Source organism: Capricornis sumatraensis, chromosome 20 (assembly GCF_032405125.1).
Source record: "Capricornis sumatraensis isolate serow.1 chromosome 20, serow.2, whole genome shotgun sequence".
In the NCBI taxonomy this organism is placed as follows: Eukaryota; Metazoa; Chordata; class Mammalia; order Artiodactyla; family Bovidae; genus Capricornis; species Capricornis sumatraensis.
In genome coordinates this window covers 63982251-64054339 of record NC_091088.1, presented here as the reverse complement: position 1 = coordinate 64054339, position 72089 = coordinate 63982251, and the positions used below count along the sequence as shown (strand labels likewise).

At 41.8% G+C, this 72089-nt stretch overlaps 1 protein-coding gene, 1 non-coding gene and 1 pseudogene across 2 annotated transcripts; 2 read left to right on the top strand and 1 right to left on the bottom strand.

Moving 5' to 3' along the window:
- Positions 1–141: 141 nt before the first annotated feature.
- LOC138096710 (glutaredoxin-1 pseudogene) lies at positions 142–450 on the top strand (annotated as a pseudogene).
- A 27736-nt stretch (positions 451–28186) lies between these two features.
- LOC138096075 (zinc finger protein 665-like) lies at positions 28187–61226 on the bottom strand. The gene is made up of 6 exons (XM_068992167.1): positions 61155–61226; positions 58959–59017; positions 47352–47439; positions 44742–44824; positions 38869–38995; positions 28187–32102 (listed from the first exon to the last, which is right to left on the bottom strand). The coding sequence occupies exons 4-6, from the start codon at positions 44808–44810 to the stop codon at positions 28768–28770; spliced, it is 3531 nt and encodes a 1176-aa protein (XP_068848268.1). The 5' UTR covers positions 44811–44824; positions 47352–47439; positions 58959–59017; positions 61155–61226; the 3' UTR covers positions 28187–28767.
- A 2144-nt stretch (positions 61227–63370) lies between these two features.
- Positions 63371–63477, top strand: LOC138097271 (U6 spliceosomal RNA). The gene has a single exon (XR_011146471.1). It is a non-coding gene; the product is annotated as a U6 spliceosomal RNA (small nuclear RNA).
- The last annotated feature ends 8612 nt before the right edge of the window (positions 63478–72089 follow it).

Sequence of the window (72089 nt, the reverse complement as noted above, 5' to 3'; positions counted from 1 at the left end):
TTTTGTTTGGTGCCGTCCTAAAATGTTCTAAGAAAGCAAAGGTTTTAGAAATTATCACTGGTATTAATGCTCACCAATCTATAAAATGCTAATATAAAAGTCAGTTCTTGGCAGTTAAGGCGTCCTCCCAGGAGAGGCAGCATGGCTCAAGCATTCGTGAACAGCAAGATCCAGTCTGGGAAGGTGGTCGTGTTCATCAACCCAACCCGCCCCTACTGCAGAAGGACTCAGGAGCTCCTCAGTCAACTGCCCTTCAAACAAGGGCTTTTGGAATTTGTTGATATCACAGCCAACGGCAACACCAATGATATACAAGATTACTTGCAACAGCTCACAGGAGCCAGAACGGTATCTCGGGTCTTCATCGGTAAAGAGTGCACTGATCCAGTAAATATTCATGAGAGAGGGAAACTGTTGACACAGATAAAGCAAATTAGAGCTCTGCAATAATTACAGAGCAGATCCAGGCTGATATCCCCCTTGAAGACTGGATGGCATTCCGATAATGACATCCTCCATTCCTGGAGGATGGACCTGGAGCAACTTTACCCAGTCACAGCAACTGTTTGCTTAAAATTCGGAAATATCCTCACCTCAATAAAAAGGGATGGGCACTTTGGGAGGCCAAAAACAACTTCTTTTGACTCAGTGTTAATAATGGACCAATTTGCCAAAAGAAAAAAAAGAAAGAGTCAATTCTTGGTTGCTTAAGGAAAGTACAAAGTGTGTTTTCAGTAAAGAAGGTATGAGGAATGGAATTGCATTTTGTGAAGGGGAAAGGAAGTAAGTCTGACCTACAGGTGGCTTTTTAGGATGGAAGAACAAAGAAATGGGTACAGAAAGTGATAAGGTTTGTGAAAAGTGAACCATGAGAAGTGAGTTTTGTACATGGTTTAAAAGAAGTATAAAATAAATTGAATTAAGTTTGCCTTTTAAATAAAGTAAAACTTATTTAGCTTTGAATTTTGCTTTTCCGTCTGTTGCAAAACTTGAATTTAGCTTTTCTGTCTGTTAAGATGACACCTTTTCTTCAGATGGTGAACTGCCTTTGATAACAGATTTAAATTTCTTTATCTCTTAAATGATCGGTTCTGAAATGTTTTATTGTTACTTTAGCTGTATGAGAAGCTATTGTTTCACAATGACCTATAATCCTATCTGACTGAGTGTGCTAAAGCTTTTTTATATTTGCTGACCAAACTTCCTAAGTCATTGTAATGAAGAACTTGATTTCTAGCAAACTTTGGGATGCTTCAGAGGGCCCTGAAACACCCCAAAGAGAGATATTACACCAATTCGGCTCATGTTCTGTACAGAATGACATGGGAAGTATTGTCAAGTGAGGAATAAGTCTCAGGTTATATTGTATGGTGATGGACAGGGAGGCCTGGCGTGCTCCAATTCATGGGGTCGCAAAGAGTCGGACACGACTGAGTGACTGAACTGAACTGAACTGATATTGTATGGTAAATGTTACTAATATAGATATCATAGAAATCATACGGCGCTCCTATAATTCTGATATGTTTGGGTAAAATGTTATCAGGCATAATTCTAATTATTATTTCAAAATATTGTCATAGTACAAATTAAGTTTTGCAAGAATACTTGCTCTTCAAGAAGATGTACAGAAAGGACTTTTGGATAATTACCACTTTCTGAACTGGGTAAGGATTCTAATGGAAAACCTGATGACTTCACAAAGCTTAACAGAAGGACTGATGAATATGCTTATAAATTTTATGATTTGTATCAGAAAAATTGCTGGTTAGAATAAGTGTTTTCCAGGTGTAAGGAAAAAACACCTTCCCCTGAAACTAATTAATACAAAAAAGATCTTCACGAGCCAGATAATCATGATGATGTGATCACTAATCTAGAGCCAGACATCTTGGAATGTGAAGTCAAGTGGGCCTTAGAAAGCATCACTACGAACAAAGCTAGTGGAGGTGATGGAATTCCAGTTGAGCTGTTTCAAATCCTGAAAAATGATGCTGTGAAAGTGCTGCACTCAATTTGCCAGCAAATTTGGAAAACTCAGCAGTGGCCACAGGACTCGAAAAGGTCAGTTTTCATTCCAATTCCAAAGAAAGGCAATACCAAAGAATGCTCAAACTACCACACAATTGCACTCATCTCACATGCTAGTAAAGTAATGCTGAACATTCTCCAAGCCAGGCTTCAGCAATACATGAACTGTGAACTTCCTGATGTTCAAGCTGGTTTTAGAAAAGAAAGAGGAACCAGAGATCAAATTGCCAACATCCGCTGGATCATGAAAAAAGCAAGAGAGTTCCAGAAAAACATCTATTTCTGCTTTATTGACTATGCCAAAGCCTTTGACTGTGTGGATCACAAGAAACTGTGGGGAATTCTGAAAGAGATGGGAATACCAGACCACCTAACCTGCCTCTTGAGAAATCTGTATGCAGGTCAGGAAGCAACAGTTAGAACTGGACATGGAACAACAGACTAGTTCCAAATATGAAAAGGAGTACGTCAAGGCTATATATTGTCACCCTGCTTATTTAACTTCTATGCAGAGTACATCATGAGAAACGCTGGACTGGAAGAAACACAAGCTGGACTCAAGATTGCTGGGAGAAATATCAATAACCTCTGATATGCAGATGACACCACTCTTATGGCAGAAAGTGAAGAGCAGCTAAAAAGCCTCTTGATGAAAGTGACAGAGGAGAGCGAAAAAGTTGGCTTAAAGCTCAACATTCAGAAAACGAAGATCATGGCATCCGGTCCCATCACTTCACGGGAAATAGACGGGGAAACAGTGGAAACGGTGTCAGACTTTATCTTTTTGGGCTCCAAAATCACTGCAGATGGTGACTGCAGCCATGAATTTAAAAGACGTTTACTCCTTGGAAGAAAAGTTACGACCAACCTAGACAGCACATTCAAATGCAAAGACATTACTTTGCCGACTAAGGTCTGTCTAGTCAAGGCTATGGTTTTTCCAGTGGTCATGGATGGATGTGAGAGTTGGACTGTGAAGAAGGCTAAGCACCGAAGAATTGATGCTTTTGAACTGTTGTGTTGGAAAACACTCTTGAGAGTCCCTTGGACTGCAAGGAGATCCAACCAGTCCATTCTGAAGGAGATCAACCCTGGGATTTCTTTGGAAGGAATGATGCTGAAGCTGAAACTCCAGTATTTTGGCCACCTCATGCGAAGAGTTGACTCATTGGAAAAGACTCTGATGCTGGGAGGGATTCGGTGCAGGAGGAGAAAGGGACGACCAAGGATGAGATGGCTGGAATGCATCACGGACTTGATGGACATGAGTCTGAGTGAACTCCGGGAGATGGTGATGAACAGGAAGGCCTGGTGTGCTGCAATTCATGGGGTCGCAAAGAGTTGGACACGACTGAGCGACTGAACTGAACTGAACTGAACTGAACCTAATTATGACAGCAATTTGGGAAAATTATATTTTATATACAAATTGAAACATCTATCTTTTCTCTCTACCTGAACCCTTCTGGAATGAAAAAGTGGGAAGTCAAGAAACACCTGGAGTAACAAGCAAATTTGGCTTTACAGTACAGAATGAAGCAGGGCAAAGGCTAGCAGAATTCTGCCAAGAGAACACACTGGTAATAGCAAACAGCCTATTCCAACAAAACAAGAAAAGACTCTACACATGGACATCACCAGATGGTCAACACTGAAATCAGATTGATTATATCCTTTGCAGCCAGTGATGGAGAAGCTCTATACAGCCAGCAAAAACAAGACTGGGAGCAGACTATGGATCAGATCATAAACTCCTTATTGCCAAATTCACATTGAAATTGAAGAAAGTAGGGAAAACACTAGACCACTCAGGTATGACCTAAATCAAATCCCTTATGACTATACAGTAGAAGTGAGAAATAAATTTCAGGGACTAGATCTGACAGACAGTGCCTGATGAACTATGGACGGGGGTTCATGACATTGTACAGGAGACAGGAATTAAGACCATCCCCAAGAAAAAGAAATGCAGAAAAGCAAAATGGCTGTCTGAGGAGGCCTTAGAAATAGCTGTGAAAAGAAGAGAAGTGAAAAGCAAAGGAGAACAGGAAAGATATACCCATTTGAATGCAGAGTTCCAAAGAATAGCAAGGAGAGATAAGAAAGCCTACTTCAGTGATCAGTGCAAAGAAATAGAGGAAAACAATAGAATGGGAAAGACTAGAGATCTCTTCAACAAAATTAGAGATACCAAGGGAACATTTCATGCAAAGATGGACTCAATAATGACTGGACTTGAAGCAGTTGATCAAATGTATAGCCCGAAATGTGATCAGTGATTGTAATGATGTTACTGTAGATATAGGAGTAACTTCCCCTTCCAGATGTTCAAACTGGGTTTAGAAAAGGCAGAGGAACCAGAGATCAAAATGCCAACATCTGCTAGATCATCAAAAAAGCAAGTGTTCCAGAAAGACATCTACTTCTGCTTTATTGACTATGCCAAAGCCTTTGATTGTGTGGATCACAACAGATTGAGGAAAATTCTTAAAATGATGGGAATACCAGATCACATGACCTGCCTCCTGAGAAATCTGTTATCAGGTCAGGAAGCAACAGTTAGAACTGGACATGGAACAACAGACTGGTTCCAAATTGGGAAACGAGTACAGCAAGGCTGTGTATTGAAACCCTGCTTATTTAACTGATATGCAGAGTACATCATGCAAAATGCAGGGCTGGGGGAAGCACAAGCTGGACTCAAGATTGCTGGGAGAAATATCAATAACCTCAGATATGCAGATGACACCAGCCTTATGGCAGAAAGTGAAGAAGAACTAAAGAGACTTTTGATGAAAGTGAAAGAGGAGAGTGAAAAGCCTGGCTTAAAACTCAGCATTCAGAAAACGAGGATCATGGCATCCAGACCCATCACTTCATGGCAAATAGTTGGGGAAACAATGGAAACTGTGAGAGACATTTTTTGAGGGTGGAGGGCTCCAAAATCACTGCAGACGGTGATTGCAGCCATGACAGTAAAAGACACTTGCTCCTTTGAAGAAAGCTGTGACCAACCTATACAGCATATTAGAAAGCAGGGATGTCAGGTCCATGTACTCAAAGCTAAGGTATTTCCAGTAGTCATGTATGGATGGGAGAGTTGGACTATAAAGAAAGCTGAGCGCTGAAGAACTGATGTTTTTGAACTGTAGTGTTGGACAAGACTCTTGAGAGTCCCTTGAGCTGCAAGGAGATCAAATCAATCCATGCTAAAGGAAATCAGTCCTGAATATTTATTGGAAGGACTGATGCTGAAGCTGAAATTCCAATACTTTGGCCACCTGATGTGAAGAACTGACTCATTGGAAAAGGCCCTGATGATGGGAAAGAATGAAGGCGGGAGGAGAAGGGGACGACAGAGGATGAGACGGTTGGATCGATCACTGACATGATAGACATGAGTTTGAGTAAGCTCTGGGAGTTGGGGATGGACAGGGAGGTCTAGCGTCCTGCAGTCCATGGGGTCGCAAAGTCGGACATGACTGAGTGACTGAATTGAACTGAGATATGGGAAGATGCAACAAGAAGGAATACTTTTCTGGACCATAACTAGAAGACAGGTCTGCAGAGATCTTTGACTATGGAGACCTAGTCCAGTAATAGCACATTGAGTGACCTGTCAGCAAAGCCTTCTTCAGAACTGGGAAGGAGCCTTCCCCGCAACGAGAGACAAAATGTTCATGAAATGCCCCCCAAAACATCATCAGATGTATGGCCACAAGAGGGCTCTGTCAACTACAAATTGGCACTTACCGAGGCCATTGCCAATGAGTGAACAGCAAAGGCATTTACCCTCTGCCTCCACAGAGACTGAACCCCATTCTGCTAAAGCTGTGGACTTTCAACAGCCCTGGAGGGACTTCAGAGTGGAGCGAGGCACTCTGTTCCAGGGACTCTGGTAGGACTGGTCTGTAGATAGTTGGATGTTTTTAGGAACAGACTTTATGGTCTCAATCCTTGCATCTCCTCCTATCTAGAGAAGCACTAAATCCCTTCATGGTGACATCAGATCCTCATGACTAACAAAAAACCTTCTGTGAAATGAGTGCTTCATGGTATTGAACTTCCCCTTCACCAAAACCTTATATATTGAACTTCACCCACTGCTGCTTTGGAGCAGTCTCACAGTGCTCAGACTATTCTACTGATAGGACTGTTTAGCAAATATGACCCTACTTTGGGGGGCATTTCATGACCATTTGGTCCCGCATTGCTAGGAAGGCTCATTCCCAGATCTGAAGAAGGTTTTTGCTGATACGCCACTCAATGTGCTATTACTTGCCTAGGTCTTAATAGTCAAAGATCTCTGGACACCTGTCAGAGCTATCTGAGATGCTGCCTCCCCGGCTGCAGTCCTCATTTTCCCCAAATAAAACTTAACTCGCAACTCTCAAGTTGTACATCTTTTTTAGTTGACACACCCTCTTCCGACAACATGAGACGACTAAACACAAGGACATCATCAGATGCTCAATACCGAAATCAGATTGATTATGTTCCTTGCAGCTGAAGATGGGGAAGCTCTATAGAGTCAGCAAAAACAAGACCAGGAGCTGACTGTGACTCAGATCATGAACTCCTTACTGCCAAATTCAGACTGAAATTGAAGAAAGTAGGGAAAACCACTAGACACCATTCAGGTATGACCTAAATCAAATCTCTTATGATTACACGGTGGAAGTGACAAATAGATTCAAGGGATTAGATCTGATAGAATGCCTGAAGAACTATGGATAGAGGTTCATGACATTGTACAGGAGGCAGTGATCAAGACCATCACAAGGAAAAAGAAATCTAAAAAGGCAAAATGGTTGTCTGAGGAGGCCTTACAAATAGCTGAGTAAAGAAGAGACATGAAAGGCAAAAGAGAAAAGGAAAGATAAACCCATTTGAATGAAATGTTCCAAAGAATAGCCAGGAGAAATAAGAAAGCCTTCTTAAGTGAACAATGCAAAGAAAGAGAGGAAAGCAATAGAATGGGAAAGACTAGAGATCTCTTCAAGAAAATTAGAGGTACAGAGGACAGAAATGGCATGGACCTAACAGAAGCAGAAGAGATTAAGAAAAGGTGGCAAGAATACACAGAAGAACTATACAAAAAGGATCTTAATGAGCCAGGTAACCATGATGGTGTGATCACTCACCTAGAGCCAGACATCTTGGAATGTGAAGTCAAGTGGGCTTTAGGAAGCATTACTGTGAACAAAGCTAGTGGAGGTGATGGAATTCCAGCTGAGCTATTTCAAATCCTCAAAGATGATGCTGTGAAAGTGCTGCACTCAATATGCCAGCAAATTTGGAAAACCCAGCAGTGGCCACAAGACTGGAAAATGTGAGTTTTCACTCCAATTGCAAAGAAAGCCAATGCCAAAGAATGTTCAAACTACCACACAATTGCACTCATCTCACCCGCTAGCAAAGTTAAGTTCAAACATCTTGATTAGAAGTCAGCTTCCATCGTCAGCTCCTTCTCCTCATTGGGCGGGGGAATTTTCTTGTCCTTACATGGTCAAGCTTGGACTCTCATGGCTCAATGGAAATGCACAAAAATTTGGTAAAATCATCTCAGGTTTCAGCATAATGTCACCCTTTCCTTATATTTTTGTTTTTAGTGCACACAAAGAAGCATGTCCTAGGGGGTCATTAACTTACTGAGCCCACTGCGCAGGATGTGGGGCTCACGCCACCGCTGTTTTATTGTTTGCAGGTCCCGTGCCTTTGCCACACAGTTTTGTTGTTGAGCAAACCTACTTTCTTGAGTGATCCTTTAACTTACAGAGTCTCCCCTACTTTTTTCTTTACTTACAATCCCCTGGGATTAACTAATCACCCACTCTGTCTCTTTTCTCTATCCTTACCAACTTGATTTACTTTAGTCTACTTGCCAGTCCTGGGCGACCCAGGTTCCTACGTTGGGTCCCCATCTGGGGAGGTCTGACAGCAGTCTTTATTTTTTAGCATGAATCATGCAAGTTTGAGGGGCTCGCTGGATGGTCTTCCACAGGTTAGGCTCCATTAGGAACTTGTGAATCCGTTGTGGCATCTCTCCTGGTGTGGGTGCTGTTACAGTGTGGTGTGGCACGGTGTGCAAGAGGGCCTCAGGAGTCAGGACAGTTCCACATACACACATCTCCCCCGGGTGTGGTGTGGTCCAGAGTGAATCCCCACTCCTTTTCTGGATACACCACCTGGTATTTTGACAAGTTGATCTGCAGTGACCCTCTCCTGGCTTGAGAATCGCCTGCCTTTGCTGCCTGCCTTTGCAGCTTGGTCAGGTGAGAGACATACACAGTGGTGGGTTGCCCCAGGGTGAACTGCTAGGTTTCCTGAAGTCTGGCACAAGGAATTGCCACAGCTCGAAGGCTAGGGGGCCACCCTGAACACTCTGTTTTAGTTGAGAAGTAATAGTGGGCCAAGGGATGTTCCCCGGAGCTTGAATTAATATGTGAGACTCAGGCCTTGTCCCTCAGGGACCTACAGTGTGCAAGGTTTAAGTCTGCTAGTTCCAAAGCTGGAGCCGAGACTAACCTTGTTTTTATCATTTCCCAGGCTGTTTGGTGCTCTTTTGTCGAAGTAAGAGCTCAAGATATGTTCTTTTAAAAGCCTGAATTCGAGATCCTAATTCGAAAGAATCCTGCCTTTCCCAGAAGCCCCTGAGCTCTGTGTGTCTTGGGTGTTCCCAGGCTGGTAGTTTCCTATTTTCTGTCAGGCAGAGGATGAAACCCAGGTACGTGACTTGTTACTTACATACTTGAGCCTTCTTCTGGGAGCCGTTCCATCCACAATTGGCTGAGTTCAGAGTTCTTATGTTATTTTTTAGACACTTTGCTTGTTGTGAGCAAGTCATCCACACACATTGGAGTAAGAGCCCGAGCCAACATTTCCCCAAACAAGGTAGGGGAAATCTTCAGTCCCTGAGGCAACACTGTCCAGGAGTACTGTTGGACTCCCTGTGTTTCTGGGTCCTGCCACCAGAAGGCAGGCAGCTGCAGTGGTTCTTCTGCAGTAGGAATGCAGGGAAAAGTGTGCTTCAAGTCCAGAACTGAGCACCAGCAGTATCGTCCCACAGCAGTTGTGAGCACAACATATATGGATTACTTACTACAGGCTGCCAATCTTGGGCTGTCTCACAAATGGCCCTCACGTCTTGGACAATGATTCATATACTGCTGAGTTCGGCTCTTTGGGAGGATAGGAGTTTGATATAGGAATCTACAAGGTTTAATTAGTCCCAGTTAAGCCAACTTTTCAAGAATTGTCTGAATTATCTTTGGGGTCTCTTGCCTCAGAAGGTATTGTTTTAAATTAGGTGTCCCAGTGTCCCTTATTTTATTTATTTTTTTGGCTGTCCCACACAGTTTGCAGAATCCTAAGTTCCCTCACCAGGAACTGAACCCAGGCCACGGCAGCAAAAGTGCCAACTTGTAGCCACTGACCCACCAGGGAATCCCTCCAGTGTCCCTAATAACAGGATTTGCATTGGCCACATGTTTGTCTGCTTTCCTTGCGGTGCTGTCAGTCCACACTTCCTGCCTTACCTTTTTGTATACCTGGGGAGGGGGAATCAGTCTCCTTCTCCAGAGTGTCCACAAATGTCATCTGCCTGCTTACTGGGTGCCCTGACAGGATGCAGAGACCAAGCTGTTCTGGTGAAAAAATCATTTTTGCATTTAATTTACAGAAGAGGGATTGCACAAGTTGGCATATATAAGAAGCTGTGTTTCAGGTTGAGGTCGCCTAATCGGCATTGCAGAGGTTGTAAGAAAGAACAGCTTTGCACTTCTCCAGAAACTCCTGTTTCCGGGATGGACTGAGTTGTTCTCTGCGCCATCTTGCTATGTACCAGAGTGTGCTGCACTGTAGCTATCAGAAGGTCAGTCAGCTTGTCCCCACTGTCACAGGTACCCGGGGCTCCTGGGGCATCGTCAGAGTGTTTTCATCTCTTTCTACTGCAGTGACAGGCTCCTGTCTGTTACTGCTTTCCTTCTTACTCCTTAGCCAAGGACAGTCTGTTTTCCAGTGCCTTCCTTACACTAAGCACGTTGTTCCCTCCCCCACGGTGGCTCACCTCTCCTCAGGTTACTCGTGCTCTGGGAATCCACTGCTGCCACCAGATAATGTGGCTTTCAGTCTTGCATCTTCTAGCTTCTTTTGTTGCCCCCGTTGTTGAACACTTTTAAAGCAACATCTGGCAGTTGAGAAGGGGTCATTCCAAGTGGACCATCTAACTTTTGTGATTTTCTTATGTCTGGGGAGGTTTGTCCAATAAAGGTTATGTTTACCATTCTCATTATTTTCAGAGGCCTCAGGGTTTGCATCGGAGCAGTGCTTATAAGTATGATCAATTCTTTCTAGAAACTCTGATGGATCGTCATTGGGTTTTTGGTGTATCTCTTGAATTTATCTAAGCTCTTTTGCCTGGGTATTCCTCTTCAAAGACCTGCTCAGATATACTTACTGTAATGCTTTCAGTTCAGTTCAGTCTCTCAGTCATGTCCGACTGTCTGCGATCCCATGGACTACAGCATGTCAGGCTTCCCAGTCCGTCACCAACTCCCGGAGCTTACTCACATTCATGTCCATTGAGTCAGTGATTCCATCCAACCATCTCATCCTCTGTCGTCCCCTTCTCCTCCCGCCTTCAATCCTTCCCAGCATCAGGGTCTTTTCCAATGAGTCAGTTCTTTGTATCAGGTGGCCAAAGCATTGGAGTTTCAGCTTCAGCATCAGTCCTTCCAATGAACACCCAGGACTGATTTCCTTTAGGATGGACTGGTTGGATCTCCTTGCAGCCCAAGGGACTCTCAAGAGTCATCTCCAACATCACAGTTCAAAAGCATCAATTCTTCGGCACTCAGCTTTCTTTATAGTCCAACTCTTACATCCATACATGACTACTGGAACAACCATAGCCTTGACTAGATGGACCTTTGTTGGCAAAGTAATGTCTCTGCTCTTTAATATGTTGTCTAGGTTGGTCATAACTTTTCTTCCAAGGAGCAAGTGTCTTTTAATTTCATGGCTGCCGTCACCATCTTCAGTGATTTTCGAGCCCCCAAAATAGTGTCTCACTGTTTCCACTGTTTCCCCAAGTATTTGCCAAAGTGATGGGACAGAATGCCGTGATCTTAGTTTTCTAAATGTTGAGTTTAAGTCAGCTTTTTCACTCTCCTCTTTCACGTTCATCAAGAGGCTCTTTAGATCTTTACTTTATGCCATAAGGGTGGTGTCATCTGCATACATGAGGTTATTGATATTTCTCCTGGCAATCTTGATTCCAGCTTGTGTTTCATCCAGCCTGGCATTTCTAATGATGTACCCTGCATATAAGTTAGATAAGCAGGGTGACAATATACAGCCTTGACGTACTCCTTTTCCTATTTGGAACCAGTCTGTTGTTCCATGTCCAGTTCTAACTGCTGCCTCCTGACCTACACACAGATTTCTCAGGAGGCATGTCAGGTGGTCTGGTATTCCCATCTCTTGAAGAATTTTTCATAGTTTGTTGTGATCCACACAGTCAAAGACTATTCAATGAAGCAGAAGTAGATGGGAGGAATATTCTATTTAAGGGGCAGGGTTTCTGGGAATTGGGCCTCTGCCTACATTTTGGCATTTTATAGTTACCCTGTGAACTATCATTGTGCCTGTGCGTGTGTTGTTTAGGTGATGTGTTAGAGTGAGAGTGTAATGAGGCTTAAGGTCAACTGGAAGTAGACTCTTCTGCCATCTTGTGCTAGTTTTTGTCATATCCTCTTTTTCTTAATGACTGAGTCATCCCATCCCCCCACTTCTTTTAATGGTTGTGCCCTGACGCCTTCCTTCTGTCTCACTGTGATCCTTTAGAATATTGAGAATGTTGTCTTCTAAGGAATGATGTGGCTTCGTGCCAGAGGAAGGAAAATTAATCTTTATGGTTGAACAGGTTCTTCCATCGAGGTCCGGTTAACAGAGGGGTCATGCGAGAGGAGGGAGGGGGCCAAAATGGGCAGAGGAAAAGTTTGCATTGAATTTTCCTGTCTTGCCTTAAACTGTTGAGTTTTCATTTCATCAGTGCTCTCTAGGAGGCCGACATCTTAGTGCATCCCACCTACTCTGAATGTGTGGGCAGAAGGATCAGGAGACAGAGTGACTGAGAGAAATAGAAACGTGAGGAGAACAGAAGAGTGGGTGAGATCAGAGGGCAGTGTGGAGGATGGGTGTTCTGCAAGGAGATGGTAAGAATGAAAGAATAAACAGTGAAAGTAGCAGATGGTAAAAAACAAAGTGAAAGAAAGCTGGGATCTCTTGGGACATGAAGGAGTAAAGACAGAATAGGAGAGGAGCCCCTGATCAGTATGAAAAGGGAAGGTTCGTCCCTTAGTCGTGTCAGACTTTTTGTGATTCCCATGGACTGTCGTCCACTAGGCTCCTCTGTCCATGGAATTCTCCGGGTAAGAATAGTGGAGTGGGTTGCCATTTCCTGCTCCAGGGCTGATCAGTATTGTGAGGGTATAAAAGGGTGGAAGACATGACCTAGGGAGAGACTTGATGCTGGGGAGAAGGGCTGGAGTGGGGACAAAGTGAGCAGAGGAAGAGAGGGTGGAAAGGTAATTTGGCCACCAGAGGTAGGGCAGAGTGGGGATGAAGGGCATGTCACAGATTCAATGGTGGTAACCTGGAGGACTGAAAGAGAGGGACACAAGGAAACAGGTCAGAAAGGTTGAGGGGGAACAACGTGCAGAGAGGCAGGACAGCAGAGGGGACCAGAAAGAGAAACCAAATGAGAGGGAAAGACGTGGAAGTGAGGGGGTGGAGATCTGGACCCAGATGAGTGCTGAGCTGTTTGCTTATGCATGATTAAGTTGTGATGTATTTGATTTGTGGCTTTGGACTCCAAAAAATACCTTTTAAAATTATTCTGATAAGGATGAGAATTGAAAATGTCCTGTCTGTATGTGTGCATCTTGTAATTATTTGTATCATAATAGAGCTTCCATCTGCCATCTTCTTCAGCCCAGGGGACAGTGCCTTGACTCAGACAGCTGTGGCTCACCCCTTCTGTTTCCTGGTGTGGAGTAGAGGACAGGGAGACTGGCGGAGCCAGAAATGACATCTGTCACCAGGCGGTGCCTTTTTGAAGGAATGTTGCTGCTGCTGCTGCTAAGTCACTTCAGTTGTGTCCAACTCTGCAACCCCATAGATGGCAGCCCACCAAGCTCTCCCATCCCTGGGATTCTCTAGGCAAGAACACTGGAGTGGGTTGCCATTTCCTTCTCCAATCCATGAAAGGGAAAAGTGAAAGTGAACTCACTCAGTCGTGTCTGACTCTCGGAGACCCCATGGACTGTAGCCCTCCAGGCTCCTCCATCCATGGGATTTTCCAGGCAAGAGTACTGGAGTGGGGTGCCATTTAAAGGTGCTTTTATTCCTTCTGGTGATGGTTTTGCTTTCTGCTTTACACTGAATTGTTTTCTATAAAGAATTATTCTGAAATGTACTTTGCTGCCTTCCTATAATCCACTGATATTCTTATGCTATATTGTAAAAGCTTTTAAAATAGTTGGCTATGCTGGGTCTTAGTTGTAGCATGTAGGATCTTAGCCACTGGACCCCTAGGGTAGAAGGAACGTGACACCAGACTATTTTTAAATTAGAAAAAACTTTATTTTTTTGTTCATTCATTTCAAGTTTAGATCAGGACTTGTATGCTTTCTCCTCTTCATGTTACATGTTGAAAAAGTTCGTTGGTAAAAACTTCATAATTTAACACTTTTGATGAGTACCTGGTGAGAAGTATTATGAAGTATTACCAAGTACTTGGACTGTAGTCTGACAGGCTCCTTGATCCATGGGATTTCCCAGGCAAGAATACTGGAGTGGGTTGCATGCCCTCCTCCAGGGGATCTTCTGGACCCAGGGATAGAATCAGGGTCTCCGAATTGCAGACAGACTCTTTACCATCTGAGCCACCAGGAAAGCCCAGTAAAGAAAGTTGATGATCATTTAACAGTCTCTTTTCTTCCCTTTTTTATAATGTAAAACAGTGAGCTGTGAGGTACTAAATAGACATTCACCTAAGTCCGTTCTCTGTAAATGAGAACCTGTCTATTCATGATGAGATAGACATGTCTGTTCAGCACATTTCTAACCTAACTCCATTTCAGTGTTTTCCTGAGGAGTAGCTATGTTTTTGCAACTCAGTATTTTTTTTTAAGTATTTTATTTAGATTTTTCTGGCAAAGAGGAATTACATGGTTGGTATCTATGTGACTAGGGATTCCTTGTTTGCTCAGTGGAAAAGATGCCACCTGCCATGCAGGAGGCATGGAAAAACCCTCTAGAGAAGGAAATGGCAACCCACTCCAGTGTTCTTGCCTGAAGAATTCCATGCACAGAGGAGCCTGGCAGGCTATATAGTCCGTGGGGTTGCAAAGTTGGACACTGAGCAACTAAACCACCACCAGTGTAATCAGATCTTGAAAGAGAGTTTTCCTTTGGGCTTGTGGACACAGACGATGATCCCAGTGTTTTTAAGTGGGATGCACACTAAGGACAAACTGCCCACTGACTAGCCCATCATGCGACCTCTCCAGAATTCAGTTATACCTGGTTCTTTCACTCAACTCAAGACAGTTTTAGAAATGTCTCCCTGGTGGGCCTCAGGGAGACTGAGAGACCCCTGAAGTGATTGGCTCAGATGGGCGTGTGTCTGTGTGTTCATGAGGGTAATGCCTACTTGTAATTCAAATTTTGAATGGATCCCAACAAATTCTCTGGCGGTCCCGTGGTTAGGACTCAGTATTTTCACTGCCTCTGGCAGGGACTTGAGGAACTAAGATGCACAAGTCGTGTGGAATGCCAGTCCTTTCAGAATGAAAAACAAAAAATGCCAGAGTGTAGGCTGGTGGAGTCATATGTCTTTCTCTGTATTAGGATAAACATGAAAAATTATGTCCTCCACGGGCTTCTAGTTGTCTGTCCTCTGAACATGTAGTCACAACCCCACCCTAGGAACTCACCATTTTCTCATGGTTCACTCTGCTCCGGTCACTTTCACCTTTTCTTTCTCAAAGTTGAGGTTCCTGTTCCTCTCCTTTGTCTCTCAGATCTTCAGGTCTAGGCTCAAAGATATCTTCCCATCCATCATGTACTTTTCCCATGGTTTATGGCCTCTCTATCAACAACCTATCAACCACCACATCAGAACTGCCCATCTCCTTTGATTGAGTTTTCCTTCCTGTCTGTTCATCAACGGGCACACAATGTTTATTTTCTTCCCCGAATGCCTGCAACATGACACTCTGGGGATGTGTGTAGAGGTGTGTGTAGGGGTTAAGACTGAGTAATCCTTAGGAAAGAGCAAGGGATCAGGGCAGGTCTGGATGGTTCCATCTTTGTTCTGCAAAGTTCAAATGAACAACCAATCCTTGGATTTGCAGCTTGTGTGCATTCCTGTTGTGACACCAGTGCCTGGAGGGAGAAGAGTGTGGAGCTCTAGAGGCACCCAGTGAATGGTGTGCATCTCAGGTGATTGTGGGATCAAGCAGTGTGTGGAACTGCTGGACGTCTGAGGTCTGATTGGAAGCCTGAGGCTGAGTTTATGGGTAGCTTCAGGATCAAGGAATTGGTGTGAGGTGCCTTAGTGGGTAGTGAAACTCAGATTTGCATGCCTGGGGTTTTAACTGGGTAATTGATAATCATATCTGGCACAGAAAGGAAGGAAGTGGAATTAGGCAGAGAGAATATTATTAGAAACCAGCCTTGAGCTCAGCTCACATGCAGTGTGCTCAGTGAAGAACAGGGATCTTGGCCCTGCGGTATTTATTCTTTTTGATATGGCAGAGTGGGAGTTAAGGAAAACTCCCATTTGCCTGCCATTCCTTAATTTCTCTTTCTGACTTTTAGCGTACAGAAAATGCAACAGATTTCTGTATGTTTAATATCCTGCAACTTTTATCAAGTTCACTGATGTGGGCTATAATTTTTGTTTTGATGGTATATATTTATAATGTCCCCAGACAGTGACAGTTTTACTTGAATAAAAGCGGTATTGGGCATCCTTGCCTTATTTTTTGATCTTAGAATGTTTTTAGCTTTTCAGTCTCAACTGTGATGTTAGATAGGAATTTTATGAAAAGGTCTTGTTTTGCATGTAACATTTACTTGACTGGAGTCTTTTCTTATGAATGCCACAGGTGTTACTTCATTTCTACAAAAATCCCACAATCAAAATGTTAGTATGGTCTGGTATCACACAGATGAATTTACAATTATTGACTGTCTCCTTGTGCCCATGGGAGATCCACTTGATCATGGTGCTGATTCCTTTTAACCATTTCTTTTTCCAGGGTGTTTGGTGGAGGCCTTGTTGAAGAAGTTTCAGAAGCATCTTTCCCGCTAATTTTTTGGAATAGCTTGAGAACAATCAGTGAAGTCTGATTTAGAAATCACCCTGTAAGCTGATCTGGTATTTTCTTTGTGGTTCATATTTGTCCATTTCATTGGCCTAGAGTTTTTTTATTGTTATGTATTTTGTGGTGTTGACTGTAATTTCTTTATTATTTTATTGATTTTGACCCTCTTTTTTCTTGACTTCATCAATCTTTTTTATTATCTTCTAAAATTTCATTTCTGTCTATTCTGATCTCTTTGGGTTTTCTTCTTTTTATAGGTATAAAGATACTTTGAGATTTTCCTTATTTCCTGAGGTAGGTGGTTGGTATAATTTTCCCACATGTGAATTGTGTTTTCCTTTCATTTTTGTCTCAGTTCAGTTCAGTTCAGTCACTCAGTTGTGTCCGACACTTTGCGACCCCATGAATCGCAGCACGCCTGGCCTCCCTGTCCATCACCATCTCCCGGAGTTCATTCAGACTCACGTCCATCGAGTCAGTAATGCCATCCAGCCATCTCATCCTCTGTCATCCCCTTGTCCTCCTGCCCCCAATCCCTCCCAGCATCAGAGTCTTTTCCAATGAGTCAACTCTTCGCATGAGGTGGCTAAATTACTGGAGTTTCAGCTTTAGCATCATTCCCTCCAAAGAAATTCCAGGGCTGATCTCCTTCAGAATGGACTGGTTGGATCTTCTTGCAGTCCAAGGGACTCTCAAGAGTCTTCTCCAACACCACAGTTCAAAAGCATCAATTCTTCGGCGCTCAGCTTTCTTCACAGTCCAACTCTCACATCCATACACAACTACAGGAAAAACCATAGCCTTGACTAGATGGACCTTTGTTGGCAAAGTAATGTCTCTGCTTTTCAATATGCTATCTAGGTTAGTCATAACTTTCTTTCAAAGGAGTAAGCGTCTTTTAATTTCATGGCTGCAGCCACCATCTGCAGTGATTTTGGAGCCCAAAAAAATGAAGTCTGACACTGTTTCCACTGTTTCTCCATCTATTTGCCATGAAGTGATAGAACTGGATGCCATGATCTTCGTTTTCTGAATGTTAAGCTTTACGCAAACTTTTTCACTCTCCACTTTCACTATCATCAAGAGGCCTTTTAGTTCCTCTTCACTTTCTGCCATGAGTGGTGTCATCTGCATATCAGAGGTTATTGATATTTCTCCCGGCAATCGTGAGTCCAGCTTGTGCTTCTTCCAGTCTAGCGTTTCTCATGATGTATTCTGAATATAAGTTAAATAAGCAGGGTGACAATATACAGCCTTGACATACTCCTTTTCCTATTTGGAACCAGTCTGTTGTTCCATGTCCAGTTCTAACTGTTGCTTCCTGACCTGCATACAGATTTCTCAAGAGACAGGTCAGGTGGGCTGGTATTCCCATCTGTTTCAGAATTCCCCACAGTTTATTGTGATCCACACAGTCAAAGGCTTTGGCATAGTCAATAAAGCCAGAAATAGATGTTTTTCTGGAACTCTCTTGCTTTTTCCAAGATCCAGCAGATGTGGGCAATTTGATCTCTGGTTCCTCTGTCTTTTCTAAAACCAGCTTGAACATCAGGAAGTTCATGGTTCACGTATTGCTGAAGCCTGGCTTGGAGAATTTTGAGCATTACTTTACTAGCATGTGAGATGAGTGCAATTGTGCGGTAGTTTGAGCATTCTTTGGCATTGCCTTTCTTTGGAATTGGAATGAAAACTGACCTTTTTGAGTCCTGTGGCCACTGCTGAGTTTTCCAAATTTGCTGGCAAATTGAGTGCAGCACTTTCACAGCATCATTTTTCAGGATTTGAAATAGCTCAACTGGAATTCCATCACCTCCACTAGCTTTGTTTGTAGTGATGCTTTCTAAGGCCCACCTGACTTCACATTCCAGGATGTCTGGCTCTAGATTAGTGATCACATCATCATGATTATCTGGGTCGTTTCTTGCCACCTCTTCTTAATATCTTCTGCCTCTGTTAGGTCCAGACTATTTCTGTCCTTTATTGAGCCCATCATTGCATGAATTTTTCCCTTGCTATCTCTAATGTTCTTGAAGAGATCTCTAGTCTTTCCCATTCTGTTCTTTTCCTCTATTTCTTTAAATTGATCACTGAAGAAGGCTTTCTTATCTCTTCTTGCTCTTCTTTGGAACTCTGCATTCAGATGCTTATATCTTTCCTTTCTCCTTTGCTTTTTGCTTCCCTTCTTTTCACAGCTGTTTGTAAGGCCTCCCCAGACTGCCATTTTGCTTTTTTCCATTTCTTTTCCATGGAGATGGTTTTGATCCCCGTCTCTTGTACAATGTCACGAACCTCATTCCATAGTTCATCAGGCACTCTATCTATCAGATCTAGACCCTTAAATCTATTTCTCACTTCTACTGTAAAATCATAAGGGATTTGATTTAGGTCATACCTGAATGTTCTAGTGGTTTTCCCTACTTTCTTCAATTTAATTCTGAATTTGGTAATGAGTTCATGATCTGAGCCACAGTCAGCTCCTGGTCTTGTTTTTGTTGACTGTATAGAGCTTCTCCAACTTTAGCTGCAAGGAATAGAATCAATGTGATTTCGGTGTTGACCATCTGGTGATGTCCATGTGTAGAGTCTTCTCTTGTGGTGTTGGAAGAGGGTGTTTGCTGGGACCAGTGCATTGTCTTGGCAAAACTCTATTAGTCTTTTTCCTGCTTCATTCTGCATTCCAAGGCCAAATTTGCCTGTTCCTCCTGGTGTTTATTGACTTCCTACTTTTGCATTCCTGTCCCCTGTAATGAAGAGGACATCTTTTTTGGGTGTTAGTTCTAAAAGGTCTTGTAGGTCTTCATAGTACCATTCAACTTCAGCTTCTTCAGTGTTACTGGTTGGGGCATAGACTTGGATAACTGTGATATTGAATGGGTTGCCTTGGAGATGAACAGAGATCATTCTGTCGTTTTTGAGACTGCATCCAAGTACTGCATTTCGGACTCTTTTGTTGACCATGATGGCTACTCCATTTCTTCTGAGGGATTCCTGCCCACAGTAGTAGATATAATGGTCATCTGAGTTAAATTCACCCATTCCAGTCCATTTTAGTTCGCTGATTCCTAGAATGTCAACGTTCACCCTTGCCATCTCTTGTTCGACCACTTCCAATTTGTCTTGATTCATGGACCTGGCATTCTAGGTTCCTATGCAATATTGCTCTTTACAGCATCGGACCTTGCTTCTGTCACCAGTCACATCCACAACTGGGCATTGTTTTTGCTTTGGCTCCATCCCGTCATTCTTTTTGGAGTTATTTCTCCACTGATCTCCAGTAGCATATTGGGTAGCTACTGACCTGGGGAGTTCCTATTTTGGTATCCTATCATTTTGCCTTTTCATACTGTTCATGGGGTTCTGAAGGCAAGAATACTGAAGTGGTTTGCCATTCCCTTCTCCAGACTGCCCTAAGAAGGCTAATAAAAAACTTCAAAGAATCTGCCCTTGCTGCCATAGAGGAATGCATTGGGCCAAAGACTGTAAATCTAAGTTTGATATTGAAGAAAAACCTATTCCAGGAAACTCCAAAGAGTCCCCTCCACTCCCCCCCCCCCCCCAAGCCCCAGCCAGGTCCCCTACAACAAAAAACAGGGGAACTTCTTTTTCCTCAAACCCTCAATATCCAGCAATATTGCCATCAATATACCAGCCCTGAATGATTTTTCCTTTTACCCTCAAGCAGTCCCTTCTAGAGTACCTACTGGACTTTTTGGACCCCTGCCCCCAGAAACCTTTGGCCTTTACTTGGCCAATCTAGTTTGACATCTAAAGGAATTACTGTTCACCCTGGAGTAATTGACTCCGATTATAAAGGAGAGATTTAAATGATGATGTCATCTCAGATTCTTTGGCAGTTCAAAAAGGGGGACAAAATTGGTCAATTACTTCTTTTGCCTTACATTTCTATTAACTCCTCTAATAACATACAGATAAGCAGATTCGGCAGATCAAAAATAATCCTTATGGACATCATTGGTATCTCAATATGCCCGGCCACATATAAATATCCAAATTAATGGTACAAGATTTTTTCGTCTCCTTGACACTGGACCTGATATTATTATTTCCAAACACTTATGGCCCCAAACGTGGACTATACAAAAAATCTCTGGCCAAATTGCAGGAATTTCTCAAACCAAAGTATAAGAAATTTATCAAAATATTCAAATCTACCCATATGAAGGACCAAAAGGCCAGCCTGCAACATTAAGACCTTATGTGATAGATGCACCCCTTTAATCTAATAGGAAGGGACTTACTTATGCAATGGCAAACTCAGATATACATTCCATGTTTTTCCTAGGGGTCACTGCTCATTTAACAAACAAAACAATGATTAAAATAACTTGGAAGAATGATGAGCCTATTTGCACAGAACAATGGCCCCTTACGAAAGAAAAATTACAGGCTACTAAAGAACTTATAGACACACAATTAGAATTAAAACATATTGAGGAATCTTACTCCCCTTGGAACTCGCCAATTTTTGTTATAAAAAAGAACTCTAACAAATGACATCTCTTAACAGACCTTAGAAAGGTGAATGCATCTCTAAAACCCATGGGTGCACTACAACCAGGGATCCCATCCCCAACTACTGTTCCTCAAAATTGGCACATTATTATTACTGATTTACAAGACTGATTTTTAAATATACCTTTACACCCTTTTGACCGAGATTCTCTTTCTCTCTCCCTTTTCCTAATCACATCGGACCTCATAAAAGAATTCAATAGACTGTGTTACCTCAAGGTATACTTAACAGTCCTACTATTTGTCAAAATTTTGTGGCCAAGGCTTTACATCCAATGTGACAGCAATTCCCTCATGCATATATCATTAATAATATACTGTAACTACAAAAAGGAGAAGTGATATTTTTGACACTGAATGGCCATGATATTCATTCTTTAGACTCCAGAAAAATCTGATTCAAATAAAATCTTTTTTGAAATTGCAAAACCGGTTCTTCTTACATGTGCAGTTAGGAAAATGTTAACTTGTTAAAATACTTTTTTGGAGCTCCAATTCTGCCTGGGAAACAAAACAGGCCTAAGAAGAAACCTAAAGTTAACTTTTATCATGTCCTTGGGATACACAGCCCACTCTATCTGGGACTCCAGCCATAAACAAATTGGTGTAACTCAGGAAACAGAAAAAAATATTGGTGAAGGGTTTTCATTTGTTGGGCTAATGTTTGCTGCTAAATCTCCATATTCCCTGCCCTTATAATGAATATAACTAGTATATAGGAGAAATAAGTATAAACCTGTAAGATTAATCATGTTAACCTTAGGTTAAATAAATTCCTTTCTTGATTGTAACTCACTACGCCCTCACCCTATAGGAATGCAACTGTATTTGGGGGGTGGTGCCTGGTTTAAGAAAAAACACCCTTGGAAAAAATCAGCTTTTTGGTGATCAGAAAGAAAGGATCATAAAATGTAAGTAGGCCTCATGGCCAGAAGATGATGTAAAACCCCTAAGACCTTTTTTTATACATTTATATGAAGCACCTGATCTTGATAAAGGTCAGGACTGCTGACCCCCGTGTGACTTTAAAAATTTCCATTTGTCTCTGTGTAACAAAAGGTATATAACCAAACCTGAAAATAAAGAAAACAGATCAGTTTCTGGAAAGACTGATTCCCCCATGTCGTTCTTTCTTGTTCTCCGTTTTTCTGGCTAAATTATTCAGCCTCTTTTTCTCCACTAAATTTCCTACTACACTATCCGTTTCTAATCTCTCTATATATCTGTAATTAAATAAGTTTTTTCCTAGAACACTGATTCCGTCTCCCCTTCGAATTACCCTGGATCCACCGGGGCTGGACCCCCGGCATGTTAAAAAACTTACTGCAAGGAGATATCTTGACACGAGCAGAAAAACATTTCGAGGAATTGAAGGACTTTTCTCTTCCTCTGCCCATTTGGTACCAAGACAGGTTGAATAAACAAAGGAAATCTGGGAAATTAATCTTATAGAAAGAAGGGTATGCTTGTATTTTCCCACATGGATCCAATGAACTCACACGGCTTCCTCTTTGGAAGATCCGACCCAAGGGGGCCCCCGGCATTCAACATAGAAACAAGACAACAAAAACCCCAGGAGGAAGAAATTTCAATACAGGCTATGGTGGCTCTAAAGATCTCCAGAAAGCACCGCCCTTGGTGGCATCAACCTTAGGATCTCTGGTCTTGGGGAACAAATAAAAACCCTTACTAATTGAGCTGAAAATCCAGTTTTTCAATAGAGAATGCCTCGGAGTCCTGAAAATATTTTTGTTGCCCTACTTGCTTTGCTTGCTTGCGCCTCCCCCCAACTCAAGCTGAACTAATCAATCACACTGGGGTTACATACCCAAACCCCCTTTACTTCAGGTTGTAGAATGGACAGAGAAAGGACCAACAGTATTAACCAATGACTCCATATATATGCTTTCTCCCTGGAGCCTTAAACGGGCCCTCACACCCTGAAGAAGGGAAACTAATATCTCTCTAGGTTATGAAGTCCTTCCTTTGTGTATGGGCCCAGGAAAATTATGCATAAATGTTAGCAGACAAACTTCGGCTTTTGCCCTGCCTCCAAAAGAGGACTTTCATATGCTGCTTAGATTATTTACTGCCCTTTCTTTGTCCGTGAAGCATGTTTATACTACTGAAACTTTAGGGAAAGAGTTAGGGAAAGAACAAAGAACACTATGCAAAGGGTTTACTAATAAGAACTTTAAATATACTCCAGTTCGTTGGGACAAGCATCAGGCCAAATCAGGAAAATTTTTTGTGGCTAATTATACAATTGTCGATTGAGGACCCCATGGTATGTGGTTATCTAACTGCTCAGATGATATTAACAGCACTGCGTGTGATTATGCTTCTCAAGTAGCATAGAAGGTTAGTAACACTATAATGCAACATTACCATGACAAAGGACTTCTTGGGTGGCTTGACGGTGGAATGGCACCCAACTCATCCTCGAATAGTCCTCGATAACCAGATTGGGCCTGAACAATGGGACACCTGGAATCTTGCTGCGAGCACCGAGCACCGAAGACTTAGGACTTGGACTGGACATTTCACATGGACTAATCGTAGTTACAGAAACTATTTCTTTCATTATACTCAATCATATTTCATACAAGCTTGTGTTCCCCTTCCTTTTGTTCTTGCTATAGGAAGTTTACAATTCAATAAGACTTTTCATTCTGTAACTTGTATAAATTGCAAATTATGTACTTAATTCTTCTATTTCCTTAAGAAATGAATCTCTTTTGATTCTTCAATCTCGACGTAGTCTGGGGGTACCAATAAATCTCCAGCGGCCCTGGGAAAAATGCCCCATAGCTGGACTTGCTTCCCAGTTACTTACTAAACTGCTCCAGTGATCTAGACAATTCATTGGATGGCTGATTCTTGGCATTTGGGGATTAATAGCTATTTGCACCACTGCTGCCGTCACTGGCATTGCTTTACAAACCTCAATTCAAACACATAATTTTATCCAAAATTGGACTAAAGATGCTCATACTATGTGGGCCACTCAGGCTCAGATAGATGAGCATATTCAAGATGAAATACAGAAACTAAAATCAGTCATCAAATGGGTTGGAGATCAATTAATAGATGTACAAAAAAAGGTGGTGCTAAAATGTGATTGGAATTCTACTCAATTTTGTGTTACACCTGTTCAATTCAATGATAGTACCTACAACTGGGAACAAATCAAATTTCATTTATAAAATATACATGATAATGCCTCTCTGAATGTACAAAAAGAAATCTTTGAAAGCTTTTCTAAAAATCTGCCCTCTTCCAGTAATTTGGAACAATCAGCTGATCAATTATCTCGGTTAGACCCACGCGGATGGTTTCAAAGCATTACTCACAGCCCTGGGTCTGGAACTGTAATTTTGGTGATTGTCTTGACAATTGTATTTGTCGTTCACCGTTGCCTTCATGCAAAATTGTTAGAACTAAACAAACTCAAATGGTCAGAACCCTTTTTACAAATAAGTGGGAATTGTCAGGGAATGTTTAACAGAAGGATTCCAACGTGCTGTTCCTCATAAATCCTCTGTTCCTTATCAGTTTCTGTTGTCAGAAACCAGTGGAACAGCACACTGCTCCCAGGACTGAGGTCATAGGATGAGACAGGCTTGAAACGCCTTCAGTAAACATTCTCCTCAAGACACAAATGCTTAGTCTTGATCCTCTTTCTTGAGATATGGATTGTCTCCTGACCTTGTGACCATTATTAATCCCTTGTTCCCTTGGTAATGGTTGCTGTCCATTTGGTTTTCTGATTTTTATCGAAAGAAATTTCTTGTACAACAGCCTATATATACTCACAGAAAGATCATTAAAGCACCTTTGCTCCATCAGAGCTTGCATGCCCGTGTCTTTCTCTCTTTCACTTTCTTATCGTCGACTCCAGACCGCCAGGTTCCAGTCCATTAAAGGACTCCAACAGATTCCAACGCAATATACTCTTTAATCCCATAACTACTGTTAATACAGCTTTATTTGCTTAAAATTTTTAAACTTGCCACAAGGGGATACTTTGACAAAGCAGAAACACATTTTGAGGCATTGAAGGATACTTCCCTTCCTCTGCCCATTTGGTATTAAGACGGGTTGACTAAACAATGCAAATCTGGAACATTAATATTATAGGGAAAGGGGTATGCTTGGATTTTTCCAGGTGGACCCAACGAATGAGTTGGCTCCCTCTTCAGAAGATCCGCCCCAGGGGAGCCACCAGCATTCAAGATAGAGAAGAAACAGCGAAATCCCCAAGAGGAGGAGTTTCCAGTACAAGCCATGGCGACTTGAAAATTTCCAAGAAACGCTGCACTCGAGGTCATCGACCTTATGATTTCCCCATTTGGGGACAGATAAATACCCTTACCAATCAAGCTGAAAATCTGGTTTCTCAACAGAGAATGCCTCGGAATCCTAAAAATATTTTTGTCGCTATGCTTGCTTTTGCTTCCCTCTCTCAGGCTGACTTGATTAATCACACTTATTGGCTTATATACCTAACCCCCCTTTATTGCAGGTTGTAGAATGGACAGATATAGGACCAGCTGTATCCACTAATGACTCAGTACATATGCCTCCTCCTTGGAGCTTGGAGGGACCCTGTGATCCTGAGGACGAAGGAAGATTAACATTCCTCTAGGCTATAAAATCCTTCCTTTATGCATGGGCCCAGCAGAATTATGTATTAATGTTAGTCGACAAACGTGGGCTTTCATCCTACCTCCAAAAAAGAATTTCCACACATTGTTTAGACTGTTAACTGCCCTGTCCTTTTATGAGAACCATGTCAATACTACCAAAACTCTAGGACAAGGACAAAAGTTGGAATGTAAGGGGTTTACTTGCAACGATTTTAAATATACTCCTGTTTATTGAGACAGATGTCAAGCCAAATCATGGAAATTCATGTTTATGGCCAATTACACCATTGTTGATTGGGAACCCTATGGTATGTGGTTATCTAACCTCTCAAGATAATATTAACAGTACTATGTGTGATTATGTTACTCAAGTAACACGGAAGATTACCAACAGTTCAATGGAACACTTCCATGACAAAGGACTCCTTGGCTGGCTTGATGGTGGAATGGCACCTCCTTGCCCTCAAATTGTCCTCAATAGGCAAATTGGCCCTGAACAATGGGACATCTGGAAACTTGCTACAAATACTGAAAACTTGGAACTTGGACTGGATATTTCACAGGGACCAGTCATAGTCATAACTATTCCTTCCATTATAATCATTCATATTTTATACAAGCCTGCATTCCCTTCCTTTTGTTATCGCCATAGGAAACTTACAATTTAATAAGACTTTATGTTCTGTGACTTGTATAGATTGCAAATTGTATACTTGTCTTAATTCCTCTATTTCTCTAAAAAAACGAATCCCTTTTCATTCTTCGATCTCGACATAGTCTGTGGTTGCCAGCAGATATCCAATGACCCTGGAAAGAGGATCTCATGGCAAGATTTACCTCCTAGTTACTCACGAAATTACTCTGACGATCTAAGTGATTAATTAGATGCTTGATTCCTGGCATTTGGGGGTTAACAGCCATTTGCACCACTGCCGCTGTCGCACACTGTTTACAAACTTCAATTCAAACATGAAACTTTATTCAAAATTGGACTAAAGATGCTCATACTATGTGGGTCACTCAGGTTCAGAAAGATGAAACAGTTCAAGATAAAATTCAGGAATCAAAAAACAGCCACCCAATGGGTTGGAGATCAATTAATAGATTTACAAAAACAAGTATTATTAAATTGTGATTGGAATTCTACTCAATTTTGTATCACTCCTTTTCGGTTCAGTGCTTACAATTGGGAAAAAATCAAATTTCATTTGCAAGATATGCATAATAATGCTTCCTTAAATGTACAATTGTTGCAAAAGGAAATCCTTGAAACCTTCTCTAAGAGTCTACCCTCTTCCAACAATTTGGAAACCTTAGCTGAACAGCTAGCTGATCAATTATCTGGGCTAGACCCTCAAAGATGGTTTCAAGGCATTACACATAGTATTCGATCTGGAACTATAATGCTGATAGTTATCCTGGTGATAACTGCAACATACCAATGCCTTTCAACTAAAATTGTTCAAACTAAACAAACTCACTTGGCTCAGGGCCTTTTTCACAAAAGTATCTACAGTCATCCCCAATTATGAAAAAGTAAACAGGGGGAACTGTCAGGGGACATTCAAATTTAAAGGATCCAACATGATATTTTCTTCTTTTGTGTGCCGATTCTCAAGGACTCTATTCTTTATCAGTTCCTGGAACACAGGAAGGAGCAGAGCTGCACGCAGTTCTCAGGACTGAGGTCATGAGAAAGAGCATCTGCTTGGATTCCCTTCAGTGACTCCCTTCAGTGACCTTTTACTTGAAGGTAATCTGTTCAGTTATGCCCCTCTTCCTCAGGATATGGAATGCTTTCTGGCCCTTTCAAGATTGTTATTTGCTTCGCTTTGTTTTTTCTCAATTTTTTTACTGCCTAAAGCTGCCTTGTATAAAGATACATAAATATGCGTTTTTGCAAATAAAGCACCTCTGTTTCACTCGAGACTTGGGTCCCCTGCTTCCTTCTTCTCGTTGACTCCATTCCTCAGGTCCTGGTCTACGAAGACCATGACAGCTCTCTCTCTTCAATACCCACAAATAAGAGTAACTCTTCTTTAATCACGCATACAACAGTTATTTCTATCCAATGGAGAACATGACACTATTCCTATGCATTGTTCCTAGCACATCATCAGTCCCTGGTAACTGTCCCTCTCCTCCTATGCAAAGTTCAGGCCTTTTAACATCTTGCCTACTCTGTTCAGGGTCAGTTGGTAGAACACTATGTTTTATAACAGGCTGGACTATGTACGGAAGGGCTTCCTGATCCTACTGACCATGAGTCATGTCCTAGTTTTACGTTATTTTCTCCCCTCCCTGTTGCTAATTCACACTCACTATTGCATTTTGTAATTCAGGCTGTGTGTTTTTCCAGGGAATATGGATGTGAATGAATTGTATCTAATGAAGTCAGTCCCTTCATCTCATTGATTTCTTCCCAGAGACCATCGTGAAATGCATGTAGCAAATGCATTTGATCACTGTATTACCAAAGCCAAGCTCTTAGAGCTCACCACACAACAGGCCAATAAACTGAGAGACTACTTGTTGGGCAAGGAATAGTGACTTTATTCAGAAAGCCAGGAGACCAAAAAGATGGTGGACTACTGTCCCAAAGAATCATATTTGCTGAGGTAGAATTCGGGTTTCTTTTACACGAAAAGATCTCTATAGCTTCTCTTCAAATATGGACTTACTGCAGTTGCTGAGTACCTGAACTAAAGTCATCAGAGAATACACATAGTGAAAAAGGTAAAGGATTCGCCACAACCACTGAATCTGGGAAGTATGGCTCCACTATGTTCCTATCTTGTGACTTTTGGGTAAGATCCTTGCCACAAACATTACATTGCTGTGTGTTTTCTCCAGGATAAATAGTCTGATGCTACTGGTGAGATGAGAGGATAGGGATTTCTTTTTTTTTATTAACATTTGTGAAATTGGTGAGGAATCTTTCTAGAATGAATTCATGTTCTAAAGAGCTGACTAATAAATACATATATATCAGGCTTCTATCCAGTATGAATTTTCTCATGAAGCCTAAGATCTTGCCACACTCACGATATTTGTATGGTTTCTCAGGAGGATGTATTCTCTGAGCAACAGTAGGGTGTGAATTTTGAACTTTGACATTTGAAGACTTCTACCATATACCACATTCACATGAGTTTCTCTCATGTATGGATTTTCTGATGTTTAGTGAGTGCTGAGACCTGAATAAAGGATTTTCCACACTCAAAACATTTGAAAGCTTTCTCTATATGTATTTTCTGATGTTTTTTAAGGTTCGCATTTTGACTGAAGAACTTGCCACACTCATTACATCTGAAAGGGCTCTCTCCAGTATGAATTCTCCAGTGAAGCTGAAGATGTGATTTTTGACCGAAGACTTTTCCACACTCATCACATCTGTAAGGCTTCTCACCAGTATGAACTGTATGATGCCTTAAAAGGGTTGACTTTAGACGAAAGGCCTTGGCACACTCTTCACATTTGTAAGGTTTCTCTCCAGTATGAACTGTCTGATGCCTTAAAAGGGTTGACTTTAGACGAAAGGCCTTGCCACACTCATCACATTTGTAAGGTTTCTCTCCAGTATGAACTGTCTGATGCCTTAAAAGGGTTGACTTTAGACGAAAGGCCTTGCAACACTCATCACATTTGTAAGGTTTCTCTCCAGTATGAACTGTCTGATGACTTAAAAGGGTTGACTTTTCACGAAAGGCCTTCCCACACTTATCACATTTATAAGGTTTCTCACCAGTATGAACTGTCTGATGCCTTAAAAGGGTTGACTTTAGACGAAAGGCCATGCCACACTCATCACATTTGTAAGGTTTTTCTCCAGTATGAACTGTCTGATGTCGAGCAAGCCTTGAATTTCGGCCGAAGACTTTGTGACATATATCACATTTAAATAATTTCTTTCCTGTACGAATTTTCTTAGGTCTCCTAAGGTATGAGCTGTCAGTAAAGGCCTTGCCACACTCATCACAAGGTTTCTCTCTAGTATGAACTGTCTGATTCCTTAAAAGGGTTGAATTTCGGCTGAAGACTTTGTCACATATATCACATTTAAATAATTTCTTTCCTGTATGACTTTTCTTATGTTTCCTGAGATATGAGCTGTGAGCAAAGGCCTTGCCACAGTCATCACATTTGTAAGGTTTTTCTCCAGTATGAACTGTCTGATGACTTAAAAGGGTTGAATTTCGGCTGAAGACTTTGTCACATATATCACATTTAAATAATTTCTTTCCTGTATGACTTTTCTTATGTCTCCTGAGGCATGAGCTGGCAGCAAAGGCCTTGCCACACTCATCACATTTATAAGGTTTCTCTCCAGTATGAACTGTCTGATGACTTAAAAGGTTTGACTTTACACGAAAGGCCTTGCCACACTCATCACATTTGTAAGGTTTCTCTCCAGTATGAATTGTCTGATGACTTAAAAGGCTTGACTTTAGACGAAAGGCCTTGCCACACGCATCACATTTGTAAGGTTTCTCCCCAGTATGAACCATCTGATGACTTAAAAGGCTTGACTTTACACAAAAGGCTTTGCCACACGCATCACATTTGTAAGGTTTCTCTCCACTATGAACTGTCTGATGACTTAAAAGCGTTAACTTTACACAAAAGGCCATGCCACACTCATCACATTTGTAAGGTTTTTCTCCAGTATGAAATGTCTGATGTCTTAAAAAGGTTGACTTTACATGAAAGGCCATGCCACACTCATCACATTTGTAAGGTTTCTCTCCAGTATGAACTGTCTGATGCCTTAAAAGGGTTGACTTATCACAAAAGGCCGTGCCACACTCATCACATTTGTAAGGTTTCTCTCCAGTATGAACTGTCTGATGCCTTAAAAGAGTTGACTTTACACGAAAGGCCATGCCACACTCATCACATTTGTAAGGTTTCTCACCAGTATGAACTGTCCGATGACTTAAAAGGCTTGACTTCAGACGAAAGGCCTTGGAACACTCATCACATTTGTAAGGTTTTTCTCCAGTATGAACTGTCTGATGCCTTAAAAGGGTTGACTTTAGACAAAAGGCCTTGCCACACTCGTCACATTTGTAAGGTTTCTCTCCAGTATGAACTGACTGATGACTTAATAGGGTTAACTTTACATGAAAGGCCATGCCACACTCATCACATTTGTAAGGTTTCTCTCCAGTATGAACTGTCTGATGACTTAAAAGGCTTGACTTTACACGAAAGGCCATGCCACACTCATCACATTTGTAAGGTTTCTCTCCACTATGAATTCTCTGATGAATTAAAAGGGTTGACTTTACACGAAAGGCCTTGCCACAGTCATCACATTTGTAAGGTTTCTCTCCAGTATGAATTGTCTGATGACTTAAAAGGGTTGACTTTACACGAAAGGCCTTGCCACACTCATCACATTTGTAAGGTTTCTCACCAGTATGAACTGTCTGATGACTTAAAAGTGTTAACTTTACACGAAAGGCCATGCCACACTCATCACATTTGTACGGTTTCTCTCCAGTATGAACTGTCTGATGACTTAAAAGGCTTGACTTTACACGAAAGGCCTTGCCACACTCATCACATTTGTAAGGTTTCTCTCCAGTATGAACAGTCTGATGACTTAAAAGGGTTGACTTTACACGAAAGGCCTTGCCACACTCATCACATTGGTAAGGTTTCTCACCAGTATGAACTGTCTGATGGCTTAAAACAGTTGACTTTACACAAGAGGCCTTGCCACATTCATCACATTTGTAAGGTTTCTCTCCATAATGAATCTTCTGATAACCAGCAAGGTTTGAATTTCGGCTGAAGACTTTGTCACATATATCACATTTAAATAATTTCTTTCCAGTATGAATTTTCTTATATCTCCTGAGGTGTGAGCTGTGAGTAAAGGCCTTGCCACGCTCATCACATTTGTAAGGTTTCTCTCTAGTATGAACTGTCTGATGATTTAAAAGGATTGACTTTACACGAAAGGCCTTGCCACACTCATCACATTTGTAAGGTTTTTCCCTGTGTGCTTTGACTTCTTGTGTTATTCCTGAAGGATTCATAAAATCATTCCCATATATATTAGAAACACTGGTTTGGACACAAGGTGGAATTCTTTGAACTGGTGAAAATGAGAAACTGTTGTTGACAGAACTCTTAGCTTCATTATATTCAGAAATTATTCCGCCAGTTTGAAATATCTGCAGTTTATCCTGAAAGTTAAATCCAAACCTCTTTCCAAAGGGCTTGATGCCTGCATCCTTTCTATCATACGAATCTCTTCCATCAGGCACATTTCCATTAAGGCTTACAGGTGTCCCTTTGTAATTTCTTTTGTCATCTCTCCCCTGACACTCAAAGTCACACATGTTCTCCTGACTTTCCCAAAGATGAACATGTTTGATTTCACAGCTTTCAGGGCTTCCCAGCATCAATGTTTGCAATGTTTCTAGTTTATCACTGTTCGCTGTGGGTTGTAAATGCTTCATCACATGTGTAGGAGAGATATCTACAAGATGAAAAGAATCATAGGTATCCTGCTCACAATAATTTAAAAATAAATGTTTCATGTTGAATATATATTACACCAAAAGTAATACTTACAGCAAGTCATGGAACACCACAATGATCACCTTAAGTGTTTAGAAACATTAAAGGAATAGAATCCATAACTTAAGAAAGCATAACATAAATTCATGTTACGGTAGCCTAGTTTTAAAAACCATATGACAAACACACTCACATTGGACAATCTTATGCCAACTCTCAAGAACAAAGTGTTTTTCTACCAGGACCAATAGGAACATACTGCTGGGAGCCAGCACGAGGAGTTCTGCTGTGGCAAAGGTCTTGAGGTTAAGGGGTCCGAGAGGCAAAGGCGAGTCCGGCCTTAAGGGAGCCTCGCTGGATTTTCTCAAGTATCTACTCCCCAAAACCAGAGTCTGCCTGCCGAACTGCATTATGCTTTTCACTTACGCTTCTGACATTAACAGGGGCTGTCCCCCACCACCTTCCCCTAAAAGGAATTAACTTAGAGCTCCACTCAATCAGTCTCCTGGGCGTAAAAAGAATGTCTAGGCTTAAACCCCTCTGATAGCTTACTAACTTACCTGACTGGTCTGTCCGGACTTTACAACCATGCATGTGATTGTTTACAGCCCCCCAACCGCGAGAGGCACGAAGCTTAACACATCTTAAAGATACAGAGCCTTTTTTAAAGAGCTAAGAATTATGTCAGTGTAGGTTTTCATTGTGGAGTTAATGACTGCCGCCAGGCCTCCATATCCTTTATCTTTTAGGCACCTGGAGGATATTAATCAATGTAATTGGGATGTAGAAAAAAGAATATAGTAGTTTTGATGTTAGCAATACTAGTCTTTTGAGTTAATGAATTTTCTTTTTGTTATAAATCACTGTACTCCTCTTTCCTTGTTATAAATTGTTGTGTCCTTGCTATGTAAGAATGTAACCTTAATTAGTGCTTTCTGAGAGTGGCACCAGACTTTAGTAAGAACAACACTGTTAGGGCAAATGTTTTCTGGTTGACGGATCCTTAACAGAAAAGGGGCATAAAATGCTAATAGGCCTCCTGGCCAGAAGATGATGTAAATCACCTAAGACCTGTGTATACAGCTAAGTATGCAGAGAGAAAGCCTGGTCTCAGTAAGGGTCAGGGCTGCTGACCCTGCATGACTTTGTATTATCCACTGATATCTATGTACAACTGAAAGTATAAAAGCTTTTCCTGGAAAATAAAGAATGGACCAGTTTCTTGGACCAGTTCCTGGAAAGACTGGCTTCCCCCATGTCTTCTTTTCTTTCTTACTCTATTTTCTGGCTGACTCCCGTCTGGAGCATAGAGGCTCATCGTGTCTACTTATTTCTCTGGGCTTCAAAGACCCACACGAGAGGGAGCCCAAGGCGGGGGACCCTCTGCTATTCAAGCGGGTGCTTGTGGCCTTACATAGATGGTGAAAGTCTCTTGACTGAGGCTTTATTGGCTTTCTATGTAAACCAAGGAATACAGCCTCTTTCTCTCCTCTGTTCTCTTAACTGCAAAATCTTTCCTTATCTCTCTCTACACCTATATATCTCTCTCGCCACGCCATCCCCGCTTTGAATTACTCTGGATCCACAGGGGCTGGTCCCCGGCAACATATCAATCAACAGTTGTCTCAAATTGAAAAGAAAAATATTACACTATCACTGTATTCTGCAAACTTATAGTACATAAATAAATTCTAAACAATATATTATATTTTGTAACAGTAAATAATCCAAAACCAAGCTTACCCAATTAATAATTAACTCTTCATAATTGGTTGTTTACAATTGAAAACAAATGAGAAAATGGAGAATATGACTAAAACAATTTTTTGGAAACAACATACTTTTTAAATCTGCTGTAGAACTATGTACCCAAAAAGAAAAGGCATTTTACAATGTTAACAAGTAGTATGTGATAGCTGTATTGCAGAATATATGCTAAAAGACTGTAAATGACACATAAATTAAGATGTAAAATATTCATCGGTTTTCTAACAGCCAATAAACAATGCAATCCCCACCTATGTTGTTGTTGTTCAGTCGCTCAGTCGTATCATAAAGAACATGATACAGTATAGATATTAACTTTTTTAAACAAATCTATTTTGAATATTTACTATAAAACATGTACTACTGACAGCACACTAACATGCTTTTCTCTAATCAGAGTAGGAGACACACCCAATTGGGCCACAAAGTGGTAAGAGAACCAGGATATGAATCTGAACCTACTGGGACGACTGAAAAAACTTATTTCTAAGCATGACCACCCACCGAATGAATAGACTAGAAAATATTTTAAAATATATATATATAAGGAACTTAGAAAGAAAATATCAAGGAAGATACAAGACAGAAGTAGTCTGTTAAAATATTATTCAACCACCCCATCCTGAAATGGGTTGTGAGTCATCATGGATGCACAGAGTGATTTAGGTCATGTCCTGAGAAACATGTGCAATAAATGATCAGAGATTATCTTTACAGTGAGAGTATGTAGAAGGTGGAGGGACGTGATAGGTAAGAACAATGTTTCCATCCATATCAAGGTACTATATGAGGACTGGTCAGGACTAAGAAAGGGCCTGCATGGAGCTTAGGGTACACAGGTTTATGTCAGATATCAGCTTGTGACTGCATGTCTCTGTGAAAATAACTGACAGCACACACTAACATACTGACCTTAAAAGAAAAGAACTGGTTCAGTAGGTTTATGGGCATTATACTATGGGTATAGGACAGAAATAAGAGAGATTTTAAAAGTGACTGTGATATATGGAGAAAGCAGGATAATATCTGTTATACAATTTACAATGTAATGTATCCAACTGTGAATTTTCTAAGTTACAATGGAATACTTATATTCAAGAAAAACATACACAATATTCCAGGATGTTGTGTAAGAATCTTATTAGCAGAAATCAGAAGGAAAATCCAGGAAAAAGCTATCTAAACCTGGGTTCCTCTGCCAAGTATGATTAACCTCTCCATTGGACATTTCTTTCATTTCTTCTTTCACACATGGTCATCTCAAGATCAAGGAGTATCAAAGGAAACAAGGGATTGACACTGACTCTGGAAGACCTTCCCAGTTACAAAAGCCTTTCTGAGGCATCCAACTCTTTTTTGTAGAAAAAGGCTTTATTCTCCTAGACCTTCCCTGAGTTCAAAAGAGCAGATTCAAACAGTTACTAATACATTAAAGGACATTGAAGGATCATACCATGATCAAGTGGGATTTATTGCAGGGATGCAAGATTTCTCAATATCCACAAGTTAATCACTATGATACACCACAGTAACAGTTGAACACTAAAAACCATATGATCACAATAGATGCAGAAAAGGTTCTGACAAAATTCAAGTGCCATATATGATAAAAACCCTTCAGAAAGTCAGCACAGATGGACCCTACCTCAACATAATTAAGACTGTATATGTCAAACACACAGCTAACATCATACTCAACAGGGAAACACTGAAAGCACTCCCTTAACAACATGAATAAGACAAGAATGTTCACTATTGCCACTTTCATTCAACATATTTTTGGAACTCCTAGCCACAACAATCAGAAAAGAAAAAGAAATAAAAGGAATTCAAGGTAAAAAATAATTAAAAAGAAGTAAAACTGTCACTATGATGCTACACACAGAAAATCCCGAAGATGCCACCAGATGACTACTAGACCTCATCAATGAACAGAGTAAACTTGCTGCATACAAAATATATAGAAAACTGCCGCATTTCTATACACTAATAATGATGTATCAGAAAGTGAAATTAATGAAACAATCCCATTCACCATCTCAGAGAAAAGAATACAATTCTAAGGAATAAACCTACCTAAAAAGTCAAAAGAACTCTACTCATGAAACTAGAAGATGCTGATGACTGATACCAAAGATGACACAAACAGATGGCACAAACATATACCATGTTCTTGGATTGAAAGAAGTAACACTGTCACAATGACCATACTATCCAAGGCAATCTACGTATTCAGTGCAACCCTTATCAAATTAACAATGACATATTTCATAAAACAAAGAAAAACTTAATTTGTACCAAAATAAAAAAGACTCTAATATCTAAAATGATCTTGAAAAAGAAGAACACAGCTGGAGGAATCATGTTTCCTGAGTTCAGACTATACTACAAACTGACAGTCAACAAAGTGAAAGTGAAGTCACTCAGTCATGTCCAACTCTTTGTGACCCCATCAACTGTAGACTACCAGGTTCCTCTGTCCATGGGATTTTCCAGGCAAAAATACTTAAGTGGGTTGCCATTTCTTTCTCTAGCAGATCTTCCTGACCCAGGGACTGAACCTGGGTCTCCTGCATTGTAGGCACATGGCTTTACCGTCTGAGCCACCAGGGAAGTAGTATGATGATGGCACAAAACAGAAACACAGTTCAGTAGAACAGGACAGAAAACCCAGAAGTAAACTAATTTACTTAGAGTCAATTATTCTATAACAAAAGAGGAAAGAATATAGAATGAAGAAGTCTCTTTAATAAGTAGTGCTGGGATAAATGGATAGTTACATGAAAAAGAATGAAATTAGAACATTCTCTAACACCATACACAAAAATAAACTCAAAATGTGTTAAACATTTAAATGCAAGATCAGATACTATAAAATTCATAGTGGAAAACAAATCCAAAACACTGACATAAATGTCAGCGAAATTTTTTTGAATCTATCTCTTAGAGTCATGGTAATAAAAGCAAAATCAAACAAATGAGACCTAATTAAATTTAAAACCTTTTTGCAAAGCAAAGGAAACCAAAAAAAAGAACAAAAATTCAACTTTTGGACTAGGAGACTATATATGCAAATCATACTACCTATAATGGATTTATTTCCAAAATATACAAACAGTTTATACAGCTTAATATCAAAACAAACAAACAACCCAATCAAAAACTGGGCAGAAGATCAAAACAGATTCTTCTCCAAAGGAGACAAACAGATGGCCAACAGTCACCTGAAAAGATGTTTGACATCTCTACTTATGAGAGAAATGCAAATCAAAACCACGAAAATGTATCACCTCACACTGGTCAGAATGACCACCATCAAAAAGTCTACAAACAATAAATGCTTGAGAGGGTATGGAGAAAAGAGAACCCTCCTACCCTGTTGGAAGGAACATAAATTGGTACTGCCACTTTGGAGAATAGCATAGAGGTTCCATAAAGAACTAAAAATAGAGCTATCACATGAACCAGCAATTCCAATCCTGGGCATATATCCAGAAAGGATGAAAACTAACTCAAAATGATACATGCACCCCAATGTTTTTAGCAGCACTATTTATACCAACCAAAACATGGCAGCAACCTCATAGATATGAGAATGTGAACTTGGACAAAGCTGTCCTGGGATAAATTCCCATACCATTTACAGAGGCTAAAATATATGGTCCTTGATACACATCAACAACACTGTCATGGTGCCCTTGACAGAGTTTCCAAAGCCAGAAAATAACCTGGAAAGACGTATCAGGCTCTCGTGATACTTTCTCTCTCATCATCCTAGAACATACTGACCACTCTACTGGATAGCTTCAAGTGCTGACTTGTACAGAGCAAGAAAATAACATTAGGAATACTGTCTCCGTCACAGTTTTCTGTTACCTACTAAATCCACTCCACAGAGACTCACCAGAGGCTGCCAATTAAACATGGGTGGATTATCACAGCAAGGAAACCAGATAAAATTTCAGACCCTCAGGAATATATTTCAAAGAAATTGAAGAGGTAAAATGATACAAAGTGCTGCGGTTCATGGGGTCGAAGAGAGTTGGACACGACTGAGCTACTGAACTGAACTGAAGGAGAATGGAACATCAGGAACAGTTGACATTCCCAGAATGGGTAGAGCAGCACAAGAGTAAAAGTAATACAACATGAAGGTCAGACATTACAGCATCTTGAGATGGGATCATGCACTTGACCTACAGATGGCAAGCTAAGAGCCTGCAAGATTCACATATGCTCCCCTCGTAGGATCTAGGATCAAAAAGACGATCTCTCTACCCACTCTTACATTTTCCTAAGTAACCACCACAGAGGATCCAATCGACCAACTTGTCCCACTCCTAAACACAAAAAAACAGCCCTTTAGAGATACTCGTTTTTCTTTATATGTTGTAGTTTTGGTTACTTTTACATCACTCCCCACTGTCCAGAGCTTTTTCTCAGGCTCCAATGTGGAGATAATATTCAGATCAGACACAGAAATTCTGGGACTTCCCTGGTGATCCAGTGGTTAAGACTCTGCATTTCCAATGCAGGGGGTGCAGGTTTGATCCTTAGTCAGGGAACTAAGATCCCACATGCAGAATGGTGGAGCCAAAAAAAAAGTAAAGAAGCAAGCAAAAACAAACAAGTAGATATTCAGTGTTATCAGAAGAAAGAAATCTAAAGTGCTGTGGATTTTTTAACACTGAGCCAAAAGTCAAAAAGCAGAAAATAGGAAATTGGGTTTTTTTTTTTTTAAACTTTTCCTACTGAGCTTTGTAGATAATTAAGCTCTGCGACAACTCAGATATGACATGAAATAGACAAAGCATCTGAAGAGGGTCAGTTTAACCTTGTGAACCTGTGTCATGCCCCAGTCACCAGAACTCTCAGATGAAAGACATCAGGTCCTCCCAAGCGGCACACAGGAAAAATGCAGATACCCTAGGGCAGCTCTGGAAGGAAGTCATCCTCACCCACAGACAGAAGGTTCCTATAGGTCTCCAGCATCACGTCCCTGTACAAGGCCTTCTGAGCAGGGTCCAGGAATTCCCACTCCTCCGGAGTGAATTCGATGGCCACATCCTCAGAGGTCAGTTGTTCCTGAAATGAAACCACATGTCACCAAAAGGGCCATGAAAAGTTCTCATTTTCATGCAAAAGAGAAAGGGCGGTAAGGGGCAAGGATTGACTTGGTTGAAGTATGTGTTCTAACAGATCCATGCAGGGGTATCTGGAGAAATTATGCATCTCTAATTTTAATTTCTTATGGTTTTTCCTAAGACCTTATGAGATCCTCCAATTAATATGGATTTTTCATCATTGTTCAAAATCCATGAAATATATAAAAATAAAGCTCAACACTGTTTTGGCTATACAAAAGTGTCAGATATTATGTTCTAGCCAGTGAGTGCAATTCATTATCTCGATGAGGTACAGGATGAGTGGTGTCTTCAGAGATGACAAAGTCCACGGCACTTTTAATGGAAAGGTCTAAATTTTCAGGTATGATGTTGGTAACAGCAGCAAGGACCAAAAGTGTCTGAAGGCTTCCTGTTGCTCTAAATTACTGTAGCATTACTCTAAACATTAAATAAGTACTTTACAGGCAAGAACCTGTCATCAATATAATAGCTCATTAAAAAACCATCTGTTCCCACCTTAGAGAAGAAAACCTGTGTCACAGACAATCTGAGAAACTTGAATCAGATCAAGAAGGTAAGAAATGTTACATGAAGCACCTGAACTCAGAAGCTTGGGCTCAGTAACTGAAGCTTAAGCATCTAACAGTGAAGTAATACAGAGAACATTACAAGTCCTTTGACAGAGGGCTCCTAAAGAAAACTTGAAAGAAGTCCAAGGTGAGCCTCTTCCCTGCCCCTGTGTCTTCTCTGCAGGGGGAGCAGCTCTCAGGCCTCGGGCCTTCATCCCTTGAAAATGGACACCTGTGCCAAAGTAGTCTCTACCCCCTCCCTGTTGGGAGAACCTCCCCCTTGTTGAGTGATCACTGTCCACAGTGGTGGTGAAGGACTGGAGACACTGACCCATGAGAGCTGCAACAGCTTGGCAGCCCCAGGTCCCCAGACCATCTCACTTATTCCTAGCCACAGCTTCCAAACCAGTGCCATTTCAAAGGACTTTGACACAGCAGCCAAGTTCCCTGGAGCTGGAGTTGCCACAGCAGGGGTGGCTGGCTACGGGGCTGGAAGTGGGACTGTGTTCAGAAGCTTCACTATTATGCCAGGAACCCTTCTCTGAAACAGTAGCTCTTCTACACCACGGGCTTGGCCCTCTCAAAGGCCATGGGGCTCTTTTGCCTGATGGTTGTCTAGCTCGTCTTCTTCACGATATGAAGGAGCTGTTTCCACCTCCCATAGTTCTTTCTCCTGTGTCTGCCCTGTATGTTCCCTTTCCTGGAATTCCCCAGGCAGCCTGGGGAAAGTGGTGGGCTCAGGGTTTGACAGAAGGAAAACAAATAAATATTGTATTAATATAAAAAAAAAAAAGGTCCAAGGTGAACAATGTGGAATGGCATGAAAGGTCATTATAGACATGGATACAGAAACACAACTCTTAGTAATTTACTACTTAAAACACTAACAGGATTGTTTAGAAAATTTCAAGGCCACAGATTATACTGATAACCTAATTTCAACTGAAAAAAAAAGGTGATATGTACTCTTAAAATCATGATTTCTTCTATCTAAACCACAGACTTGCACATGCATGCATACTTATCTATAAAAAATTAACTGAAATGAGAGGATTTGTCTTTTGACAGAATTTTTGGACAATTTTATATCACCCTTTTATTCACATGTATTTCAGCATTTTTCAGACGATAAATATGTATCCTTTGTACTCAGCTGAGTTTGTCAACAGGATTCTATACTAAGCTACCAAAAGAAAACTGGCAAAAATATTTAAAAAAAAAATACTTGAACTCAATTCATAATAACATTACCATATACAAAGATAAAATTTTACGCATTTAAATTTACACAGCAAGGCATTAACAGTAGCCAAAGACTTTCTTTGCTTTGTTTTCCACTAATAAAACAGATCTGAAATTAGAAGAGTCATTAGATTATGACAAAAAAGAATTATCACAACAGCAAAGTAAAAAAACTTCTTGGAGAATTAAATATCATGTCAGAAAAGAATATGGAAAAAGATATAGTTATTAAGCAAGACTATCTGAAGAAACATCATGATAGGAAGGAAACATTCAATACATTCCTTCTGAAATTACAGTGGCATGAAAGGAGCTGTCCAGGGTGCCTGTCTTTCACCACCATAGGATGCACAGGGGGAGGGGCCACTAGAAGAAGTAAGAGGAGGTAAAACACAGGGCAACAGACACAGAGTTTGTCAGAGAGTTGAAACAGGTAGTAATCACAAACCTAAGGACATGGAAAGGTGAAAGGTGAAAGGATGGAAAAAGACAGTCCATCCTAAACAGAGTAGGGGAGACTGTTATATCAGACAAAATAAACTGAAGAAAAAAAGTGCAATGAGATAAATATTGTATAATGATAAAACGATCAATTTACCAAAAAGCTGTAACAAGTAAAAATATATACACATCTAAGTATATTCAAAAGCAGAAACATTACTTTGCTGACTAAGGTCCATCTAGTCAAGGCTATGGTTTTCCCAGTGGTCATGTATGGATGTGAGAGTTGGACTGTGAAGAAGGCTGAGTGCCAAAGAATTGATGCTTTTGAACTGTGGTGTTGGAGAAGACTCTTGAGAGTCTCTTGGACTGCAAGGAGATCCAACCAGTCCATTCTGAAGGAGATCAACCCAGGGATTTCTTCGGAAGGAATGATGCTAAAGCTGAAACTCCAGTACTTTAGCCACCTCATGAGAAGAGCTGAATCATTGGAAAAGACTCTGATGCTGGGAGGGATTGGGGGCAGGAGGAGAAGAGGGTGACCGAGGATGAGATGGCTGGATGGCATCACGGACTCGATGGACGTGAGTCTGAGTGAACTCTGGGAGATGGATGAACAGGGAGGCCTGGCATTCTGCGATTCATGGGGTCACAAAGAGTCGGACACGACTGAGAAACTGAACTGAACTGAACTGAACATTAGATATTTCAGAAAAATGAAGCAAACATTGAACAGGCATGTACAGATCGCACGGCCCAACAAAAGCATAAAACACATGTATCTCAAGGACAAATAAACCATTCTCTATGAGAGAACATATGTTAGGCCAAAATTAACCGTTTCAAGAGACTGGTACCATAAAAGTATCTTCCCAACAACAACGAAATAAACACAAGAAAAAAAGAAAATTCCTCAAATGTGGACATTAAAAAACTCACTCTTACACCACAAATGGGTCTAAGAAAAAAATCACATGGAAATTTTTAAATACATGGATCAAAAGGAAAAGACAACATTACAAAATTTATAACACACAAAGACTACTGTACTAAAAGGAAAGCCTGCAAGGTTAAATGCTTACAGTACAAAAAAAAAAAAAAGATCTTAAATCTGGAATCTATTTTTAGACCTCTAGGAAGCAGAAAACTGAAAACAAACTAAACTCAAGTTTAGCAGAAGGAAACATGTAAACAAGAAAGATTAAACCAGAGATACAATAGAAAGTAGAAAAATATAAAAATCAACAAACCAAGAGTTGATGTTTTGAAAAAACTGTATAGGAAAACCCCCACCTAGACTAAGGACAAGAGAAAAAATGATCCAGATAATTAAAAACAGATATGAAACTGGAGTGACTACAACTCATGTCAAAGAAAGTTTCTAAAGATAAGGAAGTACTATGACCAATAATGCCTATAAGTGACAGTATATAGAAGATACTGGCAGATTCTAAGAAACATACAAACTATTTTACTTATTAAGAAAAAAGTTGAGAAGTGTTGAAAGTCAAAGTGTTAGCCACTCAGTCGTGTCTGACTCTTTGTGACCTCATGCACTGTAGCCCACAAGGCTCCTCTGTCCATGGAATTTCTCCAGACAAGAATACTGGACCAGACAGCCATTCCTTTCTCCAGGAAATCTTCCGACCCAGGGAAAGAACCTGGGTCTCCCACAATGCAGGCAGATTCTTTATGATTTGAGCCATCAGGGAAGCCCATTATAACTAGAGAGATTTAAAAAGTAGTCAGAAACCTCTAAGAAAAATACAGGACCAAATTCTACCAAACATTTAGAAAAGAATTACCACTAATCCTGCTAATTCTATGGAGCAAGCATGATTCTAATAGTTTGATGATTTCCCAAAGACACAAGAAAGGAAAACTAGAAACCAATACCCCTGATGAATACTGATGCAAAATTAAAATACTTGCAAACCAACTTCAACACATATTAAAAAGATCTGAAGAAATAGACACAGAGAACAGATGGAGGGGGGAGGGAAGGAAGGAAAGGGTGAGATGTATGGAGAGAGTAACATGGAAACTTACATTGCCATATGTTAAGGTAGAGAGCCAATGCGAATTTGCTGAATGACTCAGGGAACTCAAAGAGGGGCTCTCTAACAACCTACAGGGGTGGGATAGGGAGGAAGATGGGAGGGAGGGGACATATGTATACCTATGGCTGATTCATGTTGGTATTTGGCAGAAAACAACAAGTTCTGTAAAGCCATTTACCTTCAATTAAAATAATTTAAATAAATAAATAAAAAGATCTGACACCATAACCAAGTGGATTTTATTCATATAAGGCAAGGAGAAGTCAACATACAAAAATCAATTAATATGACACACTACATTAACAGATTAAAGGAGAAAAAAAACAGGATCATCTTGATGCAGGAAAAAAACATTCGACAACAATTTGACAACCTTTCAAGATGGAACACTCAACAAACTACAAACAATAAAATATACCAACATCAACATAATAAATGCCATTATGAAAAGAGCACAGCAATGGGGAAAGAATGAAAGCTTTTCCTCTGAGGTTAAGAAGAAGGCAAGGACGCACACTCTGCACTACACTTCAACAAAGCACTGAAACCCTTAGAGCAATTAGATGAGAAAAGGAAATCAGAGGTCCCCAAATTGAAAAAGAAGTAAATGTATCTTCTTTCCCACATGACAAAGTTTCATCAGTAAAAATCATAGAGATTACAAAAGACACATGTAATATCAAAAAGATTTTTTAATAACCACACAAAGGGTCAATCAACCAATTAACTCATTATCAAAACTGCCATGACAATCTTCGTAGAAGCAGAATAAAACATGGTGAAAGTCACAGAACTATTCAAAGAGCAAACAGCAAAACTCTTGGAGAAGGAAGATGGAGGTCTTTCTATTTCAATACCTATTACAAGGTAATCAAGGTGATGTGGTACTGGTATAAAAACAGACAAATAAACCAACTGAACAGAACACAGTACTCAGAAATAATTCTGTGTGTGTATGTAACGTATATTCACAAGAATGTCAAGATACACAAAAGGGAAAGGACAGGCTCAATTGATCTGTTTCCCAGATTTAACCAGCTATTGTGCATACTAACACCTGACTTCCATGGACAGTTTCCTTGCCCTGGTTGACAGAGCAGACAGTGCATCCAGATAGGCCCTAAGCAATCCCTGCTGCCCAACAGCACTGAGACCCCATATTCAACCCGTGGGTGAGAAGCCCTGCCCAGGACAGTGCCCAGGGGAGCCTCCTCACAAGGGCGTGGTCACCGGGTCATGGGGAGATGGGATCTAAGTGGAGACGACAGGGCCTGAAGGAAGGCCTCGGGTGAGTGTGCATGTACAGGAGTCACACAGGACACTCCAGAGTCAGACATGATTAGTGAGTCCAGAGAAGGGCATTTCAGGAAGGACAGACTAAATATGACCTTACCTGAGAAACAGCCATGCCTGACTCCTTTTCTTTCCTCTTCCTTAACTTCAGGGCTTCCTCAGGCAACATGAGTTTTCAGAGGTCTATCATCAAAGTTGGAAACATGCTGTTTAATGCTTAGAGTCAACACATCCCCTAAATGAGCCCCAACCACACACACAGGGAAACCCTCACAATGTGGAACAGACAGTTCCCTGTGGAATTGTCTCAGGAGGGACTCAGGACAGTCAACTCCCGCAGAGAGATCAACATGGGACTTTCCCACACATTCTCTCGGATCACACTCCCCTCCTGCTGACGCCTCATGTACACAGCAGCAGGAGGCACCACCACTGACCAGGCAATCTCCTTCAGGTCACACAGCAGGCCCTGATCCATCCCCACTCAGAACGGAGCACCCCCTCCTCGGCCAAGATCTCAGCCCTCAGGACTGGGAGGACTCAAGAGTTCTGATGCTCAGTGAGGGATCCAAACTGGAATCAACTGGGCCATCATAAACATTCTCGAGCTGTGGACCAACACAAACTACCTGAAGGGGAATCTCTGGTCACAGGGTACAAAACATGTGTGTCAGGAGCCATGTTAGGCATTACTGACAAAATGGAGGCACGGCCCCAACCCCCTCTCCTTATCCCGCAAGCACGGAGCTGGAATGTAGGAGTTAGGTCTTGTGATTCTGACTTGTTATTTCCTTTCCTCAGGTGAGTTGACTGAAAAGAATGTTAAGGTGCTTATAGTCCTTGAGAGGAGCGTGAGAAGGCACAAAGCCTCCTGCAGTTGTGCTCAGAGATTAATCCATAAAGTTAATCACTGACATTTGATCAAGGATCTTTACAAAGAGTATTCCAGGATGATCATGTAGGCTGCAGCTAGACGCCATGGGAAGGATTGTCATCTAAGACATATTTGTGAAGGAAATGCTAATGGCAAAGGAAGTTTACTGAATTTAGGGTTTAGGAATAATTAAGAAATGGAGTGGCCATCATGATCAACAAGAGAGTCTGAAATGCAGTACTTGGATGCAATCTCAAAAACCACAGAATGATCTCTGTTCGTTTCCAAGGCAAACCATTCAATATCACAGTAATCCAAGTCTATGCCCCAACCAGTAATGCTGAAGAAGCTGAAGTTGAACGGTTCTATGAAGACTTACAAGACCTTTTAGAACTAACACCCAAAAAAGATGTCCTCTTCATTATAGGGAACTGGAATGCAAAAGCAGGAAGTCAAGAAACACCTGGAGTAACAGGCAAATTTGGCCTTGGAATGGGGAATGAAGCAGGGCAAAGACTAACAGAGTTTTGCCAAGACAATGCACTGGTCCTAGCAAACACCCTCTTCCAACACCACAAGAGAAGACTCTACACATGGACATCACCAGATGGTCAACACCGAAATCACATTGATTCTATTCTTTGCAGCCAAAGATGGAGAAGCTCCATACAGTCAACAAAAACAAGACTGGGAGCTGACTGTGGCTCAGATCATGAACTCCTTATTACCAAATTCAGAATTAAATTGAAGAAAGTAGGGAAAACCACTAGACCATTCAGGTATGACCTAAATCAAATCCCTTATGATTATACAGTGGAAGTGAGTAATAGATTTAAGGGCCTAGATCTGATAGATAGAGTGATGAACTACAGGATGAGATTCATAACATTGTACAGGAGACAGGGATCAAGACCATCCCCATGGAAAAGAAATGCAAAAAACCAAAATGGCTGTCTGGGGAGGTCTTACAAATAGCTGTGAAAAGAAGAGAAGCAAAAAGCAAAGGAGAAAAAGAAAGATATAAGCATCTGAATGCAGAGTTTCAAAGAATAGCAAGAAGAGATAAGAAAGCCTTCTTCAGTGATCAATGCAAAGAAATAGAGGAAAACAACAGAATGGGAAAGACTAGAGAGCTCTTCAAGAAAATCAGAGATACCAAGGGAACATTTCATGCAAAGATGGGCTCGAGAAAGGACAGAAATGGTCTGGACCTAACAGAAGCAGAAGATATTAAGAAGAGGTGGCAAGAATACACAGAAGAACTGTACAAAAAAGATCTTCACGACCCGGATAATCACGATGGTATGATCACTCATCTAGAGCCAGACATCCTGGAATGTGAAGTCAAGTGGGCCTTAGAAAGGATTACTACGAACAAAGCTAGTGGAGATGATGGAATTCCAGTTGAGAGACTGAACTGAAATGAACTGAAGAATAGTTAGAAGCTAAAAATTTAAGCAATGTGGTAGTGCTAGCGTGTTTTACTATAGCTTATACAGATTAGGAATTTCAGAGATATTAATAGCTAGAAGCCTTTTTAGGACGTAGTGAGCTTAGGATGCTAGGGGCAAACAGGATTTAGAAAGATAAGAAATAAACTGAGTAATGTGGTATGAAGCCCAGACATAAGCATGAGTTACAATGTAATCAAAAGTTAAAGTAAACAGGATTCTGAGAGAATCGCTGAAGCAGAAACTCTGTTTGAAGGGCAACAATGTTTTATGGAGACAATAAATCTGGGTGAGGCGAAACTGAAAATGCCAAACCTCTGACCTAATGCTTTTGTCAAAGTATAAAGGAGAACCTGAAGCTTGAAATAAACATGCAGTCCTGTACCTTGAGTCAGAGGCTGCATCATTCTCCGCGGACACCGCTCATCTCTTCAGGCTGACTTCCTGGCTGCTGGAGCTGGATTCCGCCACATCTGTATGCAAAACATGTCATCAATGAAACGTGAAGCCTGGACTGAGCACCATTCAGAGAAAAGCACCCCCCAACTCTCTTTTTCTTTCCCAGCCTTACTAAGGTGTAACTAACAAAAATGGTATAAATGTACTGTGCACAAAGTGATCATGTGATAGACTCATACACTGAATAATCATTATAGTGGAGTAAGTTACACATCCACCTATGACTACTCTGTATTATTTTTCTCTGGGTGAATATCAAGGATATAGAAACGCTACCAGCAGCAGGCAGTACCTCAGATCCCCAGAACTTACTTATTTTACAATGGAAAATCTCTACTCTTTGACTACCAGTGCCTCATTTCCCCTCTACCCAGCTCCTGGTAACAGCCTTATTACTCGATGGCTCTGTGAGTTTGACAATAGGGTCTGTCCTCCTTTGCCAGGCTTATTTCACTTGGCATAATGTTCTCTAGGTTCATTCATTCTGGCATAAATGCAGGATACTTGATTTTTTTATATTTATATACAGAGAAAAAAATCGTTCATAAATATAAGTATATAATAAATATTTCTATACCACACTTTTGTAACCTATTCTTTTGTCAAGAGACATCTGGGCTGTGTCTATGCCTTGGCTACTGCAAATCCAGTCACACTCAGGGGAATGTGGACATATCCCTGAAAAACTGATTGCTCTTCCTTTGGATATCTGTCAGAAATGGGTTTGACAGACTGTAGGCCTGTTCTATATTGATTTGTGAAGGAACTTCTATTTTATTTTCCAACATAGCAATACCATTTACATTACCAACAACAGTGTAGTTAAGATTCCGTGTTTTCTGTACTGTGCCTGTGTGTGTGATTATTTTGGGAGGGATAGGAGTGGATAACACATAACCCAGACTGGCAGCAAGACAGTTGCAGCTGCATCTTCTAGAGGACAAGCCTCCAGGCCGCAGATCACTGTGGCATTGCTGCCCTCTGATTTTTTGGAGCCATCCTCCCTTACGTCACAGGACTTTATGACTCTTCTCAGGTTGGGCCCAGAGATCCCTACCGTGTAGGGCCACCTTGTAACAAGCATTCTGTGATCTTAACCTTAGTACTCCTATTTTCCCAGTGGGACTCAAACAAACTTACAAACTTTCATGGTGTCCAACACAGTGTCCACAGAGCCCATGTTGAGCCTCTAACCCTCTCATACAAACGCAAAGCATTCCAAGCCCTGATAGCTCACGCATGAGGCAAAATACAAAAGAGGACACCCAAGGATCCACAGACACAAGACACCATATTTTCATTTACACTGAGTGACCCAGGTCAAACTTCGAAATCTCCAAAGACTATGAAAAAGAGGGATAATTCCAATGATGCACATGGCCCACTGAGAACTCGGCATCTTCCAAGGAAAACACTCCAGATTTCCCTGGCATCGTCCCAAATGTACATGAACCTTTCTGCACTGGCAACCCCAAGTACATAATGATACCAAAGTTAATGCAAAAAATGACCTGAGATTTTCCCTGTTACGCTATGGTGCCTGCCTGCTAAAAGAGCCAACAAAAGCCAGGGAGTGGAGTGGATGCTGGGGGCACCTGCTAGAACCAGCCCCTCAAGCCCAAGGCTCCCATCTTCCTGCACCCACAGGTGCCTGAGGGCTCATCCCCGGCCACAGTTCTAACAGTGGAAAAGACTTCTCTCGGCTGAATTCCACGTCTTTCATTGCTGCTCACGTGTGGTCACGAGTTGTCAAATCAAACTTGTGCAGGCACATGTCAGCCTCAGCACTGCTGTCCTGGGGAACACGAGCTCAGGCAGTAGAACCTCAAACCACTCCATGCGGACTCTCCAACAAACCTGCTTCCAGGTGCTCCACCTTGAACGGAGACATTCTCTTCTAACAGATCCACACAACCCTTGTCCCTGCAACTACACTTGGGATGGGTGCACACTCCATTCACTGGGCTCACCTTGATGCCCCCAAGTACTGCCACAACCCTCCTGCAGACCCCACCAGGCTCCCTCCGCTTTCCCCATTTGTCTACCTCTCCTCCCTGATGACTGGACTAAGCAAGACTAAAGCACACAGGGGTTTCCTGGCAAAGGGGGTCACAAGAGGAGTGCCCACGAGCTACCACCCAAAGGACACTGCACAATGCAGTATGAAAATTAAGAGACTGGCCCTCCTGCGAAAGTCTGCCACCACCTGGGGACATTATAGAGTCCACGTACAAAGGCATTTGAGATCAGGAAGTCTCAAAGCAAGGGTCTCCAGGTCTCACTGTCTCCTGTTTTCTCCACCCACACCTACTTGGAAGATATTCTAGCTCTTGGGGGGTGTAGGGGGCAGCGTCTCCTTCCTGCCCCATTAGGTTTTGGATTTTTGCTCATCCTCAGCGCACTGAAATCACAATGCTGACACTGAGCACATGAACTCCTAGATGGCAAAGCTGCTGTCCACGATGGTGACTGGTCCTGGTTGGACAGAGCTTAGATCTGGGGGCTGCAGAGGATGAAACCCAGCCGACGAAACATGGGGACATCTTAGCCTACTACTTGAGCACCCCAGTTCTGTAGGGCTTTTCAGGACTTCCTATATTTCTTGGCTCATCTTTTGAGTAATTAAGTAGTCACATGGGGGTAAAAATCAGTTACAGCTGAAATGTCCAGAACATGGGAAATATCTTCATACCTGCCCTGTTCTCTTGATCTTCCCGGAGGATTCTTCAGCCCAACCCATAGTCCTGTCATCTACAGACATTTCCAGTAACAGGTACTACAGCCATGCTGGGAAGAAGATGAACACTATGAGCCCTAAAAAGAGGTGAACCAGGAAGGACTCAAAATAACCCATGAAGAAGGGCACTGATTTCTGCTGATGGCAATTGATACACAGGCAATAAACCTGGGTAACAGGAGAGAGACTGTTAGGAGGGGATGGGGAGACCTCTCTGAGCCTAGACTTGAAGGGTGACAAAGGGCCTGAGGCACGGTGACCTGAAGGTGAGAAAAGGACCTACAATGTCAGACAGAAATGTTTTGGGTATTTGGAAACAGAGAAAAGGTAAATGAGACTGCGACAGGCTGAACCATGAGCAACGGGTCAACTCCCAGGATGAGGCTGGAGACACTGACAGGGCCCTGAGCTTGGCAGAGGGCTGTGGAGCCACAGCGAAGAGTCAAGCTTTTGACCTAAGAACAAATGAAAGCTAGTGGAGGTCTGAATGTCAGGACGTAAAAAAAAAATCTCCATTCAAATTTAGCCTCATTCATAGAAGTCATCTAACTCTGAGCCTGTGATCCTGCCTCCATCCTACAGTTTTCCTTTTCGTTTTTCATTCACGGAGGACTGGGATCTATTTAAAATTTTAATTACCACCAGAAACTTCCTCCAAACCAGAACTGCAACACACAGACACACAGCCAATTGGCTAATCATTTCAGGGGTCAGTGTTGCTCACGCTCAGAGATTCTGGTCTAGTCTCTCATCTGCATGTTACAAGTGCGCTCCCTCAGGCCCAGAGAGAAGCCGTTTATGAGAAGGTCTGAGCTGAGTGAAGAGAACCGGGTATAACTGAATAATGAAATGGGAGGCTGAAGGGCAAGTGGCCCAAGTTTGTCCTTATTGCCCATTCCATTTAAGACCAGGAACATCTGTCACGTATCTGAGCAAACGAAATTTTTCTTTCAAGATTGGGTCAAACTGATACCAAGCAGATAATTTTTTACTATACGATTGCAGTAAAATATTTTAAAAATACAGAATTGCAAATATACATCCACTGGTACAACAAACATTGTAAGGGGTCAGCTTGGAAATAGGATCTGAGCAATCTTTTTCATTATGAATAGAGAGGCTCTGTCGGAAGGTTCCAGGTCAATGTAGCCCATCTTTCCTCATCTGCACAGAAAAGTCAAAAGGGGCATGAGGGAAACATCTTCATATCACCGCACAACTCACTTTTTTTCACTGATCATAGAAAACGGAGAAAACAGACCATTAGACTTACCGGTTAAACTAGGTGTTTTTCTTTTTTTGAAAGGGAAGAATGAAGCATTTTTTTTTTTTGTTTTATCATGTTAAATGTTCTTTTATCTTCCTATTTTTCGAAGAAATGCCTTTAATTTCACAAGATCTAATGTCATACCTCCATTATCCTCTGGTAAAGAGCTGAGACCAGAAATATCCATTTGTGTGTGCACACATAAACCCATACAAACAATTCATGTCTTTGGTAAAACCACAGTTGAAAATATATCTATTTTATTACAAGATGTTGAGAGAGTAACAGGCAGGAAGGCCAGGGGTCTCCAAAGGGAGGAAATAGGCTGCAAGTGTCAGACATTTTTTTCTCTCTTAAGCAGCAGGAGGAAACAAACTAGTGATTTTTTTTTTCCTTTGCTATACAAATCTAAAAGGAGGTTTCTCTTAAAATACTGGGTTGTCATAATAACACCTGGCGTCAGACTCTCAAGACAATCAGGACTGAAGGTGCCTGGGGGTTCCCACACTAGCTTCTGTCCTAATTACACCTGAGGAACCCCGGGTATTAATAACTGTGGGGGGCCAAGCCATCGATTTCCTTTTAGATACTGGGCAACATTGTCCGTGTTTACTGAAGCCCCTGGCCCACTTCCTTCCCAATCCACTTCCATAAGGGGACTGTCTGGACGAGCCAAAGGGTATTATTTCAGTTATTCTTTATGTTGTAACTGAGATTCTGGGCTATTTTCACACGAGTTTCTGATCATGCCAGAGTCTCCCTCACCCCTTTTGGGGAGGAATATACTGAACAAGGTCCATGCCTCTGTGTTCATAAATATGGAGCCCTCCCTTTCTCTCCCTTTAGTTGAACAAACTGTAAATCCTAGAGTATGGGCTGATGGAAAATCTGTGGGTCGAGCACAAAATGCTATTCCTGTAGTTGTCAAGCTCAAAGACCCACTTATTTCCACATAAGAAGCAGTATCCACTGAAACCTGAGGTTAAGGGTTAAAACACATCATCGAAAATTTAAAGGAACAGGGACTATTAGTTCACTGTAACAGTCCATGCAACACTCCTATTTTGGGTATAAAGAAATCAAATGGTAAATGGAGACTAGTCCAAGATTTACAAATAATAAATGAGGCTGTAGTTCCTTTACACCCCGTGGTGCCTAATCCTTATACTCTATTGTCTGAAATTTCTGAATGAGCCAAATATTTCTCAGTAATTGATTTGAAAGATGCTTTCTATTCTGTGCCTTTGGCGGAGGAAAGTCAATTTCTATTTGCCTTTGAAGACCCTATGCAGCCAGCTTCTCAGTTAACTGGACAGTTTTGCCCCCGGGATTTTGTGACAGTCCTCACTTATTCGGACAACGTTTGTCACGGGATCTATAAAACTTTAATAGCTCCGAAGCGGTGGTGTTACAATATGTAGATGATATTTTGCTCTGTGCTGAGACAGAGGAAGCTTGTTCAGGAGCCTCAGAAGATTTATTAAGCGTTCTGGCAGGCTGCAGTTATAAGGCATCAAGAGAAAAGGCTCAGCTTTGTCAACAATCTGTTAGATATTTGGGCCTAATCATATCAGAAGGGACTAGGGCCATAGGCCCTGAGAAAATTAAACCTGTACTAAATCACCCCCTACCTATGACTTTAAGACAATTGAGAAGATTTCTGGGAATCACAGGCTGCTGTCATATTTGGATTCCGGGTTATGGGGAACTTGCCCAGCCTTTATATAAACTTATAGGTGAAACTCAGCAGGCCCAAACAGACAAACTGCTTTGGTCTCCAGATACTCAAAAGGCTTTTAAGGTTCTTCAGACTGCCCTCCTGCAAGCTACCACTTTGAGCTTGCCCACAGGGTCAGAATTTAATTTGTTTGTCACTGAAAGAAAAGGTATGGCCTTGGGAATTTTGACACAAGCCCGAGGGCCTCACCCGCACCCTATTGCTTATCTAAGCAGAAAATTAGATGTAATTTCACATGGGTGGCTCCACTGCCTAACAGTAATTGGGGCAGCGGCTTTATTAGCACCTGAAGCTTTAAAAATAATTAATCGACGAAATCTTAATGTCCTGACTACTCATGATGTGAGTGGAATCTTAAATTCTAAGGTGAATATTTGGATGACAGACAGTAGGCTTCTTAAATATCAATCTTTATTGTTAGAAGGACCAGTAACTTAGCTTAAAGTCTGTGGACATTTAAATCCTGTCACTTTCCTTCCTGAGAAGGAAAATGAAACACCTGATCATGCTTGTTCCCAATTCCTAACTTTAATCTATGCAGCTTGGGAGGATCTAATGGATACCCCATTAGACAATCCTGACATGGAAGTATTTACAGATGGCAGTTCTTTTGTTCGGGATGGAAAGCATAAAGCAGGTTACACCATGGTGACTGCTGAACAGGTTTTAGAAACAAAATCTCTCCTCCAGGGAACCAGTGCTCAGTTAGTGGAGCTTGTGGCTCTGACCCGAGCTCTAGAGTTAAGCAAAGGGCAGCGAGTAAATATCTACATGGATTCTAAGTATGCTTATTTGACTATACATGCTCATACTGCAATATGGAAAGAAAGACAGTTTAAAACAGCAACAGGGGAACCTATTAAGCATTTCCGAGAGATTGAGAGACTTTTAACTGCTATGCTGCTGCTAAGTTGCTTCAGTTGTGTCCGACTCTGTGCAACCCCATAGACGGCAGTCCACCAGGTTCCCCTGTCCCTGGGATTCCTCAGGCAAGAACACTGGAGTGGGTTGCCATTTCGTTCTCCAATGCATGAAAGTGAAAAGCGAAAGTGAAGTTGCTCAATCATGTCTGACTCTTAGCGACCCATGGACTGCAGCCTACCAGGCTCCTCTGTCCATGGGATTTTCCAGGCAAGAGTACTGGAGTGGGGTGCCAATGCCTTCTCAGTTTACCTGCTATATATTATCCTAAAGAAGTAGCTGTTTTGCATTGCAAAGGGCACAGCAGGGATGGGAGTTAAACAACTGAAGATAATCAGCTGGCTGACTCTCAAGCCAGAAAAGCTGGCACTTTATGAAACCCCTTCACTGTAGACGCCTTTGATCTGGACAGATCCTGTCGAACAGGAAAAACCACAATATACTGAGGAAGAATTAGAAAGATATGAGAAAAGACGAGCAAAGATTACACATAAAGGATGGTTACAGTCTGAGGATGGACAATCAGTAATTCCTGAAAATGTTCAATGGAAAATTCTTAAGGGTTTACACCAGAGTTTTCATTTGGGTGTAGAGGGTACTTACCAGATGCCTTCTCATTTGTCTGAAGGTAAAAATGTAATGAAAACTTTAAAGAACATTATCAAAAGGTGTAAGGTTCATCAGAAACATAACCCAAAGACTGAGAAGCTAGCAATATCTGGATTACAACGAAGTGGAAAGTATCCTGGAGAGGGCTGGGAAATTGATTTTACTCCTAGGCCAAAAGCTAATTGATATTCTTGCTTACAAGTTTGGGTAGATACTTTTACTGGATGGATTGAGGCTTTTCCCTGTCATAGTAAGCAGGATAAGGAGGTTCTAAAGATTTTAATCCATGAAATTATCCCCAGGTTTGGGCTGCCACGGAGTCTTCAAAGTGACAATGGCTCCGCATTTAAAGCTGCTCTAACTCAGGGGGTATCTAAAGCTCTAGAAATAGAATATCACTTACACTGTTCCTGGAGACCCCAATCCTCAGGAAAGGTTGAAAAATCTAATGACATTATCACAAGACATCTGCGCAAATTAACTCAAGAGACGCAGGACAACTGGATTAAAGTCCTACCCATAGCTTTAATGAGGGCTTGAACTGCCCCCCAAAAAGGAGGGACTGTCCCCCTTTGAATGTAGTTATGGAAGGCCTTTCTTATGCACAGACATCATTATAGACCCTGAAGCCTTGGAATTAAACTAGTTATGTAACTCAGCTCTCAGCTTTTCAACAGGCAATAACAAACTCTGGGAGATGACTCCTGACCCAGCCTCTGAGTCAAGCAAGCCTCTATTTGAGACAGGAACCAAGGTCCTCATAAAAACATTGGGATCTGCGGGCCCATCCCTCGAGCCCCTCTGGGAAGGCCCTTACCAGGTTATTCTTTCTTCTTTCACAGCTGTCAAAGTGCCAGGAATTGATTCGTGGGTATGTCACACTTGAGTTAACAGGTGGCACCCTGACCAGAACTAAGTGACTTCATTTTATGTCTTTACTTTCTATGCTATGACTTTGTACTTTTCACATGGGCCTGATAATCTATGTGAGCCTACTTCTGCTGACTCCAAAACTCCTGAGTGTGCTGTTTGATCCTCAAGACAATGTCTTCTTGTCCTGGGCTCACTCCGTTGCATTTCACAATTGGTCTAACTGCTGAGTCTGCGGAGCGCCCCCCTCTTCATCGTGAAAGGCTTTTGTGGTGGACATCTCCACTTCAAGAAAAAGACTTTCTCCAAGTCTCCAAATATCTTCGACAGCAATCATATGTGAGGCCTCTTCTTCATCTGATGACATCTACCAACCCTAAAATGGACTGGTGCAACACTTTGTACTTTAACTATGGACATAACGTGACTTTTAATTTTGATTATACATTGTCTCGGTTGAATGACTATTTCGCTACACATAAGGAAAATAGGTCTGGATCTAATGGTTTTTTACCTGACATTTATCAAATATGGGATGAGGTTATATGGCTAACTCCTGAAAAGGGACGTCTAGTATCTACTGCCCCTATATGCTGGGAACAAACAGAGCTAACCCCAAAAGTCAGCCAACAACTTCATTATAATGATTGGAATCAATTGGGATTTTTGCCTCAGGAAGTATGCAACGTAATCATTCCCATGTTTTCCAACATCAATTCAGGTCCTCCCTTTGTCTGGCCAGGCACTAATTGGGACTGGATATCTCAGTCAGCTGGCTTGCTCCAAACAGGACCTATTGGATATGTGGCTCTTACCTATAGGCATGGCCTCCCCTTGGTTGGATAGGAGGATGCACCCTGGGTCTAGCCTTTACTCACGGCTTTATATTTTCAGAGCTTCCAGAAAAGCCTGCTAATTTATCCCACCTTAAAACTCGGTGGGCAAGGTCTGTACTTCACTGGTATGATTATTTGGCTGCAGTCTTTGTTCTCTCTTTGGGAACTACAGATGTTATGCTACGAGTGGATGCTTTGACTAATTTTACTCAACAGGCATCACAAGATTCTCAAAAAGCTATTTCAGCTCTTAATGCTGAACAAGCACAAATTAGAAAGGTGGTGTTACAAAACAGATTGGCTTTAGATATTCTGACAGCTGCGAAGGAGGAACTTGTGCCATTATTCATACCCAATGCTGTACATATATACCTGATATGAGCACTAATGTTATTCATTTTACTAAACACATGAACAAAATGACTGGGGCTATGGATATTCCTGAAGCCTCAATTGCCTCATTTCAGGAGATGTTAACTAGTGCCCCCTGGTGGAAAACTATCTTACTTACAATAATTCTGACTGTTTTGTTTTTGCTGTTTGCTCCCTGCATCTGTAACTGTGTAACTGGATTTGTTTCTAGTTGCGTGAAAGCTTTTAAGTTACAAATGGCAGTGTTAGGGGAAGCACACTGATTGAAACTGCTCACCCTGGCCAGGCACCATAGTAACCATTTGCATGAGTTGTTTTATGACAGGAGATCCTGATAAGGAATACAGAACTAATGAACCACCACCAACCTGAAGAGTTCAGGAAAGGTCAAAAGGAGACACGGAGTGTCTGTCCACTTCCCAGAATCTCTCTCGCTAGCATCCATCTTGGCTGAGAGATGCATGCGCCACCAGGAAAGACTCTGAATTAGAATGATTGGCCAAAGACCACCCGGAAACTAATCTCAACACCATAAAACCCGAGACTGTGAGCCACATGGCAGAGCAGTTCTCCTGGGTTCCCTTACCCTATTGCTCTCCACCCAGGTGCCCTTTCCCAATAAAATCTCTTGCTTTGTCAGCACATGTCTCCTCGGGCAACTCATTTCCGATTGTTAGACAAGAGCTCAGTTTTGGACCCTGGAAGGGGCCCCCCTTCCTGCAATAGTTGCTCAAACTCCTGCTACTGCTGCAGCTGCTTCCAACTACTATTTAGGGGCCCTGGATCAGACATCTTTGGTGAGAATATGTTGCCTCACCAATTTAAGGACAATGCCCCTTGTCAGCTCGGAAGCAGTTATGGAATGAGAACAATGCCCCTTTTTCCTAGGCAACATAATTCTTCTAAAAGAAAAAGGGGGACTGAGAGGGTAACAGGCAGGAAGGCCAGGGGTGTCCAAATGGAGGAAATAGGCTGAGAGTGTCAGACATTTTTATCTCTCTTAAGCAGCAGGAGGAAACCAACTAGCAATACTTTTGTCCTTCTCTATACAAATTTAAAAGAAGGTTTCTCTTAACATATGTGTTGCCATAATGACACCTGGTTTTACCTGAAGTTAACTATTCTCAAACCTTGAGTTAACCAATCCACTTTTCTTACGGAAATGTTAGTCTTAAGCTATGTGAATGGACTATGCACTTACCCAGACTCTGTCTTCAAGTCGGTTCCGCCTAATGGCTCAGAACCTACTTCACAAACCAGTATGTTATACTCAGATATTGTTCCCCTAATCTATGTAAACAAAACTATTTGTATGGTAATCTGCCCTTCAACAAGATTCAAGTTAATCATTTTATGGCCTGGGATGAATCATCTGCTGCCAAGATTATCCAAAATGCATTTTATGGATGAAGGGCCTGGTGCCATTCTGAGTGTTAAAACCTTCCTTTCCTTCATTAACAGACTGCTAGTGACTATAATGGCACCCCACTCCAGTACTCTTGCCTGGAAAATCCCATGGATGGTGGAGCCTGGTAGGCTGCAGTCCATGGGGTCACTAAAAAGTGTAAGAGTTGGACACAACTGAGTGACTTCACTTTCACTTTTCACTTGCATGCATTGGAGAATGAAATGGCAACCCATGCCAGTATTCTTGCCTGGAGAATCCCAGGGACAGAGGAGCCTGTTGGGCTGCCATCTACGGGGTTGCACAGAGTCAGACGACTTAGCAGCAGAAGCAGCGCCCGCTCCCCCCCCCCCCCCACCATTCTGAACCCTCTTCCACCTCCCTCCTCACCAGATCTCTCTGGGTTGTTCCAGAGCACTGGCTTTGGGTGCCCTGCTTCGTGCATTGAACTGGCACTGATAATTCTGTTTTACATATGGTAATTTACATGATTCAGGGCTATTCTCTCAAATCATCCCACCCTCACCTTCTCCCACTGAGTCCAAAAGTCTGTTCTTTACATCTCTGTCTCCCTTTGTTGCCCTGCATGTAGGATCACTGGTACCATCTTTCTAAATTCCATATACATGCATTAATATACAGTATTTGTCTTTCTCTTTCTGACTTATTTCACTCTGTATAATACACTCTAGGCTCATCTACCTCATTAGAACTGATAAACAAGGTGACACTTTTGCTAAGTATGGCACAAAATAGTCTAAGATCATTTACTACTTACCAAAGAAAATTTCAAATGTATGAGATGAAGGGAAGAAAGCACTCAGGCAAGGAATGAATCTGAAAAAAAAAAAAAAAAACCCTGAGAATTATTTTTAATCTAAAAATCTGGTGTCAAAGTTTAAAAAATTGTGGAGAATAATCATATTTAGAAAAGGATGATAAGAGTAGAATACTGGAAACTAAAAAAGCTTATTTCTGAAGTTAAAAATGAGTACAGAAACTGAATGAATTAAGACCTTTTCCAAGCTACAAAAAGCACCATTCATAAAGAAAGGAGAAAATGTGAATCAGTTTAAAAAAAATAAAGGGTTCCCTTAAAAATGCTTCCCAATAATGATACAGTGGATAAGAATCTGCCTGACAATGCAGGGGACATGGGTTCTATCCCTGGTTCAGGAAGATCCCACAAGTACAAGCAACTAAGCCTGTGCACAACTACTGAGCCTGTGCTTTAGAACCTGGGAGTCACAACTCCTCAGCCCACTGCACAGCCCAGCCAAAAAGATTCATAAAAAGCTACCACAGAGTGACACTCTAGAGTCAGTAATTTCTTGCCCCAGGTCTCTTCTTCCCTGACCTCTATCTTATGATAGGACAAGGGAAGGGGGTCACTCACAGCTCAGTGAATCAAGCCACTGCCCCAGGCTCAACAGGGTTTGCAAATGAAACTCATCTTCTGCCACAAGTAATAAAAAAAGACACAAGCCTTATAGACAGGAGTTTTGAAATTCTCATTCTCCTCTGTATAACTAAAAAAATCATCTGTATCCGAAAACTGGCCACACCTGCATCGAGCTTACCCCTCTGTTCCCCTATCTCCCTATTTCATCTGGGTCTCGGTGTCTCTTTTTCTCCCCCTCTGCTCTCCTGCTGCTCCCGTCCTATTTCCTCCCTCACACGTGTCCTGTCCCAGGCTGCTGCAAGTCGTTCCCCCTCGAAATGCTCTCTCTCCAACCTTCCTGAGTCTTTCAAAAATCCATACATATGTCTGCTTCTTTCTTCCCCCATTTCGGCTCCCTCTCTGAGCTCCAGATTACTCCCCTCCTCTACTGTGACTCTCCCTTCCTCCCCACTCTCTGGGAGGCCAATGGCTATGCTTCCTTCCAGCCCTTTCTTCCTCTGCTCCTACCTTTCTCTGCCAACATCATAAAACCGGCCACCTCAGATTGAGACTTGAACCCTTGCGGCAGGACTCCAACCGGGTGAAAACACAACTCGGGACTCTAACCGAAGAGGCCAGGACTCAAACCCGGGTGAAACCCAGTTAGGGACTCTCCACCTCTGACGTCCTCATCGCCCTTCGCCTCCCCGCTCCCATCACTGAGACAGGGCAGTTCTCCCTGTGCTGTTTTCCAGTCCCTGGAGATCTGGCTTTCTGATAAATTAATACTTCTCTATTTTACTCACTTGGCTATTTTCAAGGCTTCATCTCTTTGACTTGACTATCCCTTCGCAAATCCCTCAGCCATTCTCAGTTTTCCCATTCGTTCTCCCTGATGCTTTTCTCCTCAGCTTCAGTTATTTCTCTCAGTCCTTCTGACTCTGCTTCTCCTGATCCTCCTGCCTCCTGAATTTACTGAGTGGGCGACAGAACGAGACGCCCCCGGACCGGAAGAGCACCTTTTCCGACCGAGTTGAATTGGGCATGGAACAGCACTGGCTGTCACATGGCTGGCCCAGGTCACCGACCCTGTGCGGGGTGAGGGGACGGGCTGACAGGAAAGGGGGCTGCTGCGGGGTAGAAGGACCGGCATCAGGAGACGAGAGGACAGAGGGGCTGGGAGGGAGGGGGCTCAGGAGCGGGGCGGCCTCTACGGAATCCCAGGACCAGGGAGAGGGCGCGGGGCCTATCTGGACTCTGCCTCCAGCGGTCGAGAAGGCAACGCGGCGGGAGCGACTCCAACTCGCGAGAGAGGGCTTTACTTGGCGAGGCCAGAGGTAAACAAGGGTGTTAAGCAGGAAAACGTCGCCAGAGGCGGTGTCTACGCGAACCGAGGGCCGAAACCGCCTCAGCAACACTTAAAACCCAAACGAAAAGATAACTGGGCCGCAAAGGCAGCGGCAGCGGCAGCGTTTATTCGGGCCGAGCACCGGGTGCCAGGGTGTTCAGGTCGCTGGCAATTCCCACACAATGAGGACGGGTGAGCGGGGGCGGAGGTGGGGATTGGAGGGGTGGCCAGCTCTGCAAACTTACTCTAGAAGGACCCTTAGGCGCCGCTGGGGACCTCGGCTTGGCGCTCCCCAACTTCCGGCTCTGTGGGAAAGGGCTTTTGGTTTTAGAGCCGCGGCTTCCGACCAGGGGCGGGGCGAGCACCCGCTGTGCGCAGAGTTCGTGGGAGGGGCGGGGCGCGGAGGGGGCGGGGCCTGTTACCTTGACAGCATTAACTTACCGTCTGTAACACTGCTCAGGTAAAAGCTTCAAGTTATGTTGGAAGCCAAGATACCTCCTCTTAAGACTAAAAGGATTTCTTCTCAATAAAAAGCTGTTTTTCACAGCATGTTGTGCTCAGATCCTGCTAGTGAAGCTGAAGCAATTCATGGATCGGGGAACTTGGGCAGTTTTAAGAAACAAGAATGGGAGTAGTCTCTATATTACAAACACAAAACTCTGCCTGGGTAGAAATGGGCTATTCCCTACTCACACGCTACAAAACAGCAAACTTCGCATAGTGCTGAGTTCAACAACCCCAGGGTCAGTACCTGGGTGTCTGAGATGGAGGACTTAAGGGATGTGATCATTTGGGTCACTAAGCACAGCCTTTTAAGAGCAAGACACTTTAAATGATTATAAACTGCATTATTGTTTCTTTTATCCAACGTGTTTTAATTATTTCCCCTTTCTAAACCCAACTCTTTAAACAGTGACATAAAAGAGGTTGTATAAGCAACTCTTACAATGACAAATATCATTGTGTAAGTTTAAGCTACAGAGAAAAAATTAACTGATACCTATACTGTGAAATGATTATCACAATAAGTTTGTCTAGCATCCATAATTTTGTATAGATAACCTAAAAATGATTCTCGACAGTGGATTCACCAATGATTTATCAGATACAACACCAAAAGCTCACGCCAACAAAATATAAAGAGGTAAATTGCGCACATCCTAATTATTAAATACTGTGCAGTAAACCATCCTTAGCAGTGAAAAAACAATGTACACTATAATACCAAGAAAACTGACAAGCATATATTCAATAACAGTTTAACATCAAGAATACATAAAGAACTCTAAAAAGTACTGATCACCAATTCCACCATAGGGATGGGGGAGATTTCTTAACCAACCATCCCAATATGACAAATAAAATACAAAGAGTAACATAAAATACAAACTTAATGGCAAATATAAAAGACAATCATTTATAATGCATAAAAATATTTAAAAAAGGAAAGTAGCTATGCCTTGAAAAAACACAAATGATGGTTCATCACTGAAGTTATCACTCCACTACATAAGCTCTGTCATTAAGTTCCTACAAAATTAAGTGTGGAGGCAGAATGATCAATAGCACCCAGGTGACAAGCATGCAGCATCAGCAACAGTTTAGTCAACAGCCTCACAACTCTGAGGGTGTGAACCTGGACAGTACCCTTGTCAGGAGAAGTTCCTACACCTTCTGGTGAGGCTCAAAGGGCATGGTGATAGTACACGTGAACACCACTATCACAGTGCCCTTCACGCAGGCTTCTCTGACATCACTCAAAGCCAGGAAAAGATGTACAGGTCAAGGTCTTCAGATTCTTTCTCATATCACAGAACACGCTGACCACTATACTAAGTAGCTTCAAGTGGTAATTCTGTATGCAGCAGGAAAATATTACAACCAATAAGGGAAAGGATTCTCCTTTAAAACTTTTCTCTTACCCAGTAAACCCACACCACAGAGAGTCCATGGGGAGCTGCCCCGTAAACACAGGCAGATTATCACAACAAAGAGCCTGGACATGACTTCAGACCCTAGAGCCACATACTTCAAAATCAAATTTAAAAGGAAAAATTAAAGAAACTAAGGAGAAAGCCTTGGACTCAAGGAGATCCAACCAGTCCATTCTGAGGGAGATCAACCCTGGGATTTCTTTGGAAGGAATGATGCTAAAGCTGAAACTCCAGTACTTTGGCCACCCCATGAGAAGAGTTGACTCATTGAAAAAGACTTTGATGCTGGGAGGGATTGGGGGCAGGAGGAGAAGGGGACGATAGAGGATGAGATGGCTGGATGGCATCACTGACTCGATGGACATGAGTCTGAGAGAACTCCAGGAGTTGGGGATGGACAGGGAGGCCTGGTGTGCTGCGATTCATGGGGTCACAAAGAGTCGGACACGACTGAATGACTGAACTGAACTGAAGGAGAACGCAAAGTCAAGAAGAGTCTACACTCCCAGACTAGATAGACCAGTACAGTGCTCGGTTCGGCAGCACATATACTAAAATTGGAACAATAAGGAGAAGATTAGCATGGCCCCTGTGCAAGGATGACACACAAATTCATGAAGTGTTCCATATTTTTGAAACGATGCTCAACATCACTCATTATCAGAGAAATGCAAATCAATACCACAATGAGGTACCATTTCACAAGAGTCAGAATGGCTGTGATCCAAAAGTCTACAAGCAATAAATGCTAGAGAGAGTGTGGAGAAAAGGGAACACTCTTACACTGTTGTTGGGAATGCAAACTAGTACAGCCACTATGGAGAACAGTGTGGAGATTCCTTAAAAAACTGCAAATAGAACTGCCTTATGACCCAGCAATCCAACTGCTGGACATACACACTGAGGAAACCAGAATTGAAAGAGACACGTGTACCCCAATGTTCATCGCAGCACTGTTTATATTAGCCAGGACATGGAAGTAACCTAGATGTCCATCAGCAGATGAATGGATAAGAAAGTTGTGGTACATATACACAATGGAGTATTGCTCAGCCATTAAGAAGAATTCATTTGAATCAGTTCTAATGAGGTGGATGAAACTGGAGCTGATTATACAGAGTGAAGTAAGCCAGAAAGAAAAAAACCAATACAGTATACTAACACATATATATGTAATTTAGAATGATGATAATGATAACCCTGTATGCGAGACAGCAAAAGAGACACAGATGTATAGAACAGGCTTTTGGACTCTGCGGGAGAGGGAGAGGGTGAGATAATTTGGGAGAATGGCACTGAAACATGTATACTGTCATGTAAGAAAAGAATCACCAGTCTAGGTTTGATGCAGGATGCAGGATGCTTGGGGCCGGTGCACTGGGATGACCCAGAGAGATGATATCGGGAGGGAGGTGGGAGAGGGGTTCAGGATTGGGAACTCATGTACACCCGTGGCAGATTCATGTCAATGTATGGCAAAACCAATACAGTATTTTAAAGTAAATTTAAAAATAAGTTAATTAATTAATTTAAAATAGACAGACCAGTACAAAAGTGGAAAACTATGAGATGTGGGGGTCTCATAGCCTAAGACCTTGAGGTGGGACTATTTGGTCCACCCAGAGATGCCAAGCTAAGAGCCTGAAAGATTCACACATATTCCCTTTGTTGGACTGCTGTCCTTACAGTTTTCCCAAGTAACAGGCACAGAAGATCCAATCCACCAGCTTATTCACACAGCTTGACATGTATGGCAGCAAAAGGAGAACAGCAGAAATGGCTGAGCGATCTCAAGAGGCAGAAAGGGACTAAGACAGTTCATTACAGGTTCTGAGGTGCCAGATAAAATTAAAGAGCAGCCAGTACTTTCCCATTTTCTGATTCTATCCTCCAAATATGACAACTGTGATGAAAGCGGCACCGGACCCAGGGTTAGACACTTGGGGCATCAGCTCTGATCTATATGGACCAAGAATTGAGTAGCCAATAGATCCAAGCCCACAAAGAGAGAAGTGGGGGCAAGGCAGCCCACCTCATGCTCCTCACACTCAAGAACAACCAGCTCACAGCAGGGAGATGGCGAGTGTTGTGGATACAAACCTTGCTTTTGTGTCTGATGGAGCTGCAGCACCACTGGCGGGTGAAAGAACACATGATATAGGCTGAGGACTCGGGGTAAGGTTAAGCTTCCTCTGGGACTTTAATAAACAAACATCTCTTTGGCCAAAGAGCTGAGAGTCAATTACCAGGTAGGTTGAGAAGTCCTGGGTACCTGAGGAGGAGAAAGGGGTCTGGGGCTCTCGAGGAGGATAGAAAGCAGTCTGGAATTATCAAGGAGGAGAAAAGGACAAACTTTTTTCTTTAAGCCCAGAGCTGATGTTTACACAACAAAACAACTGCACTTAAACTCTGTACTAAGCAGAGACATTACTTTGCCAACAAAGGTCCGTCTAGTCAAGGCTATGGTTTTTCCAGTAGTCATGTATGCATGTGAGAGTTGGATTGTGAAGAAAGCTGAGTGCCAAAGTATTGATGCTTTTGAACTGTGCTGTTGGAGAAGACTCTTGAGAGTCCCTTGGACTGCAAGGAGATCCAACCAGTCCATTCTGAAGGGGATCAGTCCTCGGTGTTCTTTGGAAGGAAAGATGCTAAAGCTGAAACTCCAATACTTTGGCCACCTCATGTGAAGACCTGACTCATTGGAAAAGACTCTGATGCTAGGAGGGATTGGGGGCAGGAGGAGAAGGGGACGACAGAGGATGACATGGCTGGATGGCATCACCGACTCGATGGACATGAGTTTGAGTGAACTCCGGGAGCTGATGATGGACAGGGAGGCCTGGCATCCTGCAATTCATGGGGTCGCAAAGAGTCAGACACGACTGAGCGACTGCACTGAACTGAAGATAACAGAACAACGATGTATCCTGCTTGAGGACAGGTTTCTCCTTCTTGACAACCTTCTGACTAATTCTGTCATCTTGAAATGTAAATTCTGGGCATGCGTCTGGTAAGAGCTTTACAACCTTGAGAGATTCTTTTGACTTACTATAATAACCAATTGAGAAACTATATAGCTCCATTGCTACGGTTAGCAAGGGGAGGCATTCTCCATCCCCCTTCTGATGTCTATGTCAGAAGCTTTCTCTGTCCCATTTCATACTTTAATAAAGCTCTGCTACACAAAAGCTCTTGAGTGATCAAGCCTGGTCCCTGGTCCCAAAGTTATATCTTCTTCTTCAGAGATCATGAATCTGACATTGTTCACCATAAGCGCTCATCTCTATATACCATTACAAGAGGTTTCCAACCACTATTAATGCTGTGCTTTCCTCTCTGCCCTGAGAGCTCATCTCTGTTCACACTTTTGATACATTCCCGTCCATTTGGGGGTCTTGTTTTGTTTTCAAAACAAGTATCTCAAACTAAAATGTATGATGTATGAAAAGAGCACACCCAACATTGTTCTCAATGGTGAAAGACTGAAAACTTTTCCTCTGAGATCGGGAAGGAGGCAAGGACGCGCACTCTGCATCACTGTTCAACAAAGGACTGAAACCGCTAACCAGAGCAATTAGACAAGAAAAAGAAATCAAAGCTTCCCAAAGTGAAAAATTAGAAAGTTACCTTCTTTCCTAGAGGACAAGGTCTTTTATGTATAAACTGTAGATTCCATACAGACACAAAAAACACCCTGCCACATCAAATAGCAACTTTAGCAAACTTTCAGGATACAAAAGTCAAGGTGCAAATCAGCTGCATTACTACATACAACGAACAATGTTAAAAGAAAATCACATAACAATTTTATTTACTATTGTATTAAAAATGGATGAAATATTTAGGAATAATTCACCAAGGAGGTGAAACATATACACTGAAAACTACTTAACCATTTCTAAAAGAAATCCAAAATAAACAAATAAATCTAGTAGTCATGGACGGAAATCTCAGCACTCTCTATTTCCAAGTTACTCAAAGTGTCCCACAGATTTAATGAATTCATTATGATACGTACAACAGAAATGTTTGCAGAAATAGAAAAGACTTGCCAGAAGTCATAAAGAACCTCAAGGTGATGACAAACTGCAAATATAATCTTAAATAAGTACAAAGATGAAAGATGAAGGCCACCCTTTTAAAAATTTCAAGCCATACACAATATCATCCAGATGGTGTAGTACTGGCATAAACACAGATTTATACACCAAGGGAACAGAAGAGAATGTTCAGAAATAACCATTTGCATATATTTAAAATCTAATGACAAGGATGCTAAGAAAACCCAGTGGAAAAAAGACAGTTACCATAACAAATGGTGAATCTATGGGTTAAACAATGAAGAGGAAACCTCATCTGCATCAAAAGTAAAAACATCTCTGTGCCAAACCACAAAATGAACACAGTGAAAAGACAAAATCTGAACAATGAAGGCAATGAAAGTGAATTTCCAGCTCTCAGAGATTCAGATTCACGTCACAGTTTCAAACAGATGATGGAATAGCACACTCTCTATCACTGATACCTGACTCTGAAGTTTCTGTCCCATTTCCAATCAAGATTTTGAAGTCAGTGACTCACTCACTTAGCTTCAATTACCTTAGAACAAATTTTCCCTTTTAGGTCTACTTCCAGATTTTACCAGGTACTGTGCATGTTAATACCTGACTTCCACCCACAGCTTCTTAATCCTGATTGACAGAGAGCAGACTGCACATCCAGAAGGACCCGAGGCAATCCCTGCTGCCCAACAGCACTGAGAGCCCTTCTCAAACCAGCCCTTCTCAAACCTGCCCAGGATGGTGCCCTCCACACAAGGTCCAGGCCACTGGGTCATCCGGAGTTGGGATCTAAGTGGAGACGACAGGCCCTGAGGGAAGTTACCTGGTGAGTGTGCATGTACAGGTGTCAGGAAGGATACTTCAGAGTCAGAGATGATTAGTAAGTCCAAAGAAGGGATTTCAGGAAGGACTGACTGAGAATCAACTGAGAATATGATTTTACCTGAGAAAGAGCCATTCCTCTTTTCTTGCCTTTTTTCCTCCTCTTCCCAGCTTGTTCCTCAGACAATGTAAGTTTTTAGAAGTTGATCTGGCAAGTGGAAAACAGGCTGCTTAGAATCAACATCCCCCCTTCGTTTGCGACAACCACAATACCAGGAAGACATCACGACATGCACTGGGCACAGTGGAGAGGAGGAAGCTCGTGGGTTCCGGGGACCAGAGGCACTGCTGTGGCGGGGCTCCATGCCGCCATGCAGGCAGAGGTGGTCAGCCTTCCCAGGTCGCTGTGTCACCCCGTTACACTTTTAAGGCAAAAGCTTATAACTCTGGAGACCACTATGTTGGAAACTAGGATGTCCTCCTAACAAGTAAAAAAGTTTCAATAAAGATTTTATTTTCCTTTTTAATATTTTTTGAAATTGCGAAAGTATGACAACACATTTACATGAGTCTTTCAAAATAGTTACAGACAGTTCCACTATATATTACAATTTTTTAAGTAGACAAATTAAGATTTTTAGTTGGAATTTCAATATTAAACTCTCAAAAATTAACAGAATGGACAGGAAAGTAGGATATACTAGACCTGAAAAGAATTGTGAACCAATTCAACATAATTAAGACTTATACAATTTTCACACAAGAGCAGGATACAAATTTTATTCAAGTTCCCATAGACTATTAACCAGGAGACACTGGAACATGACATAAAACAAGGTGCAAAGGTTTCATGGCCTAAATAAAGAGCATTGAAATCATACAGGGCCTGCTCTCTTATTACTGTGAAACTATGTGAGAAATCAATACCAAGAGGTATTTGAAAATAACCCACATAGTTTCAAGTGCAATAAATAAATAAATAAATAAATAAATAAATGTTTTTGTCAGCAGGTTCTTGCCTGTCCTGCTCCTGGCAATTCAGGGGTTGGGAACCTGGGTCTCCAAAGAGTTCCTATAGGGTGGTAATTGGACGCAGAACATTTCCTGCCATTAGAATAATTTAACCATCTTAAGAAAAAAAGAAAATTTTCTGGATTCCTCTTGGTACAGCAAACTAAAATAAGAAATACAAAACTATCCCTGGGGAAAACGTGCCATTTTACCCTGACATTCTGTATCACAACTTTTCCTCTTTCCACATGGCTCAGTTCCAGAGACACAAGGTCAAAACCTACAGCGTGAGACTGCAGAACTAAGGTATGTGATGGGAACTTTTGGCAGTACCTTGTTTTTTTTTTTAAATTTTGAAATTGACAAAGTTTACTAGCCATTGCTTTAAAATGAGCAATTTTCGTTAATCAGTTGCTAAGCCGAATCTGACTCTTTCCAACTCCATGAACTGCAGCACACCAGGCTTCCCTGTCCTTCACTATCTCCCAGGGTTTTCTCAAACTTGTGTTCATTAAGCGGGTAATGCCATCCAACCATCTCATCCTCTGTCGCCCTCTTCTCCAGCCCATAATCTTTCCCAGCATCAGGGTCTTTTCCACTGAGTCCACTCTTTGCATCATGTGGCCAAAAAGAGCAATATATCTTTAAAAATTGATGAAAACCGCATTGTTCATTTAGTACACATTCTAAACTTCTACTGCTCTCCACACAACAGGCCAATAATTGAGAGACAAGTTGCTGGTACAGGAAAAAAAAGACTTTATTCAGAAAGTCAGCAAACCGAAAATATGGTGGACTGTACCCACAAAACCATCTTATCCGAGTTAGAACTCAGTCCCCTTTTATACTAAAAGAGGAGGGAGTCAAGTCAAGTCAAATTCCTTTGAACCTAAGGAATCAAACAGTTAGGAACAGAGCATAAAAGTCCACCAATAAAGAGTTCCCTGAGAAACCCCAAATGACATCAAGGAATTTGAAGAGCAATGGAAGGCCATAAAAGGTCATTGTATAAGGTCACTCCTCAATCCCTGACCCACACACAATATCAGTAATTTTATTACTATTTAAATCATTCCTGTGCTGGGGTAGAAAAAATTTAAGGCTACATAAATATACACTTACTCCTTGAAAGAAAAGTTATGACCAACCTAGACAGCATATTCAAAAGCAGAGACATTACTTTGCCGACTAAGGTCTGTCTAGTCAAGGCTATGGTTTTTCCAGTAGTCATGTATGGATGTGAGAGTTGGACTGTGAAGAAGGCTGAGCGCCGAAGAATTGATGCTTTTGAACTGTGGTGTTGGAGAAGACTCTTGAGAGTCCCTTGGACTGCAAGGAGATCCAACCAGTCCATTCTGAAGGAGATCAACCCTGGGATTTCTTTGGAGGGAATGATGCTAAAGCTGAAACTCTAATACTTTGGCCACCTCATGCAAAGAGTTGACTCATTGGAAAAGACTTTGATGCTGGGAGGGATTGGGGGCAGGAGGAGAAGGGGACAACAGAGGATGAGATGGCTGGATGGCATCACTGACTCGATGGATCTGAGTCTGAGTGAACTCCGGGAGTTGGGGATGGACACGGAGGCCTGGCGTGCTGTGATTCATGGAGTTGCAAAGAGTCAGACAAGACTGAGTGACTGAACTGAACTGAACTGAATATATTTAAGATATAATTTCAACTGTTCAAAGGTACAAACCATGAGATGATGTTTTGTAATAAAACCATGGATTTGCATATCCATGCACACATGCATGCACATGTAAATACACAATTGACTGAAATGAAGAGTTGCCTCTTGACACATTTTTAAATCATTTTCTCATTATCACTTTTAGTCATGTATTTCAGCATCTCTGGGGCCAAGAAAATGAATCAACTGTACTTAAGTTTGTCAATATTACATTTTTTTTAAGCTTCTTTATTTATTTAGGTTGTGCTGGTCTTTGTTACTTTGTGTGGCTTTTTCTAGTTGCACTGAGCGGAAGATACTCTGTAGTTGTGGTGAGTAGGCTTCTCACTGCAATGGCATCTTTTGTTACAGAGAACAGGTTGTAGGTGAACTGCAGGCACAAGGCTTCTGTAGTTGCAACACATGGGGTCTGCCGTTTTGGCTCACAGGCTCTCAAGCATGGGTTCAGTAGTTGTGGATGGGCTTAGTTACTTACGGGCATGCAGAATCTTCTCGGATCAGGGAGATCCAACCCATATCCCCTGCATTGGCAGACACATTCTTATCCACTGTACCAACAGGGACGTCTCAACTCTAATACTGTATTAGTTTAAAAAAAAAAAAGTAGTAGATGTATAAAAAACATATATAGAATACTTTGAGTCCAATCTCTATAAAATACCTGTCTTCACAAATAATATGAGGGCATCTCTCCTGGCACAATGGTAAGAATCCACCCGCAAATATGGAAGATATGGGTTCTGCTGCAGGATAATGCCACATGCCTCGGGGCAACTAAGACCAAGTGACCCAACTACTGAGCCTGTGCTGTAATGCCCAAGAGCCCAAAATACTAGGCCCACGTGCAGAAACTACTGAAGCCCAAGCATCATACAGCCCATGCTCTGCAACAAGACACCACAACGAGAATCACATACACCAGGACTAGAGAACAGCCCCCACTGCTAGCAACTAGAGAAAAGACCAAGCAGCAACAAAGACCCAGAACACCTAAATAAATAATTTTTATTAAAAAATGATTTTATCTACAGTTAATTTTAGGTATGTGGTTATTAACAAAAAACAAAGTTTATTTGCTAATTCCACAATAGAACAATGTACCAAGGTTAGTAAAGTTGGGGACTTCCCTGGCAGTCCCGTGGTTAAGACCTTGCACTGCCATTTCCAGAGTTTCAGGTTCAATCCATACTCAGGGAACTAAGATTCTGCAAGCTGCACCATGTGACAAAGAAGCCAAAAATTATCAGTAAACTTCGATTTCATAGTGAAAAATAGATGATGGAATGAAAAGCCCCCTAGTCCTGTTAAACATGGTGTTTAATACCTACAATCAACATTCCCCCTTCCTGAGCCCCAACTACACATGCAGGGAAGCCCTCCATGGGGAACAGACAGTCCTCTATGGCCACTGTCTCAGGAGGGCCTCAGGACAGTCAGTTCTGGCACAGAGACCAACACAGGAGCTTTCCCATATTTTCCCTCGGATCACACTCCCCTCCTGGTGAGGCCTCATGTACCCAGCAGCAGGGGGCACCTCTGCTGACCCCATGATCCTCTTCAGGTCACATGGCAGGCACAGGTCCATCCCCACTCAGAGCAGAGTGGCCTCCTCATCCCTGGGGCTGTTCTCAGTCTCAGAAGTGGAACCTGAGAGCCTTG

Bases quoted from the DNA above. Each gene is read 5' to 3' on its own strand.
- LOC138096075 (XM_068992167.1), bottom strand. From the start codon at position 44,810: ATGTTGCCTGAGGAAGCCCTGAAGTTAAGGAAGAGGAAAGAAAAGGAG. The intron at 38,996-44,741 runs GTAAGGTCATAT...GTTTCATTTCAG, and splicing joins CAGGCATGGCTGTTTCTCAG to GAACAACTGACCTCTGAGGA. The intron at 32,103-38,868 runs GTGAGGATGACT...TTCATCTTGTAG, and splicing joins TAGGAACCTTCTGTCTGTGG to ATATCTCTCCTACACATGTG.